This window comes from Micropterus dolomieu, linkage group LG01, assembly GCF_021292245.1.
Source record: "Micropterus dolomieu isolate WLL.071019.BEF.003 ecotype Adirondacks linkage group LG01, ASM2129224v1, whole genome shotgun sequence".
Classification (NCBI taxonomy): Eukaryota; Metazoa; Chordata; class Actinopteri; order Centrarchiformes; family Centrarchidae; genus Micropterus; species Micropterus dolomieu.
Window position 1 is genome coordinate 3,446,395 of NC_060150.1, and position 61,826 is coordinate 3,508,220.

Sequence of the window (61,826 nt, forward strand, 5' to 3'; positions counted from 1 at the left end):
TTTTTTAATTACATTACCAAACATACAAATGAAACGTCAAAACAAACAAACAAACAAACGAAGCTTTCACAAAGTAAGCAACATGAGAAGTAAAAACACAACTACCTTAAGAAACTGCATTATCTGACACCTTTGTATTGATTCTCAGGACCTTCAGCTTACTTGAAAACGCTGATCTCTGCAGAAAGCTGTGAGCAAACCTTTCACACACGGACCAGCAAGAAAGAAGAGCAGCAAAAGACGTCGTTTCTCCAACAGGTGAAGCTCCCACAGGTGATGCCTCGCGCTCTGCCTCACTAATTGGTTAGTTTGAACCGTTTCTCGTCCTGTAAAGTCTCTCTCCAGCCCTTCCAGAGCAGCTTGTGTCAGCTCGCTGCCATGACCATCTGTTCTCCACCGTCCCAACACTTCAGAGACTCCCTCAGTCTCCTTCAGCTGCATTACATTATCGATGATGTCACCACGCCCCCTAGCGGCGACGTGCAGCGTCATCAGACTTTCAGGTGCATCACGTAAACTTCTCAGTCCTTGTTTCACCCCTCATGTTTCAAGGTGTTCAAGTTCTGGCAAGTAAAGTAAGCAGAGAGATCTTTCATTTATTTTGTCGTTTCTGTCATTATTTTTCTTTCATTCTTTTTATCATTTTTTATTCAAATTTAAATTCAAATTAGCTTTATTGGCATGAATGTGTAGCTACAATTTTGCCAAAGCCACATCTAAATTGCATCAGGACAATTAATTTCATGCATTTCATTAAATTCAGTATTCTTTCTTTCATTCAGTAATTATTTCTTTTTTCTTGTTTCTTTCTACTTCTTTTCTGTATTACTTTTTTCTTTCCCTCCTCAATTTCTTTCTTTTCTTTTTGTTTCTTTCATTCATTCTTTCTTTATTTCTTTTGCCTTTCTTTCTTCTTCTTCTTTCTTTCTGTTTAATTTCTTTCTTTCTTTCTTTCTGTTTAATTTCTTTCTTTCTTTCTTTCTTTCTGTTTAATTTCTTTCTTTCTTTCTTTCTTTTTGTTTAATTTCTTTCTTTCTTTCTTTCGTTTTACAGCGTACCTTTGCTGGACTTCATTCAGGTGCTCTTTCTGTTTTTTTTCCCCACAAACTACTAGGCCTGCCTCTCTCACTGTGTGGGCTACACCACTGAAGGAACAGTATGATATGATATGATATGAATACATTCTACCCTGAACTCTGACATTTCTCTGATGAAACACCCTAATTTCAACTACTATAATTTAATGTGTTAAGAAAGTAACATGGGTGAAGATAATTAAGTGTTTCCATTAATCTAATAATAATCCATTTTTTTTAATTTCTCAGTTTAAGGGTTCCTCATACCTTTAATATAATTATAATCAAGTAAAAAAAACGAACTTATATATTGTCACATCAACAAATTCAGGGTCTTCAAACGGATCACAGATAAATTTAATGGGGTATTTTTCCTAATCAACACTTACTAAACCTGTCACCCAAGAAAAAAGCATAATTCTACTAATTAATCTGCTAGTTTTGATTATTTATTCAATAATTTCAGCATCGGGACATCAGAATTTGGCATTTGGTCATAAGCTAATGTATTGGTAATGCACGTATTAATTAAAAAGTTGACCTGATGAGGGCGCTAGCGGCAAATTAAGAGGATAACCAAAAGTTATTACAAGTCATCTTGAGGTAAATTGCCATCCACAGAACTACTGGGCGCTGGAAGAGATTTCTTGTTTCTCAAGTTGAAATATGTCTTTGTGGTGCTCGGATAATTTTTTTCTGAGCAGCTCATCATCTATATAATATTTACTTAACCTTTCTTATCAGGTATGCCATTGTCCCTCATAGCCAAGAAGAAACCAAATCAGATATATTGTGGAGCAGGAGCTCAGGACCCCCACAAAGGGTTGCATTAGTGCATTTATTTGACACTATTTTAAGTGGTGGATTAATCCACGTTTGGTGCTCTAGTGAGTATTTAGGGAAGCAGGATGGTGGATGTGGGACATGTGAGCCAGTGCATCAGTGTGGCTCATTGTTTTGTGCTCAGCTTTTTGAACAGCAATGGAGCTCTATGTCACAGGGGTAGAAGTGTTTGTTTTCAGTGAGAAAAATGTCTTTTAACAGTTTCATCTTGCTGCCACTTGGTGTCATCAGTGATTTTCTTTCATCCAAATCCGGTTTCTTCAAGTTCAAGACATGTAGGAGTTTTTCTACTACAAATTTAAAATTAACCAACACTCACAATGGGTTTTTTTGTGACGTAAAAAGTCACACAAATACGTGTCTGTTTTTGTTGGGAATTCATAGCAGTTTTGTTCATGTAAATTCCACTAAAATGCAAGCAGAGTATTTGAAACAGGTCTCATGTTGTTGATTAAAGCACAGATGGAGCATAAAGTATCTCAGGGAGAAAATTACAAGTCAGTCACCTGTTCAACAGGGCGGCTTTGTCATCCGACATGTTTCCTGAGCAGGTTCCCAACATAACCAAAGGTTAGTCCCAGGTAAATCAATGTTTACCTACTCTGGCTTTCATATCTCTTTTGGCAGCAGAGAAGGAGACGACTACCAGTTCAGATCGACTTTGATCACACACACAGAAATGTATTTACTCGGGAAACATTCACTAAAAAATAATACCTGAAATACTTTCAACTGTAGGGTCTTTAGGTGGTGTGCATGTTTCAGGACTCATGTTCCATTATGCTTTTCGTCCTTTTGAACCACAAAGTAAGTTATTATAGAGCAAATATTTGCAAAACGACTGTTTTCATTATTTTCTTTTAGCTGAGGTTGTATGATGGATTATTTATTGCAGGTTGAGAAGCTGAAAGTCATTATGTGATGCCTCCAGACAACTGAATTTGCTTTTGAATCTTAATTTTGAAGTCAGTAAGTCTCTGATATTTCAGTATAGTGAAACCTTGACTAAACTTTACCTGTTTTTAACCCATTATTTTTTTAATTATTATTATTGGTTATGACAAAATACCAAATAACAAAGCCAAATCCACTGCGACTGTAGACTGTAGTCTTACCACTAGGATTTCTTGTAAGCTATTTTACCCATGCAACATTTTTTCAATCAACACTCAGTAGTATAAATTTTTCATGATTACATGTATTATGTGCAAATGGACAACATTTTTAATTTAGTTCAGCCTAACTTCTAAAAACATGTTCCTGAAAATATTGTTAACACCCATTTGATGCAAATAATGAGTCCCTTACATAAACTTAAAACTTAAATTCTTACCTCTTTTAAAAATAAAAAACTATTAAAACCCTTATTTCTCAGTCTGGGATTATTATTATTAGGTCTCATAGTCCAGTTTTACACAGAAAGTTCACATGTGTAAAGACTGGCTCTGAAAAGCGATAAATGAAACCCTAATAATGCTCAAAGACATTACAAAGTTGCATTATGGGAAATGTAGGATCCAGTGTATTTGGACCTTGACTCGGTCAGGATATCTCTGCCTCACTGCTTAGAATTTCCTTTTCTCCCCAGCTTTATGGAAATGCAATACTGAATCACTGAGGTACTGTTGAAAGTTTTACTGACAAAAAGAAACTGTGTGCATTTAATTTTACAATTGATCATTTAAGTGCAAGAAGATCAGTCATTGAGAAACAGACAGAATCACAGTCTGTCTGAAAACAGCAGTCAGACGTCAAAACGCAAATTGGAACCAGTTTTACTTGCTTGTACTTATTGATATTATTAACAGACAGACAGACAGACACAGGTGACTCACTCAGCTACACCTTTAAGAACTGTCACCTTAATTGTCAGAGCAGCTTCACCCAGAGGGGTTGGTGTTGTTTTTCATCCAAGGGCATTAAGTTTGGCCTGACAGGACATCTAGCCTACTTACAACATCCCAGATCAAGCACTCAGCGGATGGTCCATGTTCGGCACTGTCAGCGCAAGACTCAGGATAGAAGAGGTGGTCTTGTTGCTGCTGTTTAATTTTAACAACAAATTAAACAAATTCACTGCACAGTGCTCAGGGTGTGTATATGCATGTATAGGCCGATATAGCCTTTGTATTTAAAAATAACTGTATACAGCCTATTGTTTTATTTAATTTGATTAATTTTATATTTAATACACATTTAATTATCTGTTAAGTTCTCTGTGTGTGTGTGTGTGTGTGTAGCATTTCGTTATACAACCTTGTGTGGTATAATGACAAATAAACAACGTTGTACCTTGAAATACCAACACTTTGTCACACTTTCTCAAAGTATCAGCATTTGGGAAGAACGGGCTCCTACTCTGATACGGCACTCACAGCACACACTCAAATATAGTGACGGTGCTTCAAACAAAGGCGCTGTTTTATGTACCTTAAACGTCCCTAATACTCCATTATTAATCATTTAACAGTTTTTTCATGGGTTGATATGGATGTTTTAGTAATTAAGAGAGATTTTCTGTGATTTGTGCTTTGTTTACAGGGTTATAATGTGAAAACAAACAAACAAACAACAATTATTAAAAGTCTGTTTAATGACCTCTTTTTAAGTAAATCAGATTTAAGGTAATAGTGTCACATGTTTTAATGTTAGAGTGCATTGACAGGTTTCACAGGACGTCTGGTGGTCAGTGTGTTTGCAGCCTGGAAGACAAAATGAGACAAAACACGGAAAATTAAGTTTTCTCCCTCCTCTGTTTCATCAGGACTTTTTCCAGCTGAGGCCACTTCAAACCAGTGAGGAGAGCACAGAGAAATAAAAAAACACAAAAACTAAAGTTTCTGATGGGAAGTAACTAATACTGTGTTCATGTAGGACCCCATAACTCAGAGTAAGAAGCTGATCTTTAATAAGCTCGTTATCCCACCTGTATTCACCTTTCTAATTATCTCCGTGTTCTTTTCCTTGTTCTGGTCCGTGACCATGACCATGACCATGACCATGACCATGGCCATGCTTCTTGTGCCCGTGTTCGTGGTCTCCTCCTTTGTGATCGCCTCCTTTATCATGCTTGCCTCCATGGCCCTTGCCCTTGTGGCAGCCGCCATGAGACTTCTTATCCCCTGACTGAGGGTTCTGGTCGCAGCCAGCGGCGTCTGTTGAAGCACCAATCAGAAGAACATTGTATAGAGAATATTTGTTTTAAGAATAAAGCTAACAAGACTATATACCCAGGCTGGAGATGAAATATGTTCAATCCCACTTGAAAATGCGAGACAAGACGATATTAACTGTGCATCTTACCTGAACAGGGACTGGACATTTTCTGTCGACGGCGTTAGACTTTGTGGCAGATTACTCCTTATTGACACAGTACTAAATAAACAAAAACAGGGAGGTGAACTTTCAGATAAACCAGTTGGAGTAGATGGAAAAATACAGGCATTTCACTCTATTTTTTGTGAACAAACATGTCCTTGTTCAGTTTGATCAAGAGTTATTTTTGGGAGATACTCCTGTCTCTTAGTAATAGAGATGTTTTTGTTATTAGTTTATTTACCCCGTATTTGAAATCATAAAGGCTGAGCACTGTTGTTGTTGGAGGGCAAGCATGATTAGCATCAGCAACTGTTGTTAAAAGAGCAAAATATTTTTTCCCATGCATCTTATCTCATGAATCTAAGACGATTGTCTCTTTAAATCATAAAAACAGAGCAGAGTTTTGTCCCATGACAACTTATCTTGTGATTCTGAGATAATTATGTCTTAAAGGGACAGTAGGTGATTGTGATCCACTACACTTTTTGTTAAATTCAGCTCTGCGTTTAGTGCGTGCTCAGGGTTTCAGTCAAAGAGGAAAATGTCTGTAGAGTTCTGTGCGTGTCAATGCTGGAGAAACCTCGGAGATTTGAAATTAAAGGGGGAGGATCTTCCTAGGAAGCACTGAAGGGATGGGTGTATTTGTTTAGTAGTTTAGTTCAAATATAAACAATCCTTCTGCATCACTTCCTCTACATTTAAATTCCAAAAAACAGAGCAAAATCATCACAACACGTCTCATTATTAATTGTTTATTCAGAAAAACTGAGCAGAAACTTGTGATTCTGAGATAATAAAAAAAAACAGATCAAACTTTTATCCCCCCATGCAACTTTTCTTGTAATTCTAAGAAAAGTGTCTAGTTTTTTCAGAAAAACAGAGCAGACATTTTATTTTTGTGAATGAATTAAGCTTCCGTAGGTTTGCTTATTTTCTCTGTGTGCTGTGTACGTTTCCTCTGAATGAACAGCAACAACTTTGTTCCAGATTCTTACTTTAAATTCGACATGCTGAGCATTTGGATTTGTCTTCAGCTCATCACTACTAAGCAGCACTACTAACATTATAATAAAATTAAGTGGAATATATGCACATTTTTTCAGGTTATCAACAAAAGACAAAACTCACTACTTTGAAACAAGCTGATCAATTTAACCTTGTCAAGCTCTGCAAAGTACTTTCAAAACCTTTAACATTGTTTTACTGGTTTTATCTGAAAGCCTCATTTCCCCGCGCAACACCTGCATTTCTGAAGCTGTGTACTTACATGAGCTTGGAGAGAAGTCAACAACTGTGAGCGGAGGGAAGATGCACTATAATTATTACACTCTCTCTCTGCACAGCTGCATTCTTGTCCCGTCACGTCAGCGTGCGGGGCGGTGCGGGGCGGGGCGGGTGGAGTGAGAGGTGCTGTCGTGGAACATCAAACCCCGCCCTGTCAGGTGTTGGATGTTTGTTGATTTGCTCCTTAGCCAAACTAAATCTTGCCACTTATTATGACCTGATGTTTATTTATAGGAAATATTGTATTTATATAGTACACTCCTTTGTTGAAATAAAGAAATTTGCATATTTTAGACCATTAAGTAAAAAAACACAAAGTCTACTTTGTTACTAATTATACACATTATATTTTTAAGATTGTTTTCATGAAAGGCTGGCTTTATTTTATGTTTTCTTATTGTCGAAACTCCCCAAGCCCAAGATGTAACAAAGCCAAATCTAGTGCAACATAAAACCCAACTAAATATATAAATATATGTATTTTATACACACATACATACCAGTTTTTATTTTATCAGCCCAACCTCTAAAAACATGTTCCATAACATCTGTTTAATGCCATTAATGAGTCCCAACAGTTAGTTAAAGGGTTTCTTAATGTTTAATGAGAAAAAAACATGTGTTTTAGTATTTTCTGAGACCACCTGAAACAAAACCCTTTATTTCCTACTGCTTTATAAAAAAATTAGGAAAATAAGAACTTGCTATTAAAACTACTATTAGTCTCACAATACCCCATATTTCTCAGCAGGTCTTAAAGTCCAATTGTACACATAAAGTTCACAGCTGTAAAGTCCTTTGTGGCTCTGAAGAGAGCTTTCCAAAATAAAATACAACCCTAATTATGATGCCAGATATTGTGATGCTGCTTTATGACATATATAATTTTAGTACAAGGTGATCAGTCATGGAGTTTGAAGAAAGGTCCACAGTCTGAAAACAGCAGTCAGGCGCCCAAATGTGCATTTAAACCAGTTTTGCTTGCTTTTAATTATTTCTACGGTTTGCAGTGTCTGCCTGCAGGTGACTCACCCAGCTCCACCTGCCACACCTCCAGCTGCTCCATCCAGAAGTGGTGACTGCAGCACCAGACTGCGTTAAGACTTTTTAAATTTTCTTTAGGCTGCAAAACTTAGAGGCTCCCGATAAACTGAAAAATCAATTAAAATGGTGCTTAGGTTTGGTCTGACAGGACTGTCTGCCTGGAAGGCTCTGCTCAGGGCGAAAAGAACTTCTCTGATACTTTACTGACCCCTGTAGCTTCGCAGCCCTTATTTTAAAGAAACTCATTTATGTACCTTAAATGTCCTAATTATTCATTAAATATCCCAGGGTCAGTAGGCCCACTGATGTTTTTAAATTTTTTTGTTTTTTATGGGTTGACATGGGTTGATGCTTTAGTGATGAAGACATGTTTGATGTGATTTGTGCTTTGTTGTAATGTGGAAATGAACAACAATAAATATTTTGGAAGTCGGTGTAATGACCCCTTACCTTCATTTACTCAATTTGACAATTAAATGCAATGTTTTATTTGAAAAGTAAATCAGATTTAACGGAACAGTGGCTTTATTTAAAGTATTACATGTTTTAATGCAGTTTCTTTCAGAGGGACAGTAAAATTACAGGTTTCACAAAACGTCTGGTGGTCAGTGTGTCCGCTACCTGGAAGACAAAATGAGACAAAACACAGAAAATTAAGATATCTCCCTGTAATTAAGTTTAATTCATTCAGATCATTCAGTATTTCTCTGCTGCTCATATAGTGGAAGTCTATGACAACACATTTTCTGCTACTGAGCCCTGCCCACTTCAAACCAGCGAGAAGAGCACGGAGAAAAACACAAAAACTGAAGTTTCTGAAACCAAAAGTTTTCCACTGTGGCAGAAAATCTTCCTCTTCATCGCTGGGAGGAAGAAGCTGATTGAGAGAAAAGGATTTCAGCGCCTTTAATAAACTTTGTGTCTCACCTGTATTCACCTTTTTTAACTATGTCCATGTCCTTGTCCTTTTCCTTTCCCTTTTTCTTTTCCTTGCCCAGGACCATGAGCATGTGCGTGCTCAGGAGGACCATGTGCATGTCCAGGTCCATGCCCGTGGCCATGTTCGTCTCCAGAGCCCTTGCCCTTGTGGCCATCCTTGTGAGGCTGCTTATCGCCTGGTGGAATGTTCTGGCCACAGCCTGGGGCATCTGTTGGAGCACCAACCAGAAGAATAAGAGATTTGTTTCAAGAATAAAGCTACAGGAAGACAGAGCAAACTTGTTCAGAACAAACTTTTACTGAAACAGAAAATAAAGAGATTAAATGTGTATCTTACCTGGAGAGGTGCTGGACATTTTCTGTAGACGGCGTTGGTCTTTGTAACAGATGACTCCTTAATAACTCAGTACTAAAGAAAAGGAAACAGGGAGGGGCCCTTTTCAGTTATAGCAGTTTGAAACTCTCCATTTAAAGCAGTTTCCCCCCCATGCAGTTTTTCTTTTGCATTTTAAAGACGGAGAAACCTCTGAGTCTTTCTGCATCCCTTTCTCTCCATTTAAATTTCAATAAACAGCAAATTCTGTGTTCCCAGAGAAACATATCTTGTTATTAAGATAATTATCTATTTAGAAAAACAGAGCAGAATCTCCTGATTCTGAAATAATTATGTCTTTGATTCAACGTTACACTAAAATTTTTATTTAATTTAAAGTCAAACTCTGCAAAGAACCTTTAGACAAGTTTCAACTAAAAGCCTCATTCCCCGTGCAACACCTGCATTTCTAACAACAGACGATGAACCTGCGTACTTACATGAGCTGGAGAGCAGTCAACAACAGTGAGCGGAGGGAAGATGCACTTCAATAAATACACTCTCTCTCTGCACAGCTGCATTCATGTCCCGTCACGCCAGTGGGTGGAGGGAGAGGTGCTGTCGAGTGAAATCAAACCCCACCCCGTTGTCAGGTGTTGGATGTTTGTTGATTTGAATCTCAGCCAAACTAAACCTGTTATCACCTGTTCTTTATTTCAGGAGATGAACAGGACATGTAATTATGGTATCTCTGGTTGCAATAAAGAAATGCATTCACACAATTAACCCTTGTGTGGCTCATGTTTTTGAGGTGGACCCACCGCGTTATTGTACACCAAATATTTACTTTATCCCAATTAAAAGCAATAAAAAGAGCATTTTGGTTAAAATGTACCATTTACCCCTGTTAGATCATATTTATAAATAATAATGCCATCCGTTTTTTGTGATAAAATGTAAAATCAAAACCAATGTTGGTGGATATGTTTATTTTGAACCAATTTAAACGAAACAACGTTAGGAAATTGAAAACATTTATGCGAGTCCATCCATCCATGCCAGCCTCTTCAACACGTGAGGGGCAGAGTTTTCCTTGGTTGTGTGTTGCATCTGTATTTCTTGCACTCGTGCATGTATACTGTGTCTTTATTTCCATCCTGGGTGCACACACCTCACAGCTCTTCTGTTTGTTGCTGCAACAGAGAATAATGAAAACACTTTATATGTCTCTCTCTTTTACACACACATTATAACTAGTCATGGTGATAAAGTCTGACATGTGCAACATCATCTCACAAAGATCGGCTGGTTGCTGACGAACTGGTCTCGTGGCTGGCTGCTGAAGAACTGGTCCCGTGGCTGGCTGCTGAGGGGGCCCTGAGGCTGGCGGGTTTGTTTTGGAGCTGGCTCAGTGTCTATCTCCTCCTCTTCTTCAAACTCGCTGTCAGACTCTGAACTGCCAGAAGTGTGATCTTCAAATTATGAAAACATCTCCCTCTTCATTCATTCATTCGTGTGCAATGCAGAGCCAAAAACCTGTTCTCATTTGTTGTGATCCACCTGCTATTTGCAGGTGGGACAGAGTGTGAGAAAACACAGAACGGTTCCCATCCACATATGCAAACATGTACATTAACAGCAGGCCTTAGAGGAGGACAGAGTGAAGGGACACGGCACCTCGACACTTTTTAACCAGTGGACCCAAACACCACATGTGTAATATGAATGTGTGAAGTTGTTTTAAATGTTCTTCACACAAAATTAAAAAACAAGCCAAGGCCAAGGAGTCTGAGGTTGTGTGTAATAAAGATAAATCTAATCATTTTTCGTTTGGTAATCATTGACAGGGTATCTCGGCCTCTGCTGCTTTGATATTCATCTTTCACTCTTCCTTCTCTTGTCTTTTTTGAGTCCCTAGCTTTATATAAAGGCAATGCTAAATCACTGAGGTGCTCTTAAAAGTAATCAAGCACCTTTAATCAAATACATTTCGTATCAGTCACTGAGCGTAGAGAAAAGCATGGGTTCATTAGTCTGTCTGAAAACAGCAGTCAGTAATAAACCAGTTTTGCTTGCAATCATTCATCCTGTTTGGTGTAAAAGGTGAAGCTGATTGATTCACATGAACCGTCTGTCTGTAATTTGCAGACTGACAAACCTGTCTTCTTAACTGACACTGCAGCTCCACCCAGAGGTGTTGGCGTCAGCGTCAGACTGCATACTATTTGTTTTCTTTACGCTGTAAGACTAAGAGCCTCCCGGCAAACTCAAAAAACAAATCAAATGTGTTTCATCAGAGGTGCTTAGGTTTGGTCTGACAGGACAGTATGCCTGGGAAGCTCAAGTCAGGGCTAAGAATACTCTCTGTAATACTCTGGGTGCTTTCCGGAGTCACTCAGCCATTAATATAAACAAACTATTTTACCTACCTTGGTTAAAATGTGAAAACAAATAACACACCAATGAACACATTTTACATTTACACATTTTGTTCCCACTTCGCTTCCACATCTGAGTGTGTGAAACATTTTTTAACTGACTTTCCTCTTCCCTTTATCTTGTCTATATCCTGAGTTACCATGATGCATCTTTATAGAACCAGAACGGTTTTAAAGAGCTGAGGCCGTCTTGTAAAGTGCAAAAGCATCGTTAACATGAAGCCAGGCAGAGAGAGGAAGAGTGTCTTCTTCTGGAGGTTTGGTGGAGCAGCAGGGAGATGAAGCTCTGCAGATGGAGGCCGGGGTCGAAGCTCTCTGGATGTTTCAGATGTGCAGATGTGCCTGCAGTCTGTCTATTTTTTTGCAGGTCAGTCTCGCTCACGCCCAGGAAGACTCAAGTTTTACACATTCTTAAAAAGTTTTGACTCCCTAAACTGGCTTTTTGTCACCTTAAGCAGTCTAGTAACTTCCCTTTTGTCAGGGATTATTCGCTAAATAATGCAGTAAATTACTGGTATTAAGCAACCATAAGAACAAAAGCTTTGAGAAAATATTTTTCCTGTGTGACCTGATCCATACGACCAAGTTAAACATGTTTCTACTAAATAAAAAATAACTAAATGAAGAATTTTAATGTTTTTTTATATTATGGTGAATGTGTTTCAGCACAAACACCATATCTCAAATACTGACTCAAAAGATTATAAATAGTTAAAGAGGATAAAAAAAATAATTATCCACAAATATCTAAATCTAAATTCTCTCTGGTGTTTGGCTTAAATGCTCAAAGTAAATAATAGCATGTGTTTTCACATTATTCAAACCCAAATCTGGTGTTGCATTGCATTGTGGTCCAGTTCCTGCTCCTGTGCGCTCTGATGGCCCTAAAAAAAATGCACAAAGACGACACTGTGTCATTGTGACCTTTGACCTTTTTATCGTAAAGGGGTTTCAGGTGCACTTAACCAGCAGTCATCATGAACATAATATGTGGCTGGACCTGTGGTTTTCTCTCACTCCATCAAACTTCATGTTGTTTTTAAAACATTCTTTTATTTTTGACAAACGTATGTTTTCTTTGTAGGACAGACATAAGATAACGTATATTAAAAATGACAAAGTTGCTCGTTCTAAATGTTGCCTCAAGATTAAGCTGTTATTTTTTTAATACCATTACAATAATCATGGCAACACCTATCCAAGCTCCCTTATCAATGGAAAGAATATCACAGTACATTTTGCACTTTTTTAACTGATAGAAAGTATTTATTACCTTCTGGTCTGGTCTGTTTCTTTCACTAATGGTCACAAGTCAGTGAGGAAAAGGTGAACATGCTCCAGATTTATCACGCTCAAGATGTCTGAATCATACTTTAAAAACATTTATGCTGCTTTTTACCTTACTACAGACGATTGGGACATACTTTGTCATTAAATTTCACCCCCGGGCTCATACTCATACTGCTCAGAGGATTGTGGGTCGGAATAACCAGATAAACAGGCTGGCACGTCGTGGGACATCCTACTGGGTAAAACAAAATCTATTTCTGGCATACTAAGTAGTATGGTGTGGGTATTACGTAAACACACTGACAGTTACATTTAAATACATCTCCTCTCTTAAGAGACATTGTAGACAACATTACCAGATGATTTAAGTTGATTTGCAACATTGCTTTTTCACTTTTTAAAAGTTATGTTTGTTTATTTATTTCTCTTCATTTCTGTATTATGTAGATTTTTTATTTTGAACTATTTTATTTCTGCTTGTGTTTTGTGATTAGTTAATTAGTTTTTTGTATTAAATTTGTATGATATTGTATAATATTGTGTTGTTAATATTGTTTTATTATAAAAAAAATTACACACATTAAAAAAATCTATATTTTATTGTGATATTTTATGCATTCTGTCAGGGGATTGTTGCATTAACGTGTGTCTATTCAAGTAGTTACGGTACCAGTTCTTGGAGCAGCCAAAAAGGACAAAGAAAGACTAGTTTTACATCAACAATTTTACACCATATTTTCTCAAATAAGTAACCAATAATAATAATAATAATAATGGTTCCAAAGTCATAAAAATATTAATTAATTAATTTAAATTGTTTTTGTTCTGTTTCAGTCACTGTGGATGTGTTAACGTCAACCGATATGTAACATACAACTGCCACAAGATGGCAGCAGCTACATTTGAAGCACCACATGGGAGCTGTGCAAGTGACGTTCCTGCAAATATTTCACAATAAAAGCCTTGTTATGAAATGAAGGGATTCTATCCAACTGAAACGCTAGAGGGCTTTTAATTAGGAATGTATACAGGCAGTATTCAGTTTGAATTACAGCGTAATAACAATATATGTACAGCGCAACTGAGTGGATCAGAAAACAAGGAGGCTTCAGACTAGAATATAAGCAAATATATTATCTGGTGTGTAGGTGCCCATAGAGCATGTGCAGTATGCATTCATTCAGGTAATTTCTTTACAGCAGTGGCACTTTTGGCTTCACGCCCCACTGAGTAAGCTAAAGGCTGCAGATAGACCCTGGATTAACACACTTATTTTAACCCAAACCATGATCTTTTCCTAAACTTAACCCTGTAGTTTTTGTACCTAAACCTTCACTGAGCAACTTTATTTTTAAAGAACAGAGGCCACCCTCCATGGAGCCTCTAGATTAACGTTCAAAATATAGCAATTCACTGTAAAATGTTCATACACATTCTTAAAATGTGCTATGGAAGCAGTTTCTTTCAATCAAATTAAGTGCCTATTGCTTATTTAGCCTTTCTAATTATCATGCCTTATACCTCTGTTGTCTTTGACTTAAAGAGACATGTAAGGTGTGTCATAAAATAGAAATATGCAGCAACAGTAATCACACATTCTGGGGTTATGTTGTAGTAATTTATTTATTTTATTTTATTATTTCCCCTCAGGGGCTCCGTAGACAAATCTGAGTAGCTTGTATCAAAAGTTTAGACAAACAAGCACCAAATGAACATTGAAGCACTCCCATTCTGCTGGCACTTTAATTTAATATTTCTTACGATTCTCAAAAATGTACGTTATAATCAATGCGCTTTGAGTACCGCCCCCCAGCTGCACACTGCAGTGAGGGGTACTTTTTGTTTTTGGCATCGAGGTGTCACAAGAGACGCTTTGAATTTTCACTGGAAACACTATCAAACCCTACAAAGTGGTGCGTACAGTTAAAGGCTTGAACAGCGATGCCAAATTTCTGCCACATGTGATGGGCGGTGGGAGAATGTTTCCCTCCATAAGTACAGCTTACATGGGCCAAGTGAGGAAACTACCACTTTTATTTAGTATTTTCTTTGCAATTAAAAACTCAGAACATGACGGGATGTGAGGAAAAAATGCTGAGGGTAATTGGAAAGTTTCAGATATGACCTGAGGCAAACGTTGTTGGAAAAAGGCTGCTTTTGGTGATTTAAATACAGAACTTTTAAATATTTATGTCTATGTTATGTAAAAAGGTATTACAGCGCCGTATTTTATCAGTCTTACAAAGACTGTGTGCTAATGGAGAGCCTGATGGAACAAAGGAGACTCCAGCTATGTTAACTCATTTTAGGACTTTGGTTTCATCCCTGATGAAGTGGATTTGTTCTGTGTCACTTCATTTCTACATCAGCAAACACAAAAAACATCCATTTTGTCATTATTTACGACCAAAAGAACTCGAATGCGTGACCCATTTTCAACTTTGAAGCAGGGATCTTCTGTCATGCTAAGGCCATTTTCACTGTCAATGGAAACAAATGTTAGATATATAAATCAAACGATTTATAAAGCAATTTTGGATTTATTAAAATGTCGTGAGAACAGAAAACCTGAGATTGTGTCATTCTAAACCAGGATTTCTGGAAATAAACAGAAAATTTAACAACAGATTCAATTCGCTGGGTTGCTGTTTGAATGTTAACATGGTGAATAAAAGCAGAAGTACAGAGAGGACAAAACATGACTGCCAAGAGGGATTTGATCAGTGTTGTGACACTAAATAAAGAAAATACATTTGCAAGCCTAAAACCCTGCTAGCTTCTCCCAGCCCAGGTAATTCTGCAACAAATTGAGTGTAGACTTAAAAACTAACAGCAATGTGCTAGGGGCTGTGTGAAGCTTAGGCACAGCATTCACTCACTCTCACTCATCGTCAACCACTTATCCTGTGTTCAGGGTGTGTGGGGGGGCTGAAGCCCAATCCCAGCTGGCATTGGGCGAAAGACGGGTTACACCCTGGAGAAGACGCCAGTCCATCACAGGGCTGACAAACAAACATACACACTCACACCTGAGGGCAATTTGGAGTTGCCAATTAACCTGGCTTCGGATAGTAGAAGAGAAGCCATGCAGACAGGTGAGAACATGCAAACTCCACCCAGAAAGGCTCGAACCTTCTTGCTGCCCTTTGGCATGGCATTGCTAACATAGCATAGTTTAGCAAGTACATCATACAGCTGATCGCTGTATAGTTTTTTTAGATTGCAGAGAGTTTATAATCTAAGCAATACGGTTACATCTCTCATGTGCGACGGGGTGTCACAGGGTTTTGACGTCATTTTTGGGCCTAAATAGATCCCTGCAATATTATACAGCTGCAGTACCGGAGGCTGCAGTTTCAGGACCCCCGCAATCCTGGGACCGGATGGTCGGATGGTCCCATTTCCTGAGTTGTAAAGTCATTCTTCAGACTTAAGTCGGAACTTGATATAAACATGGACGCTACTACAAAGATGTGTCGGATTAACATTATCAGAGGGTATAAACAACACGCAGACATCTACGATATCTTATATTAATTTAATTTCTAAATCCAACCACAATCCAAATTTCTCTTCTCTTCTTTCTTCTAATAGACCAGACGACGACGACGACGACGACGACGACGACGACTACTACTACTACTACTACTACTACTACTACTTCTTTGCACATATTCAACACAGTGAAGAAACGCACTCTGTAGAGCAGTTTGTCTGTTTGGGTGACTGTAGAAACATGGCAGCGCAACATGGCGACTTCCATGTAAGAGGACGCGGGGTATGTGTAGATAGAAATGTCTCATTTTAAGGAAATAAAAACGTAACAGTTCATTCTATACGGTCTTTATACAGTATTTCACACTGGGCCTTTGAAGCCAGCCTGCTGATGATATTTTTTGAAAATTAAGAAAAAGATGAAGTGGTCACAAAAAACATAAAGTTTCATCCTCTGTGGGATAGGAGTGCTGCATGGTAACCCGGCCAACAGTTGGATATAGTGGATATATTTGCTTTTGGAAATGTGACACATCTCTTGAATCTGAGAGCGACATCAGAGACGTCATCGCCAGACAAATTCACTTATCTGAAAAAATAGTGTCAGACAGACGAGAGTTTCTGAGGTGGAGACGGTTTTCAGTTTATTTCCGTCAATTCTCAGCATCCTTTGGGAGAGTCTCGGTGGAGAGGGACCTGCCCTCTGGATTACAGAGGTGAGATGTGTAATTTAACATGTTAATGACACGCTCCACCAAACAGCTGTCATTAAAGTTACACATCGATGTCACACTGCATCTAAATCCACAGTACTTTTTGTAAGTTTTCCACTCTCCCTCACTCATGCTCATTCTCTAATCTTTATCTTGATCTATACATTATTTTATTTGCCACATGCCACAAAGAAAAGTCACATGAAGGCATTACATAAAAGACGACGACGCAAAAAACACATCAGCAATGCTGTCAATAGTCAACATTGTGACCCTAAAGGACTCGAGAGTTATTCTTGCATCAAAAGACTTACAAACAGCCCTGAAAATACGTCAAGTATTTCAGCTTTAAACCCTTAATTCGACTTTAAATTACTTGATGGCTCTAGTTTCTCTCTCTTCCTCCCTGTCTTTCCCAGACTGTAGCCTGTAATTAAAATGATAATGATCCGTGTTTTAAACCAAGCATCAACTGTGACGTCAGCAGTGACTCTCGTTTCACCCCGACACTCTGCAGGGCAGGAGGAAACACAGCTGGATTAGCCTCCGCCTGAACCGGCTCGCAGCGCCGCAAACCCCCGAGCACACTGCACACTGAGAGTTTGTGTGAATGAGGGATGCTTAAACACAGAACTGCAGCAGCAGAAGAGTTCACTTCCGAAGTGCCATTGATCCGTTTTGCACAGAAGAACAGAAATGATGATGTATTCAGAGTGGATCTGAGTAGAGTGCTGAATGAATGATATTTTCTCAACATTTACATATAAGTCACGGCATCATATAATTTCTACCTGGTGCTTATCTTAGATCTAATGTTGGGATTTGAGGGCATTGTTGAGTTAGGGTTAAGGTTAACACCATGGAGCAAATCATTAAAACAGAATCAAAGCAGAAATTAGAGCTTCTCAAGACCAAGACAACATGGGAGGGAGGGAGACTAGAGTTTTGAAAGACCAGAGTTTAGATAAACCAAAGCCAGAGCTTGAAACATTTCATTAGGCTTTTAAAAGACAAAGACCAAAGAAGACATGCCTTGGACAGAACACATGGAAAGACTGGAGTTTTTAAACCAGAGCGCATAGACCAAAACCTAAACCTAGAAAGAGTAACGCCAGAGTTTAGAAAATGCAAAAAACTAAAGCTAAAAAGAGCAGATTTTACAAAGACAGAAATTAGAGCTCATAAAAAGTGTTTAAAAACACCAAGACCAGAATATACGGTAACAAGACAAAGAATCTACGGCCATGCCACATGGGAGTTTCAATAGTTTTGCAGGTGTTTGGAATCTTCTGCAGACCATGAATGTCTGTATGAACTTTTATGGAGATCCATCAAATATTTGTTGAGTCAGAGAAGTCAGAGAGTAGAGCGGAAACTGGACAACTAGAGCGACGAAATCAGCAGCTTTTCTCTGTCATCAGGTTTTAAATCTTAAAGCCTCTGTTGACTCATCACAAGCTGCCTTTACCAACATTAAACAGTAAGCTGAGCTTATGCAGCAAGCGATTCTGCAGCACGTTGGACACAGGAGAAGGACTAGAGCATGACCTTCATCTAAACGCTGGATCTGTAACCGATGTTTGTCTTCTCATTAATTTCCCACGGATTAATAACATAGTTAAAGTGTCTGATGTTGTTCAAATCTGATGTGATACAGCTGTTTGGTTGATGTTCATGTGGAAAATATATTGGCTTTGTGTCTTGACAGACAAGGTGTGGGTTTTCCATTTACTTAAATACAGTTGGAGATTGTAAGAGAGCAACTAGTAGTCATTAGTAGTATTGCAGTTTAGGCCACTTCTTCACCAACAATTGTGGATGCTTGGTAAATGCACCTTTTGGCATTACTTTTTAACGCCCCTTTAGTGGAGTATAAATATGCTACATCTGGTTAGACTTTCAAAATAAAACTATTTGTAACCATTGTGAAATGGCATGTGGTTAACGTGGTGAAACATCGCAATTTGGTTAGGTTTAGGCACCAAAACTACTCGGTTAGGTTTAGCATAACATAACAAAAATAACTTTTTCTTTCACTGGGGAAAGAAACACCGGTTTTCTTGGGAAAAGTCTGGCTTCTGAAACCGGCAACCCCAATCACCTCCTTACTTGAACTTTGTCTGTTTTTTAAATGGTATGTCTACTTTTAGCATTCAGCTATGATGCTAAAGGGCTCCTCCGTGTGTTAAAAACTGACGCCAAGGGGACAACTTGAGTGTTAATAATATTATTAAATATTGTTACTGAAGAATGTCTGCGTGCAGACTGTGAAGCTACATACGAAACATCTGAGGCAAACACTGAAACATTCTGCACAAAAAGATTTTGATGCATTCACTACAGAAATATAGGTTGTAGACTAGTCCATGTTGGTTTGGCAGCATTAATATTATTCACACCAGCAGCTCTAGCCGTAAACTGAAGAAAGCACAACAGACTCATCAGAATAAATTTTCTTCCCAACAAAAATCTGACAAAATAATCTCAGTCCTGCACATTCAGCACCGTCCAAACGCCCACGTGTATTTTAAAGCATGCTAACATTGCTCTTGTTCTTTGGCGTTCAAAGCTTCTGCATGCTCAGCGGAAACGTCACAGTCCTCCATTTTTGGACAGCGAGGAAGTGGAAGTGTGAGGGATTATCATTGTACAGGAGAATACGCAGATAAAACATAAAATCCCATTCACAGCCACCCACAGAAGCACACAGAGAAGAAAGTAAAGAGACAAAAAGGCAGTGGAAACCTCTGTGCTCTGTCAGCCGCTTGAAAAGGAGACATGTAGAATCATATTCCACTGAGGATGAAGATGCTTTATAGCTGTGGGATAAAGTGGCATTTATAGACCTGGGTTTGCAGCACATTTGGGAACTGAATCTGGGCCGTGGAGTAGAAAGGAGAAACAAGTCTTTAATTGGACGTGAAGTCAGGTTTTCTCTCGACAAAATTATCATAATCGAGAATATCTTTGGCTGTGACCAATAAGTCACTGATTACTTCACCAGCTGCTGAGGTTTAAGGTTTAAGGATTTCTAAACATACAATCCACGTTATCCACGTTATAATATATTTTTTAAACCTGATATGGGTCTGTCCAAAAAAAAAACATACATTTGCAAGTTTTAGTTCCTTAATACAATATCAAAGCTTAAATTTACACTATATATATACCAAATAAAATATATATGTATTTACAGAGACTTGATCCCAATGCCTGTATGTTGATTCAGTGACCTTTTGTCTATAAACCCAGCTTTCCAGCTCCAGATACGTCTTACATTTAAATAAATCGGTAAACACATGCATATTTTTACTTCCAGACAGTTTAATCCCAGAGGAGGGATAAAAAAGCTACACCGAGAACATGATACAATTACACCCCCAAACAAGTAAATACATTTTTCTCATCAGTGATTGCAGTTTGACATGAGTTACACAAACCATAATAATACGATGGGAGACAGTTCAGCTGTAAACACGATGACTGCAGAAAGGTAAATTTGGCACCAGACGGAGAAGGCAAGTAAACAACAAGGAGGAAAACATGCACTTTGCATGTACCTTCTGTTCCTGGAAATAGTATGTTAGTCAGCTTAATTTACAGCACAATTAAACCTACTATCTAATTTTCCTCACATGAGAATAAATTACTTCAAATTTGAACAGTGGAGGAAACGAATAAAACAATTGATGTGAATGTTTTCGTGGAGTTGGTAAGCCTATATTTCTTTACATTTTGGCACGAGTAAAAGTTAGCTGAATTAACTATTACCAGTTCCTGTTAGCACTGTATTCATGAATGCACAGACAACTTTCAAGGCACTACTTTAATACTGAAGAAAACTTAAAAACGTGGTGATTCTCAGGCAGGTTCTGGAGTTATGAGGAGCATCTTTTTTATGACTTATAAGCAGATTTATTTGCTATCCCCACGTTGTTAAATTTTTGGTTCCTGAGGCATCCTTTATTAAGGATTTATAAGTTGTAACAAACACTTTAATTAATGTTTAATAACTTACTAATGAGTAATAGATTAGTTATAGGACACGCATTAATACGTTTGTAAGAAAACACATCGGTGTTTTGTAGAGGTTTTCTTATCTTATTAAAGTTTATAAATAGCAAAGAGCAATATTAAATATTTGTTAACATTAATTAGACATTAGTTATAACTTATAAACCCTTTTAAAAGGTGTCTATCTGGACAGTGATACCAAAAGTTCTTGATGCCTTCTTTTTACCTTTTTACCCTTTTCTTATTTCATATGTTTTTATTTATAAAACGTTATTATTCATTTGTTTCTCACTTTTTGAGAAGCCTTATGGCTTATTAATGGCTTTTACCTTGGTGTTTAAGAAGCAAATTATTCATTAACTATTAATTAAACCATTAGTTTAAGCAAGTATGAAAGGTCAACTTATTAGAAAGTGATCTCAACTTTTCTTGAAGTAAATAAGTTAAATATGCAGATGACATACTGTTTGTAAACATAAACATGTATAGATAATGTTAGCTGGTTATTTTAGAGAAGTTGCCTTGAGTTGAAATTTGCAGTTGCAGCAGGTTGTAGAAGCAGGTCGTGCAATATAAAGAATTTAACTTTATATTGTGGGTAATAAAGTAGATCAGTTTAATAGTAACTCACAACATGATACTGTGTATAATTGGCAGTTAGCTGAGAGTTGCCGGGAGTTTCCCATCCTGATGAAAGCTTCAGAAACCAGACAACACACACAAGTTCAATTACAAAGAGTTTAATCCCAAAAATACCTTTTTTCTTTTTTCCATTTTGGCATGTAATACATTGTTTGGTCTTGCTGTATCTTGGCTGTAACACTACACTGTATAATTTACATTGTCTGAAGTAACGGCTGTCATGCAGTGTTGAACACAGCTCAACTGAATGCTGCAGAGGAAAGGATGCCACGTTCACGTCAGATTTATGTTGCAAAGATTTTAAATGATGATCAAATTACCTTCAAAACACAATCAGTTTTACAACATGCTCCATTTTATCATTTAAAACACATAAAGTTTGATTATTTTGTTTTCATCGAGCTGCAGCATCTAAATGTAACCTTGTTTCTTCTTCTGTTTAGACGTGAACGCGGCATTAGACAACAGTCCGTGTGAGACATTCAACAGTCCTGTAGGACAAAATGCTAATTTCAGTGACTTTTTAGGACTTATTCTGCAAGCTGTCAATCATGTGGGTGGAACATTGTGTTAACATTGGGTTGGTACTTAATCTGTTCTAAGGGGAAATAATTTTATTAGAAAAACTCCCCCACACATCATATTTTGGTTTATCATTCAACTGGAGGAAACATTTATGAGTAAATATCCTTCAATAAGAGGAAAGTCATTTGTAGGAACAGCTTAACAGGTTCCAGCCTGTCGGTTTGTTAGACTACATCATTGTTTAAGGAAGACACTTTGCTCCTCGTCTCTCTGTCCTGTCACTGCCAGCAGGTCAACACCATGTGGGATGCCTAACGCTTTCTCAACAACTCTGAGGAACAGCTGATAACAAAACTACTATTTATTTTGGAGAACCGTGAGGATGCTGATCTGATTTTGTCCAAGTCTTGTGCCCAACATCACTCTATGTTGACGACTACGTAGTGTTTTGTTGAAAGTTTTCAGGAAGAACTGTGCAATGCATGATGGCAGTTTGGTAATGGTAATTTGGCAATCTGGTGCACAAATTATATAAACAGCCACTGCTACATTTACCTGTGTTTTGATATCCCAGTGCCTGAAAGCGGAAACAATAAATGATTTTTTTCCACTGGATAATTGATAACGCGCTCAACGATATGGCAGTAAATCACTGCAAATGGAGAACTGTAAGCTCAAGTTTATGCAGCAACAAACACATGGTGTCCACTGGCAACTTATTTAGCAACTAGTTGTTACTGTTCTTGGAAGAAAGGTGGTAACTCTGGACCCAAGCTAAAAACAGAGAGCTACATGTACATGTAAAGATAAAAAAAAATAAGTGTGCTGTAGATCCATGGTGAACAGTCAAAATCAATCACCTCCTGAGATCTGTGGACACAAAATCCGCTATTCACAGAGCTCAGCCCTCCAATATGGCTTCCGGAGGAAGTTTAATCAAAGGTGGTTTCTCGTGTCAAGACACACCACTCAGAAAATTTCTCAAAGTGCAAAATAAGCATAGAGTCAATGGGTGCATTTCATAATCTTAAACCACTGCAATTCTTTCTAAAACTGCTTGATGACAGTATCAATTCCACACTTATTGGCAGCTTATTATTGTCTTTACTTAGAAGCAACAAACTATGAGCCCTTTTTATCCCCCATCTGCTTTGTTGAGCCACAAAGCTACAAAAACTGTATCCTGGAAAAACGGCGAGGCTCCGGTGACCTCATTAGTTAACTCTTGACTATTTAGACTGATCACCCAGAACCTTAACAAAGTTGTAGTCTCAGCCTTATCTCAACCAATCATGTCAGATTTAGCCTACATTTTCACCTTAGTTGTAAATAACAAAACAATGGAGGATGGAAGAGATGGAGAGGTTTGTCTTCTCAGGGGAATCATCTTTGGTGTAACACCATCTCACAGCTCTAAACACCAGCCTGTGCATCAGTGCATCCCTAATCACATTTACAACAGTCTGTGCACAGCACAACACGGCAGCAACAGGGAGCTCTGCCAGTAGATCAATACACTTTATAAAACATCTCCGCCACAACGTAGACATCCCTAATGAAACAGTCCTATTAATACGCCTACACCAGGGACTCACTCAGAGGGAGTTTAATCTGCCTGTAAAGAGGGTTAAAACAGCTGATAAAGGCAAGACATCTTGTTTTTTTTCCCATAAATGAGATTATTATGATTGTTTTGTTGTACTTATTGTCATTCATATTTATATTATCAGATGATCTAGTTGTTTTCTGCAAATAAAAATGTTGGTAAATTGAGTTTAGGCAGGTTTGCCTTCATTATGTCCCTCTATAACATTCAAACCTGAAGAGTGACAATATTTTCAGCTCATGTAGCATCAGTATAAATATATTCCCGTTATATATGGAGACTTGTAATGTCTCTGTGGTGATCAATAATGATATTTATGCTTCCTGGTGTTTTTATCTGCTGTGTATCATCCTGTAATATTTCTAAATCATCACTGCCTCTTCTTCTTCTGCTTCAGTGACTTCCTCCTCTTCACTATCATCTCATACAGCTTGTCCATGCCCTCATCCAGACCCTCTCCTATGATGGCGCAGGCCGGCTGGACGTGGTACGGGGTGGAGGGGCTCAGCTCAGCAAGGGCCAGCTGCCTCTCGATCTCCCCGACATCCAGCGCCCGGGGCAGGTCCTGCTTGTTGGCGATGACCAGCAGCGGGGTCCCCTGGTTCTCCGAGAACCGGGTGATCTTGTGCAGCTCGGTCCGGGCCTCCTCCAGCCTCTCAGCGTCTACCGAGTCCACCACGTACACGATTCCGTCCGTGCAGCGGCTGTAGGGCTTCCACAGGGGCCGTAGCTTCTCCTGGCCCCCGACGTCCCAGAAGTGGCAGCTGATGCCCCTGGAGGCCCCCGCACCGCCCAGCCGGATCTTCTCCGTGTTGAAGCCGATGGTGGGTACCGTGTTGACGAACTCGTTAAATTTAAGCCGGTACAGGACAGTGGTTTTGCCGGCAGAGTCCAAGCCGAGCATGACTATGTGCAGGGACTGGAAGGCACCCAAATTGGAGAAACTATTCCCCATCTTGAAGCCTGAGGAAGAGGGACAGTCTGCACACCACAGCCCCAGCAGAGAGCGATATCACCGCAGGAGATGCTTAAATGTCCCAGGAGTGATCCATACCGGGTTATTCCCCCGGTGAGAGTCAAATCATAAATGGTCAGAAACGGCTGATGCGCCTCTCCTGTTCAGCAGATGTGGGGGGCGCAGTCCCTTGTTGCACGGAGGCACTCCGGCAGCCAGACAAGCCGCAGCATCCCTGGAGTCACTCCAACAACATCGGGCGTCCAGAAACAGTAAAATCATCACACACACAGCGGTGCATCTACCGTGCGCACCGCTTTCCAAATGCGCAAATTACGCGTGGCCGAGTGTCACATCATGCCTCTGCGTCTTTCCGTGTGTCTCCAAGTGCGTAGCAGCTGCCTTCATGTAGTAACACACACATGTGATGGTGTGTGACGCGTGGCTCAGCCTCTCCTGTTGTCATGAAAAGATGCGTCAAGCTGAGGCAGAAATGGCCCATACAGAATAAGACTTCCGGTAAAGCAATGGCGCCTCAAAATAAAAGCCTCCTTCATGGAAAAACTCTGTAATCCGGACCAGTGAGGCTGAAGAGGGTCTTATTTTGAACGGCACTCTTGCATGTTGAGGCTAGTGTTTCCTCTGCGCACTCAGCTGTCTGAGCGGCTAAAACTCTGACACCTGGTGGTGAAATATGACAACTACGTTTCCAACACACAAACTGGGATGTAAAATAAATTTGAGTTGGAAATTAAAAGTAGTAAAACATTTATAAAAATATAGTGTTTAAAAGTGTTAAATATAACATTTTATAGTGTTCTGATCTGTGTGTAGTATTGTAGTTTGTACTAGGTTTGTAAAACAACTTCATGATGCAGGTTTTTATTGATGCCTTGGGACCCATTTAGGATCCATGTGAGGGAGAAAATTATTGAATTTTTTTGAATTGCTATGTAAAACATGTAAAAATTTGTTTTACAAATAAGTCAGCTGCATTCGAGGATATTCTTTCATAACTTACACACTCTGTCCAGGTTGCTCTTATTACTTTGTGATCCATTTTTAGTAGCTGTTCCTATTTAGTTACTTTATACAAGAAGGAAACAAACACATTTCATTTAAAAACTGCTTTAAGAAAAACATTAAAATTACCTAAAATGTCTTGTTCTGTGTACTGATGTGCCCCAAAACAGCTCAGACCAGCTGTAGGCTCTGTAATATACAGATTATTATTTATTATGTAAAATATATTAAATGTGACATTGTATAATCACAACACACACGGCGTACACGTATGTATACAATAATAATCATCTGCAACAACAATGAAGGCATGTTGATTATCTAATTAACAAATTTAATGTGTCTTCAGGTTAAGTTTTTCATTCATTTAAAAAAAAACCCACAATGGTAAAGATGAGTGTAAATCATGTTAATATTTGTATACCCCCCTGCAATGTGGTACATGTGAAATTGCCACTGGATGGCAGCAAACTATTTCATAACAGGATGAGACTCTGCAATTCCAATTTGTTTCAGTTTGACACACATCAGTTTGGCCTCTTATGCCAAACTGATTGTCAGTTTTTCTTGCACTCACGTACAATCAAGAATGAAATACCGTTCCTCCTAGACCAACAGCGCTCATAAATTAAGATATAAAAGTTAAAGGGAGCACTTAAAAATGAATATGTAAGCATTTAAATACACACAGTACACATACTCAGTACAACCCAGTACACATTGTAACAAATACAATATAGTAAAGACACATACAATTGTGTTTGTCTGTACAAAGTGCATGTTTGCCCTTTGCCCTGCCCACATTTAAAGGCTGTCAACAAATGAAATTAAGGTTAAGCTGTAAACATGGCTGCACACAGACAGGCGTTTAACTTGTTTACAATATTGCCCTTTCTTATATTTTACCTGTTTCATTGTAATGCAGCTGCTCTCCGTTTGCTCGCAGCTTCATACTTGCAGAAGTTTTTACCAGTGCGTTAAGTTTGTTCACCCTCAGCAACAAATCAGCGAGGTCTAATTAGGCAGAATAAGTGAAAACACTTATGTGGCCTAGGCAGGACTTTTTATTAGTGGCAAAGAGAGGAGGGAAATGCAACACCAGTCCCTAAACAGACACAGATTCACAGAGACAGCAACACAACCTGAGTCATCAAGCCCTCACTAATTGTTCTCTGTGACCTCCTCCTTCATTGATTTCCCTGCTAATGTGTGTGAGATCAATAAAATAAATTATAAGCAGGGCATGGACATGCACACACACACACACAGCCTGACTTTACAAGACCAACTAATTGCACGCCCCCTCTCTCTCTCTAACAAGGCTGAGTCACTTGATTGTCGCTCGCCCACCGCCCGCAGAGTCCTCTCATCCATAAAACAAGAGCCTCCTTCACTGATTCACTTTTTACAATGTTTTACACAATTTATTCCATCGTCTCCTCGATGTTCCTCAGGTTAAAGATGACAAGCAGCTAACAGATGTTGAGAAAGGTTAAAAGAAAACAAAAAAGAAAGAAACACGCTTCTTTACAAGTTTGCTGAAGCAAAAAAGGGCCTTTAAGTAATAGAGCAGAGGTGAACATATAAGGTAAGCAAAAGTTAAAGGACTGCAAAACTTAACTGGACAGTGATTTGCTCAAATGTGAATGGACTGCATGAATATGCAACAAGTCACGTTTCAGGGCTCTGGATGGCAGGTTTGACATGTGATTGTTTTCATGGAGGTAAAATCGAAGAGTTCAGTTTAGTTAAACCCAATAAAGGTCCAGGAATAATTAAATATTGCAGTAAGGTTATAATAGGAGTATTAAATTGTGTGGATATTTGGAGGATTAACTTTCTGAGACACACAGTTCAGGGAGAAAACTTTGCTCCAGTAGGTAACTAAGTAAGAGTTTGACCAACAGCTCAAGGCCCACTTACTAGGTTTTTCCAGGGGGTCTTCATCATTAGATGGTGGTGATTAAGTGAGGTGGGTAAGCAGATGTGGACCTCAAGTTGGGATTGTTCACTGCTAAGCCATTACAGTTTTTTTTTTTTTTGTGATTTCACGGTAATATTTGTGTTAACTCATTTGTCATCTTCTTCTTCTGGACTCAGAAGACTCGGTCAGCTAGAATTTGTCCTCCGGAAGCATTTACGCCAATATGCGTTCATCGGCGCAAATGTTTGGTGCAAGGATATCTAACACATTATAATAAGAACAAATAAAATGTCATAATTTGTTTTTTTTTCTTCCCTCTGGTGTCTTTTGTATTTCACTTCCTGTTTCTATGAGGTCTTGTCTCTCTTGTCATTTGTTCATTCGTTTCCTGTTTTACTTTGAAGTTGTTCTATCTATCAATGAAGTTGTTCCTGTTTCTTGTCACTATCTGTCTGATGTGTTTCACCTGCTTGTCATTATGTTCACCTGTGGTGTTTTTAGCTGGGTGTTTCGTTGCTTGTTCATTGTTCCACTTGGCGTTGCCACTTTTGGATTATCATCTGTTGGTTTCTAGGCTCCCTACGACCCGCTCACGCAGGATAAGCGGTTCACGATGGATGGATGGATGGATGGCTCACCTTGCTTTGTTTTTTGCCTCACCAACACTTGTCTCTGGATCGAAATTGTTTTAGGATTTAGGTTTCTTCCACTTGGTTTACCTCCTTCAACCATCACTGTGTGTCTCCCCATTTGTGTCAATAAACATCACCAACAGCACCTGTTCCATGTCTGCGTTTGTGCCCAAAAACTCTTTCTTTCCTCGGGTCAACAACATGGCTGACCATGACATGAAGTAACTAATGAGAAATGCAGTCCAGCACATTTGTATTTCCCAAGATTTCAACATTTCCTTCATATTTGAAATACATAACACGGCAAAGTGGATACTTTGGAGAGTATGTGGAGACAAAAACTGCAGATGCGGGTTGTTGTTAACAGCTAGAATCAACGTTTTAAGGGGTTAGGGTATACACTGTCAAATGTAGAGTCTCCCGAGGCATGCATTTGACGGGGATTGTGAAAGAGATTTTAGTTCTGAGGCTGCTAGCTTTAAACCTCGAAGCAGTGATTTGTTCTTTCTTCAGAGACGCAAAATTTCCATGAACATCTTGTGAAACGTCACAAAATGAACAAAAACAAACTGAAACAGCAGATGTCCCATTTGAAAAGGACAGTGACCCCGGTGAAGAGGATAGTTAATGGTTCAGGTAAGAAAGCACCCATGACAGCTTGAGAAGATTTTACAGTTGGGAGGTTTTGTGATAATCACCAAGACTGCAAGTTTTGTGAAACATGACAACAGCTAAACATCCCTGTGTCTCTGAAAACACGGCGATGCTGGAGGAGCGAGACGTGGCAAAAAAGCAGATAAAGGAGTTATATTTTGTTTTGCTATATTATCTTTCAAGGGTTCTTTCCATCATCCAGACCCACGGGTTTAAACCAGCCTGGCCTGTTTCCACACACACACATCCTCCAAAAACCCCCCAGATGAAACAGATCTGCGCCTCTTCCCAGAGCTTTTTATCTCACCACCTGTTTTGCATTTTCATAAGCATCTCGAAGCTGGCCAATTTGTCCAGAATCAACAAAGGAAAGAGGGATGTGAGACATAACTGTCTTCCTCTCTGATTCTCTGATTTGATGGACAGAAAGACAGACTTTTAGATGAGCAGAATAAAAACTGTGATCCTCTGATTATATAGGCTAGATTTGGTGATATGGGAGTTATCGACTGTCACATTCTGAACAAAGAGCATCTTCTGAATGTAGCTCTTAATGCAGAAAATATCAATGACGCCAGGTTAGACAGCTTTGGGACGTTGGAAATCTCCCTGTGCATTTCACTTTCTTTCTTTGCAGAGGGAATCTGTAAACGCATCTGCACACAGTGTGAGTGGTGATTTACACACTCGTTTTTTAAACAGCAGCTTGTTTAAACCTCAGTAAAGGGAGGGCTTTATCACATTGTTTGCCATAATAGTGCCACGCCTGGAGTCGTTTCCAGGAGACAGGCAGGAATGTTCAGGGTTAGTCATTGAGAGGCAAAGGACGACTCTGTCAAGGTGTCCTCTGAGGGAGAATAATTATCTGCCTTAATTAAAGCACATTATGTGTGTGTGTGTGTTTAGGGGGGAGAGCATACAAAGATGTTTTTATGTGCATCCATGTGTGGTGTTTGTGCATGCATTAGCACATGTGATCGTTTGTGCATTCATGCGTGATATTTGGATGTGTTTTTCCCTGTGCGTGTGTTTACATGAAGGAATCTGCTGCGTGGAATTCACGATGACAGCACAGCACACAGTCCTTTAATGAACGCTCCTATGCAGAAGGAATCACAGTTGGATCACGATTTCGTGGAGGTGGAACAAACTGATCAACCCCTCTCTGCACAATGTGTAAAGGAAAAGTCATTTTGCTGTCCTACCTAGAGTAAGATAAGATTAAAAGTCAGTTACACCTGTGCATCCAGATACTGTCGGTACTGGATGTGTTTAGCCTAGCATAGCACAAAGACTGGAAGCAGGTGTAACTGCTAGCCTAAAAAGCATATACCAACAGCTCCAAAGATGTTTTATCTTGTGTATTTAAGAAGAAATAATTGCCAAAATAAAGCATTGTGGCTTCATTTTTTAGAGATATGGAAAAGCATTTGTAACTTTTAACTGATCTAGGCTACGGTAACTTGTTTATTGTGCTAAGCTAACCAAAACATGTCAGGGATGTACAGTATAAGGCCGGATCAGATGGGTTACATTGATATCAAAATATTAGTGAGAATACTTTTTCAATACAATATGGAAAATGTCTGCAAAATCACATAATCACAATCTGTATTCCACAGTTATGTATTTAATCATAAAAACACTTTAAATGCGTAAAACAAAAAGTTATTTAGTTGGGAGACATCAACACGACCCTGTCTGCCATGAGCAACAGCAGTGTGTGTATGTTTCACTCCAAATTTATACACTGTTATTTGCTTTCCAATACTTGTATTTGTAGAAAACTTCTGCACACACACACACACATACAGTGATTTTCATGAGATGTTGTTTTAAATTTTCTGTTTTATTGAACAGAAACAACGAGCAGATTTCAGATCTGCGACCTGTCACAGGCACAGAAACGACATCTCTAAAGAATGTGTCAATACTCGATCGGCGTTAAGTACAAATATATAAACTCACACATTTTCTGTTCATATTCCAAACACGTACAGGGACACTGCAGCAGCCACAAAACATATTGAAAAGAAACTAAAATTAACAATAACAGCATCAAAGTTGATTGATTATACTTGACAAAATGCTTGACAATACAAATCAAAGACCAAATTTAAATATAAATTTTACAAAAACTAGATATTTTCTGATACTTTCACAGTTTAAAGTCACATTTCATTTATCTGAGCTGGAAACTGTGATGGCCCGCTCCTTAACTCACAAGTTCATAGGTTTGATCGGACTTCAACAAGCTGATGTGTCTTTAATTAAAACACTAACTCTCCTCCAATACCTCCACAAGAAAATAATCATAGTTATTCTGCAAAAAAAACACGTTTATCATTCTGAACTATATTTTTATTCCATCTTCATCACTTAAACCTCGATAAATCAAAACATAATGCAGTGAAAAATATGGTGCACTTACAGTATAGGCAAGAAATCCTTAGGGTTAGTAAGCTAACTAGCTAGGCTAATGCTGTCTATCAAAGTACAGAGCATTAGTTTCTGCACAGGGAACTGGATTTTGATGTTCGTTCAGCTACGTTTGTGTTTTGTTTTTACCTGGACAGAAAAAAATATTGTAATTTTGACTTTTAAGTTTGAAATTTAAAACTATGACAGACTGCAGCATTGTTGCACCACACACATTCTCACTCCCAACTCATCACATATGTGACGTCACTTTTTAACGCCCTGGGTAACACTTTAGCATCGTTTTTTGGATGTCTAGGGCTCCGCAGTCAAGTTAGAAACAATAAATTAGAATCAGAATCAGACCTACACCTAACTTTAGCGTTCATAAATGACCCTCCCCTAGTTACACCCCACAAGGGCAAACCAAACCAAATACTGTACACCAGAATAACTGTCAATAATACATAATCTGTATTCTTGAGCAAGTATAAAAATTAGAAGTATATCTTGCATAAACAGATATACTGCATGGAGTCACAAGTAAAGTTAGCTTTGGGCTAACTGTTCTTGGCAAGCTAATTACTGACAAAATGCAAAATTAATGTTTCAACGTTTGATTCACTTTCATTTAACAATAAAAGAAAAAACATCTGCTCTGCCTTCTCTTGCAAAAAAAAAAAAAGCCAGTGAGAGGCAGTCAAATAATTAAAACCGCCAGTCATACATGGAGGGAAATGTTGTTTATGCTTAAGTCAAGATGGTGAGCACGGTCAGTTGAGTATGGGGCTAAAATTTGCTTTTAAAAAGTGCGGGAAGGTCAGTGGTTGAGGTCGCTAATCTTGTCCTGAGGGTGAAGGAGAGAAGAGTGGACGGAGAGATGTGGTAATGGAAATAACAAATCATACAAACTGAAATGAGACAGAGACTTTTGCAAGTGCGAAAGAGGAAGAGAGAAGGTAATAATGGAGGATAGAAAAAGATTGACAAAGACAATGAGAAAGTCTCAATAGACAAAGACAGAAAGTGAGAAAGAGAAAGTCGGAGGTAGAAAAGAGATGGAGAAGAGTAAAAGGAAAAAAAAAGCAGGACAAATGTAACAGATTCTAGTTTATCAAAAGCCAGATATCGTCCAGTGGCGCTTAACAAGAACCGATCGGTGCCCCAATACCGATCCAAGAGTCCAAACAAGAGACCAGGACAAAGAGATCTGACCAGATAATCGCTGGCTGAGGAAAGCCTAGAGATTTACCAAGCACCTTGAACTGGACAGTCAAAGCTTCAATCTCTGACATCAATCCCCAACTTTTTTGTCCTCAAGGCTGTCCTGTTGGACCGTCCTTGACAGAGACAACGAATGTTCACCAGCATCAACTGAACTCCACAGACAAATCTTAGGACCGAGACGTACCGAGTTCCAGTAACTCCCACCATGAGGCGAAGAAGACAATACAGACTTTTTATAAATGTTCTCCACGTGGATAAAAATCTTCATACAGCAAAATCTCCATAACCGGTGGGACAGAAGGCAGCACTGCGGAGGGTATCGAGGCAGTTGACCAGGATTAGCGCGCCGGTCAGGTGCTTCCACCTCTTGGTGATGGGGTTTCTCATCTTGTCCAGGCCGAGGTGGAGCTCCTGGATCACGTCTCGGTAGCTGTCCCCCACGTGGGCGGCCCACGTCAAGAGGAAGTCATAGGCTGGCTTCCACATGGACTGAAGGGTTGGGATCGGGGTCAGAGAGAGAGAAGAGGGAGAGGTTGTTTTTTTCAGGAACAACAGATTGTCTTTGCTCAAAGAGTTTCTACCCAACTCACAGAGGCAATTAAGGTACTTTAAAGGAATTTGCATCAAATTCACACTTCTCGGAGTCAAAACTCAGAAAAATTTGAACACAGACATGATACATCATATTTTTAGATTCAATGTGACTCACACTTCCTGAGAATAATTATCCAAGGTCGCTCACGAAAAAAAAAAACCCCATCCATTATTCTGCTTAGAAATCAAACAAAAAAGTCGCTCCTTGAAACTCTAGAGCTCACCTGAATATCATCATGTTTCAACATTTTCTTCAGTAACAAAATAATCCAGTTATAGTTACGGATACATTGCAAACAGGAACTGCTAACAGCAAATTCAACATACTCTTAATGATGCAAACATAAGCTTGAACAGACTGGGCTCAAGCTGTAGAACCACACTACATGACAACATTATACGTCCCTCAAAGTTTGCTTTAAAACTTACTGCATGATTATCCCACAAAAAATCCAGTTTTTCATGTTGCACTATCAATATATTTTTGACATTGCTAAGGTTCATAATGTCCCATTGACATGGTCCTTAAATTCCTAGAACACAGATGCTCTCCTCTGACCATTCACATCCAGATTTTTACCCAGTGTTGAAAAGCTGAGGACAATTTTTAAACTCGACAGAGGGGGCATTTGGGTTGGTCGACAGACGTTTTCTCAGGTCTCTCACCTCATTGTCCAGCAGACCGTTCTTGTCGCGATGCGGAGCCTCGTAAGCCTCCATCTGCTGTCTGGACACTCGAGCAAGTTTCTCGGCCAGTTCCCTCCACCGGGACGCCACCTCCACCGCCGTGGTCAACAAGACGAAATCCAGGACCAGTCTGGCAACCAGACCCTGGCAGTCCATCTTCAGCAACGCCTGTTGGGGGACAGAGAGACAGTCAACAGTGGAATGAGGTTTTTATTACATAAAGCCTGTGAAATAGTCAAGGAAGTATGTAAAACCCATTTTTCTTTAGAGAAGTTATTTTTTGTGCTAAAGGGCAGAAATATTTATTATAGGATTTGAAAAACTCTGACTTTGATGAGGCTTAAAAAAGACACATTTAACCCTGGCAGGCTGAAAGCAACACATTGCACCAGTTTTCAGTAGGATTGTATTGTTTTTCTACAAACAAAATCTTTATTTTGAAGGACGCTCTAATCTGATTAAACAAATTCTAGCAATAAAGGATTTGCCTTTGTGTGGTACGGCTCACACCGCAGCTGAAAGTACACCTGAGATTATGTTCCCTTTGGCTTTGGCTAAAACAGCACAGTTTTAAAAAGAGTAAATAAAAGTATTTGCTGATAAATCATTTAAGTATTCTTTGGAAATCTTGAAAAATACTTGAATCTGCCAAGTCAAGAAATGTTGGATGTTTTCAGTGGCAGACTTATGGAATATTCAATAAAAAGGGAATGGATCTGAAATAAACCGTGGGTGAAACGGATGAAATGTTAGATTGGGCTAATATATATAATTACATATATTAAATACATTTTCTGGAACAGATACAATAACATGTCTGTTAAACAGTCAGTTTATTGATTTTCAGCGTGACCCGCAATGACTTAAAACCAACAATGGCTGGTTTAAAAACCCATTTACAAAGAAAAACAGCTGAAAATGTAATCAAATATCCATCAGTAACCATAAATATTTGATATCAATTATCAATTATCAATTATTATTAAATATTTGATACCCGGCTAGGCCGAATATCATTCGAATGCAGTCCACATGGTTCCTAGTAACCAAAATGGAGACCCAATGTGGACTGGATTCGAACCAGTGAAGATCTTTATTCACATGTCTAGATCCAACCCTCCCAATTTGGAACTCCATTTCTAACACAGAATCCCATTTTCAACCTTTTTGGTTGAGATCCTCTTAAAAGTATTGACGTGTAAACAATCGTCACTTTTAATACGTATGTGGTTAGTGAGCAATTCAACCAAAGTGATTTTCCCTCTTCAAACAGCTAAATTTTATTCATTTTTGAGGCTTAATGGGGTAAACATATACACGGTTTCACAAGAAATCATCACATGATGACTCAAACGTATCTTTTTGGAACCCACTGTTCTAAGTCCATAGTCTCATTGTTTGGCTTTCAACTGGCCGCAGGGGCCGAATGGCAAACATAAAAGCTTAAAACAACGTTGCTTAAGGAAAAAAAAAACAACGTTCTTTATGAGTGAGTGAGTGAGTGAGTGTATGAATAAACCCTGAACCCCTCCTGTAAGTAGTCCTGTCCCTCAGGCTGCTGCTGCTGCTGCTGCTGTAAATATGTTCTTACTCAGCTAACCCGGTTAAATGAGGGTTAGAGAATACTGAGCATTAATAAAAGCAGCTGACTGGAAAATACACTGCAGGCATGATTTTATTTATTTTGCTGCTGAGGGGATTTCCAAGACCAAAAAGTGCAGTGTGTGCATGTGTGTGTGTCCATCTAGAGATAAGATTTTATTTAAAAAAAAAAGCAGGGGTCTCAACGACTGCAGAGTCTTGTACACACTCACACACACAGTCTACACACACACTTCAAAGTGATGCACTGTCCTGTGGTGATGCCTTTCAGGCTCATCGCAGGGGAGGGTTTCTTTGTTGCCAGTAACAAAAAGCTGCAAGCAAGCAGACTCACTTTTCCTTGTTTTTTACTGTAACTAACAAGGGCGTACCACACATTTTGGGGGGTTTTACTGGAAGATGTTAAAAAATAGATTCAAAATCATGCATAAAAAGCAAGAGGTTGTAAATAGATATGAAGCACGAGGCAGATGTCATGTACTCTTTAGAGCTTAGATTCCAGATGAGATCACAGATGAGCTATGTTATTATAAAATATAAGATTATTTTAGTAGAGGCTGATGACTGGCAGCCAGTACGACCAATTAAAATGTTGGTAGTGGAAGCAATAAAGGTAAAAAAGATGTACTGAGGTGAGGTTTTAGTTCACATATATGAACTCAAACATATGAGAAGCAACACTATGCCATTTATTGTGAATTTATGCTTGAAACACCTTGACTAAAAACTCAAAATAAAGATTCAGCCTTATGCAGATGTCCTGTGATGTGGAAGAGCAACAAACACTTGTTATGAATTCCTCTGAAAACTTAATTTCCCTTAATTTTCCATGTTTTTGTGTCTTGTTTTTGAGAGCTCAGTTTTTGCAGTGTATTAGCCGTTCAATGTATTTCCATTTTGTACCTCTCTGTGAAGACGTTTTTATGTTAGCGGCGGAATCCTCCATCCTCGAGCTGGATTCATGTTGCCTTTACTCACACAAAGGAGAAACGACAGAGCATGTAATCTACTCTTGTTTATAACTTTACCTCACTGATGGAGGCCTCTGTGTTCGGCTCCGACCCGTTCTCATCCCTGGGCATTACATGTGGACGCCCCGGGGTACCCTTTGGTGTAGGGCTCCATGGTGAAGTTAGCAAGAATAAACTTTCTATAAATAAAACTAGTGGTTAACGTTAAAAAAAATCACAATTTGGTTATCTACCAAAACTTCTTCGTTGGGGTTAGGAAAAGATCATGATTTGGGTTACTTAAAAGTTAAGTAACATTACTAAAAACTAGCCTTTTTTTCACATGGGAAACAAACTCCTGGGTGAAAGTCCGGTTTCTGAGCCATCCATCCACCTAAACCACGTCTTTACTCTGTAAGGTAATCAGTATAGCAGTACATTTAGCGTTGAACAATGGCACTAAAGGGCTTCCCCCAGTTTGTTCGACTATTAGGCCAAGGGTGCCATGTGCGTTGGTACCAGACGCCGAAGGACGTGACAAAGAGTCCATTTGTGACACCCTGCGAATGAGATCGGCCTCTCACCTCTCTATAGCCGTATCAGAGCTGTGTTGACTCACTGCTTCACATTAGTGTTCAACTGGTGAAACAACACTGTATTTATCACCAAAATGCGTCTACAAAACATGACAACAATCCTTTACTGTAGTTTTAATTTTTGCAGCTTTTTCATGCACAATGCTGCTGTGTGGAAAAGCATTTGAGCAGATCATTTTGCTCAAAGCTTGATGGAAAAAGGACAATTAAAAACGTTCTTTATTAAAACAACGTTGCACGATGAACCCTCTCAGGCCATGTTTTCTTTGTCTGCACCAGATACTGCCCTAAATGGTCGATAGTCGTGTCATTTCGAACCGAACTGCGGAAACTGTAGTTGTAAAACGCACTTCCTGTTACCACCAGTAACTACCAACCACCAAACTATCCATGCCTGGAATCTTAAGTGATTATAACTTTAATTAACCTTCTGCTGGAACATGATTAAATATCTTTCAGTGCTGCTCTGTTCTTCTCACTCCAACTCCCATCTGATTTCCACACAGCGAATATAATAAGTGCATTAATAATAAGATTAGATCAGAGGTCAGCGGTGCATGAAACTCTTTGTCATAGAGGATTTCAGGAAAGGTTTGTCTTAATGACCGTCAGACAGACAGAACAGCTGCATCCTGAACGTAACATGATGTGATTTATCTTGTCTGGCGCCTGATTACTCACATCCACGAGGATACAGAAAAGTAAATGTATTTCAGGTTCTGTGCCTTTATTTAAATAATTTATAAGATTTCCCAGATGCACTCTGAAGAAGTGTGCGTGGGCCCACAAAAATGTAAAGAGTAAATTAAATACATTTTCTTTTCCTGACAAGTAAATGTCAACTGCGGAGCCTCGACTTAATTTAATGGGGCTCGAGTAGTTTCCACTGATTCAGCCTCTCTGTCAGTCAGCTGCAGCTTCAAAGCAACACACACACACACACACACAGTCTCAAGCCAGCAAAACACTCCAAGCTGAATCAAAAAGACCAAATTTTATGCTGATTTCTCTCTCTGTCAGTCACTCAAATTCAACTTCACGATAAACGACAACATCTTGGCGCAGTAAGTTTTTAATCACGCGGCTTTAACACTGAAACAATGTTTATACCAGTTTATACACAATACACACACATATATATATATTTCCGAATATCATCGGTATCTAAAGAATAAAGTTGAAATAATCATTTATGGTGTGATAAAAAATTTATATCACATAATCATCTTGTAAAATATTACAGTTTAGATTAAACTACCCCATGTAAAGAAGTCAAAACAAGCTGCATCTCAACCAGATTAATGCTGCTTATATGTTAACTCATCAGTAGTAATAACAAATAATACTTTTACTTTTAATACTTCAGGTACACTTTGTTTCAAATACAATTTAAATACAGGACTTTTGCTTGCGATGGAGTATTTCACATACTTTTTGTTTTTCATTTTATCAATTAAGCTTCCTAATAGGATATAAAGTACTTAAAATTGGCTCTTTCTCAACCAACAATGTATTATACTGTATATAATACTGTATTATATATAACATCCAACCCGTCCTCACTCCTAAGTCGTCACATATTGGACGCATGAGCTTCAGTCACTAATTCACTGGGAGAAGTCCGGTAGAGTCATTTATGAATGCTAAAGATGATATTAACAATAAAGTCTGAGTAAGGAGGTGGGTGGGGTGAACGGTGGGCCAGAAACTGGACTTTAAATCAGGAGACCGGTGTTGAAACAAAAAGTCAACACTGAATGTTTTTATTTAAATAGGTCACGTAGCTCAACGTTATTTTTTCTTTTACCCAAACCACGATCTTTTCCGAAACCTAACCAAAACTGTGACGTTTCACAACGTTAACCACTAGTTTTATTTTGAAATATTAACCGTGGTACGAAAAAGCGTCCATATGTGAGGAGTTGGGAGAGAGAATGTGTTGGAACATCATGACAGGGACTATTCTGCGAAATGAGAAACTTTTCCTTTTGATACTTTAATTTAATGTAAAAAGTTTAATTCAGGACTTTTACTTGTAGTTTGTACATCATAGTATTGGTACATTTACTAAAGTAAAGTATCTGAATACTTCTTCCTCCATTGCACGAGACTGCAGGGGTTCTTTTCAAGGCATTTGTTGACAATAACAAAAGCAAAAAAGTTAAAATCACCATCACTATTGTGGCTGCAGGTCAGGTTTAAAAGATAAGACAGGCAGAACCTTTTATAACCCCGAAGTCGTTTAATTTCCATTACTTAAAATAATCTTTTTTAGTAATTTTCCCATCCATTATCTTTTATCTCTTTCATCTTCTCTATTATGAAGTGCAGCTCTGTAATGAAGCGAATTAACCTGGATGACCCCACAACAACAGGTTATCTTTTCCAAACCAAACTGAGATGATAAATTATTTGGTTTTGAAACAGGCACCAGACAACAGTCCAGATTATATATATATATATATATATATATATTCACTCCCCCCCTCTTCTCTCTCTCCCTTTCTGTCTCTATCTCACTCTACCACCTGGCCGAGAAGCACTTTGGCCTTCTGCTGTGATGTCCTCTGTCTGCTGATTCAGGCTTCAAACACGTCTAAATATAGACCGGGTCAGGCCGGGCCATCCAAACACACACACACACACACACACACACACACACACACACACACACACATACACACTGTTGAGCAGGTTCAACACTTGAGCCTGCTCTCTGGAAATTACTGTTATGTGTTCAAATGCAAATTGGGAGCTCCTGTTCGTGCAGGAGAGATGATTCGTTTAAGCCGGAAAGGATTTAAGCAGGAGACACGACAGGAAACGGGAAAGAGTTTGTGCTTCAAAATAAAGGTCGGGGAGGTCGGTCAGGGAGTGCCGAGTTATTTATCTCTAAAACTTTTATTTTTGGAGAGAAAGACATCCCCTTCTGAGACACATATCGCATGCTCAGGCTGCACCAGATGGAGGTCAAAGGTCACTGACACTTTGTCAGCTGTTCCAGCAGGGGTCATGTCCCTCAGTTTAAATTTTGGGTTCTTAAACGTGCCCCTTCTGACTTCATTCAAAATAATTCTCCGCATATGACAAAGTTACTACCTTTATGTTCTCCATGAAACCCAAGGATGTGGAAGTGAATCTAGCAGCTGCATCACAAGACGTTTTCTTTATCTATTTCTCTGTTCCTCACCTTGTTTCGGTTGATGTTTCCACGTTAGTAAGTAAGAGAATGATTCTGTTCTAAAAACTCTGCGAGAGACTAAAGCGTCTGGAAAATATGAGATAGTGGCGACCTGCAGGAAGCCCCGAAGCAGACGGACAGACGGCGTTGACAGCTGACGGAGAGGCTGTCAACTAAATGAGCTTCACTTCCAAAGGCTTCAACGGGGAGGAGGGAGGAAGGAGCAGAGGTGGAGCAGGGCAAATGATAATACTGACAGGTAGGAAAGATAGAGAGAAAGGAAGAGGAGAGAAAGACAGCAACAGAAAGAAAGGGCGGTTTCAAGCACTTATTTTGCTAAATGTTCTGGAAAAAGTAATGTAGTATATTTTATTGCATTCTTAATCTTATTTAACCATTTTTGTTCACATTTGTTCACAAAAATTTGGACAAAAGCTAAATTCTACTTCTTCTTAAGGTCCTTTAACAAGACTCCTGAACTAAACTTCTATTACGATTAAGGAAAACTACAGAAGGTTTGTCCCAAAATGTCCCAAGGAGGAACTTTCTAAAGGGCCACACTGAACATCACTGACTTTTTTGTTGCTAGAACCAACCAATTTAAGATGGGAATTAAATTTGATGTTCTTCATGTTTATTAAACAACAACGAGGAGTCTAAAAACGCAAAAGCAAAACCTAATTGCACAAGTAAAAAGAAGATTAAAAATGTTCAGAAAACCATCACTGCGTATACTTTGCAGAAAAGATTCTCCTCCTTCTTTACATTTAAACATCTCTTTCAAAAAACAATATAGATACATAACAGCTTGTTTCCTTGCTGCCACAGCTCTGTCCAATCTTCAGATTTGGCAGAAACTCTAAACATTTAATTGCTGATTTGTTTACAAGTTCAGGTTCTAGCTTGTACTGTGTGTATTCAGTGCCCCATTCAAAAAAACCCACTTTTGTTTGGATCAATCACTTTCTCTGCGGAGCCAGTTTCTCAGCAGGAACTGACAGGAGGATTTAATCTGAGCGTCTGTGTGCAGTCTGGACTTTCTGCTGTGTTGATTTCACCTCAAGAAAAAAAGGGTAAGCCTCAGACACATTTCTAGTTTGTGGTCCAATAAATATTCATCTCTTGATTTACATGCTGATTTTCATTGGCTGTCGCAGGGGCTCCAGGCGGTTGTACGTTTATAAAGAAGTCTAATTTTCCGAGCCGTGGACTCTGGTTCTGTTGTTTTAGAGTTCTATGACTAAAGGTTTTAAATGAGAGTCTACAAGCTGGCTGAGAGATTCGCCCCGCCTCTGCGTGGATCCATTATTAAACAACAATCTCCTGTCCTTTCAGCCGCTCTCCTCCGCTGACAGACACGAGGGAGGGCTCTATCTCACTTGTCGCCTGCCTTTGTAACTCGAGCCGTGGCGTTAAAAGATCTGCCGGGGCGGTGTCAGATGCCCCCCAGGCCTCCTACTCCGTCCTGATCAATGCCTGCTCACATTTCGCATGAGAACACCTGTCGGCTAGGGTGGAAAACAGGGGGATACATGACGAGCTGGTCTAAACCCTCAAGACAAACCACGAGTGCTTGTTCTGCTGCAACACTTTTAATGTTTCATAACTTTTCTTCGCTTTCAGGAGCCTGAATCAAGATTAAGATTCTTAAAACTATACAAGAAAACGGACGTTTTTGTAATCGTTTTTTTTTTTACACAAGCACGGTATAAGGGGATATTGAAGGATAATTGCACTGACCAATGCTACTGTGGTCCTGCTGCTAATCTGATTAGCTCCACACATGTGTGGTTGTGCTACTGTTCAACAAAAAACCATCTACACAAACAGATACGTATTTTAAAGCTCTAAATATTGCGAGGAAAACACCCCAGAGAGCAGCAGCCTATCACTGCAGTTGTCTTGCCTTGGTTCAAATGAGCTCCATCATGTAATGTGTCAGTGTTTTATCAGTCTAACTTCAGTTCAGGAACAAAAGGCCACACCTTGCTCTTATTCCCATATCCTTGCAGTCTACAGGTGCGTCTAAACTCTTTCTTTTCCACTTGTATCAGTTCTCACATCCCGACCACCAAACCCATTTACTCTGCTTCTTTGCTTTCTCCTCTCTCATTACAGAATCTACAGGGGGAACAATGCAGATCGAGGCATTGCCCCCACCTGGAGTCTCACTCACCTCACCATGATCTATTCTCTCCGTTCGACCCGCCTTGAGATGAGCTTATTCCATCTCCTGCTTTCCTAACACGTCTTTCCAATTAATTAGTCTGCATACGTAAGTGGTGTGGTGCTCAAAAAAAGGCATCTGAATCTTGGACACTCTGGACTAACATATTGTGTAATTGAATCACCACATGCTTTAATTAGACACTTTTACAGAACATTTCACAGATTAGTGTGGATTTGGGTGCAGGTCCTGACTGGATCAAAGCCTCGTTATTAAGCAGCGACTGCCTTGTTTGCTAATCGAGGATTTTGGAACCAGAGGTTCTTAACGTAGGAATGTTTCATTGAGTAACAATTGTGTAAGACAGGCTATTTGAGATTTAGTAATTCAAGCCTGTGGTACTCACTGGACCTTGTTGCTGCAGTCTGATGCTAATTTAATGCTCCCTGGGGAAAATGTTGCAGGGGACACACACATTCACAGACATCCTCGAGCGGTTTACAACTCAAGTACAGCAGCATACCAAGCAGCAGATTTTTATAAAAACAGGCAAACAACCCGTTTTAGATTTCTATAAATAAATAAATCCAGGAGAAAATCAGCTTAAGACAGGCTGTTGTAGGTCTGATCTCTAACCAGAAAACAACTGGTTTTCAAAGACAAATATTATTACATATAATAATACATATTGTATTATTGTCCAACTTTAAATATGTGGGTTTTTTCCATTATGAGAAAAATCATTAAGGCTGTGACGTCGGCGTCAAAACAAATTAAGAAAATTAGAAAGGGCTGCAAATGTCCAAAAACATCCATCACAATTTTCAATAGTCCAAGTTGATGTCTTCAAACAGCTCACTTTGTCTGATCAGCAGTCAAAATCATAAAAATGATCAATTTACAATCACATGACACAAAGATAATCTACAAGCTGCAACCACAAAATGTTTGGTATCTGAAATGATTAATTGACCCTTTGCTAAGCCAGGCTTTAAATACTCAGCTGACCAATCACAGTGCAGTATAGGACTCGCTCTAACCGAGGTCCGCCACTTTCATGGCTGCGCTCCATTGACTCTAATGCAAAAGGCGTTGTTTTCTAGCTTTTTTTGCTGTATTTCTTTAAGATATGGTCAAACGCTGTTCCTGGGGAACTTGTAATAGTTACAGTTGCTTCCCAGAGAGGTTAAAAGGAGAAGTACAATTTATTCTCTTTCCAAAACCTAAAATAAATCCAATAAATGTCAGCTGTGTATTGTTACTACTGTAATGTTAGTTAGCTAACTTCCTACTGAATGTAGCATAATAAGGCCCCACTGTTCTGCTTTTTAAGGATCTATATAATAGAGATTAGAGACCTTCCCAGCTGTACAGGAACAGCGTTGATCCTTAATATTGTTGTCCTCTTTCTCAATAGTCAGGTAATACGTTTGTTCACTTTTACTCTACTCTGACTTAGCAACAGTAACTAAGGGGGGTGTGGCTTAGTGAAGGGTAAATTGAGCAGTTATTTGCCAATTACTCAACTAATTGTTTCAACTTTCCCAACTTTGTGAAAATCCACTTTATTTCAAATTCTAGCACATTTCTAAAAATCCCAAATATGTCTTTTTGTTGACATTTTTGGGGCAATGTGCATAAAAAAGCTGATGATATATTTCAAACATTTCCATTTGATGTAGTGCTGCAGCCATAAAACTGGTGTCCCTCTTAAATGTCTTATATTAAACATCAAGCTTCACTTATATGTTAAAGGAAGAAGATAAATATTGTGATACCACAGAGTCCAGGTGGAAAAGTTTATTTTAATCACATTTAGTGACGTTTATGGAGATAATTTTAAACTTGAAGAGGTTAACATTTGCTTTAACTTTTTTCCTTTGCAGTCTTTCTTTCCAGCTTTGCATGATGTGCATTAGGGCTGTAATAACATCGATTAATCTGCTGATGATTTTCTTTAATCATTAGATTTAAAAACTGTTTCCCAGAATCCCAGTCAGACCAACAGAAGGTAAATATACTTTCAGTTTACTATCACTTAAGACAAAAAATCCAGAGTTAAGAATAACTAATCAAAATAATCAATTATCTGTTGATTGACTCTTTATTTTGAATCAACTAATCATTTCATCTTTAATGTGTTTCATTGCATTTATTTTAACCCCAAATAGATGTTAAACTGAGCTTTTGCTCCACTGCAACATTGAAAAAGTCACCTGCTCGTTTTGTCAACAGACAACAACCTTAATAAATTTGATTTGGTCTGAACAGCTTGCAAAGCAACATGAGACACTGAGTGTCTAGCTGAGACACCGGAGTAATGAAATCATGTTTTGGCAACTGGCCCTTTAACATTATGTCAGGGTTTAAAATTTATTTCTGTCTGTAGCTGCGTTCAGCCAGAAGCATATCACAGGTAAATTCAATATAAGGGCAAACCAAATATGTAAAACAAATGTTTCTATTGAGGTCAATGGGAAAATGTCATTGTGACAGTCCTGTGTATATGGTGGGATCTGGGGAGTAGCTCATTATCAGTTATGACTTAAACTTGGGTAGGTGTGACTGCTAAGTCTCAGTCACACTTCCTCCTCTCTAATTTATTTGATTCTGTGTCAAATTCACACATCTGCACGCTACACACATTGCTGATGAACTGACTTCACACTTAATTTAGTTTTCTTAGATGTATTTTACTTTAAATAATGTTTGGTCTCCACATGTTGTCTCTCTTTGGAGCCGGGTCGTGACAAATCATCCTTGGTGATAAAAATGTTTCTGACTTCAGAAGAAAATTGCTGGACTTCAATGAAGGACATCTGAGTGTGTCCTCCTTTCATTTTCCAGTAAATATATATATATATATTCTAAAAAAACAGAACTCAGAGGAGTCAAGGATGGAGCCTGTTTCAGAGATAAGAAAGCAATGGCGCTCTTTGTGCACACAGCGAGTTTAAAAGCATCACCGTGAGTTGAAGGTAGCCGCCAGAATAAAAGCCTTTTATACAACATAAAAGCATGCATCTTCTGCTTTTGGCTTAGGTAAGATTATGACGTACAGCCAGACAGGGAGAGGTAGTTTCAGGTGAGTTGCTCTGGATAACAGTGCAAGGTATAAGGCATGAACAGCAAATGAGTACCTCTCTCATTTACTTTAACATTTGCTGTCTCATTTTAGCGAGGCACTTTACCCCCAGCTGCTCCGGTGGCCGCCAGCCGAAACCACACGGAGCATGTTGCTGCTACAAAAGTTCAGGCACGTTTCATCAACTCCGCCTGGATAAACAGTATCTGGAAGACGCACTTTGCTTTTTGAATAATGTCGTCTGACAAGGGAAATATCTCGGGACTATTTTGCCTCCCTCAGGGAACTGGCGCTGTCGGGAGAAGAAAAACACATCGAGGCCGGCATGCATTTGCTTGACAGAGTTGTTTTCCCTCAAACTGCAGATGTTAAGTTTTATTTCAATGCTTCCCTTTACAGGATTTTCTTCTCCAGCTCCCTCCCCTTCATTTTTCATGTGATGGCTGTTCTCACTGTGAGCCCACCTCAGGCTGCAAGACAAGTTGTTTACCATTCATGTGACTGAGCATAAGGACTCAAATCCTTCCAGTTTACACTCAAGATTGTGTCACACTCTCTGACTGTTGCACAGGCTGACGTTGAAAGATATCATGTTGAGGGCCGACGTAGCAAAGAGGCACAAATCAATCAAACAGCGAGTGACTGACTGTTTTTGAAATTAGATTTATGTTCTTTTTAGATTCAACAAAGCTTAGCTAACGATGCAGCAACCATCTGAGGGACACTGATAAAAAGCCTTTTCTTGCTCCGTTTGCAATGTACATCATTTGAGAATAAAAGCCGCAGTGTTGCGGTTATGCCATACAATTTTCTTAAACATTTATTTGTGCAGTAAATGCTTTTGCTGACTTGGGAGATATGGAAGAATGAAACCAATTGTAAGGCATTATCTACCGTATTTCTCTGTTCAAGGGCAATTCAGTGATTGTGAACTTGCCCACTCTATCCCAATACACAAAGAAAATATCACCTTTTATCAGCACCTCTGGCAGTGAATAGGGTCTCTGAAACCTGTGAGTTGTCAAACAATTTCAAAAATGTAATATATCATCTTTTTCCTGCTTCTCATATGTTAGAATTTACTGCTTATCTCTGTATTATCATCAAATTGACTATATTTGGATCTTGGACAGTTAGTCAGCCAAACAAGCAGTATCGCTTTAGGCTCGGTGAACATGCCATAGGCTTCGTCACTGTTTAGGGGGATTTATAGATAAATGGCTAGCCCACATTTGGACTCATACAATGGGCAGCAACCCATTCTTTGTCAATGGGGCACTGACAGATTTTCTTTCCCCCTAATAACAACCTAAAAAGGTCAACTGTGTCGGAAAAAAGGGATGTAGTTTGTCCAAGATTCATACCATTAAAAAATCCAACAGGACTGGTTTATTTCCAAAGGAAACACAATACGGGACAGACTACAGAGACAATTAAGTCAACTTCATGTGAACTTTTAGGCTTCTACCAGGTCATTCTGAAATGTTATCATTGTGACCAGTGTGTCTATCCTTTTTATGGCCTGTTTTCATAAAAGTAGGAGGTCATAAAAACTCTGATGTGGTGAAATGAACATGTCTTAATTATCTTCGTCTTACCATCATGAGTTCCCTCTGGAAGGACTTCCTCTCCTTGTTCTCCACATTTGTACACTCCTCTTTGAGTTTCTCCAGAACCGACGCCACCTTCTCCGGCTCATTGTCCACCTCGGTCCGGCAAAAATAATTCAGTGGCAAATTCCCGTACCCCAGGGCATCTGCAAACGCCCTCCAGTTGCCAACATTCTCCATTAAAACGGTCCTCACAGTTGCGTAGATGTATGTGAGAAATTTACATGGCTTCAGGATCTGCTCCAGCAGCATTGTTGTTGTCAGGTCCGGGCCGCACCAATAAATGGGCTTGACCTTCCCCAGAACTAAAACGTTCTTGGCATGGACAAGGCCTATCTTCCCTTGATAGTATCCAATGTACCACTCTTTGGTCCGCAGTTGCCCTCGTAGTTTGATTTTCTCCTCGCTGAGCAAAGCAATAACATCCCCCTTCTTGTACTCCAACAGATAAGTGCTCTTGTGCTGCCTAATCACTGTTTTGATCAACTTGCCAAATTTAAGGTTGGTAATGCACCGGTCCTGAAACTTTGGGTATTTGGAAGTGACAGCCAGCGGCGAGAGGACAATCTTATCCACCTCTTTCTTTTTCAGAAACCTCCTTTGGCCCGTTATCCTCGCTACAGTCTTTGGCGGTGGCTGTGGAGTTTGGACGCAGAACTGGGTGAGGATACAGTCGAGGGCGTCCTTGACTTGGACCCTGAGAGTGAAGTCTGAGATGCTGTTAGGGTTGTGTGACGTTATCATGTACAGTAGCCTGCTGACTTTCCCCAGTTTGACCTGAAATCCCCGAATCATTCCTGCGCCCTCGCTCGCCTTCACCTGGTAGTTGGACATGTTGGAGTACAATCCCACCTGGAGGTCTTGAGGGAACCCCAGCATGAACTGATGCCTCCCCCAAAGCTGGAAGGCCACTGGAGGGGTGGAGCTAGCCTGCCGACCCACCTCACTTACCAACAAGGTTTTGGGGGCGCAATCATGTCCAAACATGGCCACAACTGTTTTGAAGGAAGGGTGGATGTGCTTGGGTCCGTAGACTCCCAGAGTTACTTTCCTCTGCACGTGGTCCCAAACAGTCGTGTTGTGGCTGATGTGCTGTGACTGAATCACAGCAGCCACATACATACAAGGCTCTAGACTATCCAACTGCACCTGGATTGTATCCTTGTAAATGTAAGCATTAGGGATGGGCGTGTAAGGCCCTTCTTTGCAGTCGCTTCGAACGCAGAGCACCTCTGCAGTGTGACAACTCTCCCTCTTGATCGTTACCGATACCTTCATCTCCAGTGTGATGAAGGACTTAGTCTCCATGTTGCTGAGCTTAATCTCCACCACGGGGCTGACGGTGGAGCAGTGGTCATTGTTGAGCTCCAGAGGAGGGTCTAGTAAGGCTTTCATGGAGATCTGCTGGTGGTCTCCATCGCTGACGTGGCCTTCGGGGATGAGTGCGCTGATGAGAGTGTCTGGGAGCTGAACAACTCCTCCATTACTGTCCAACATGCACACGATGTTGGTCTCCACCGGCTGCGTCTGGCCCCAACCAGGACTCTGGCCTAGGGAGTCAAGGTCATGACAAGACCTGGCTAGCTTTCTATGGTTCAACCAAGCAGTCCTGAAGTCCTCCCTGCTCTGAAACTGCTCCGGTGAAGGAGCCTTAAGGCCTGTGAAGAATCCCGAAGAGGGCAAGATTGGATTTGATTGCGCCTGCAGGACTGACAGTTCTGAGAGACTGTGGGAACGTTTACTCCTGAAAAACGGGTTATCCCTTTGAGGGTAAGGTACAACTTCTTGGTTTGGGCTGGTGGGGTTGGTATTGTTAATGTGGCAGCTGCTGAACCCATTGGTCATGATTGTACTAGTGTTATAGTTGGAGCAAGATGATGGAGATGCCAGTGCATCAAACAGAATAAGGTCTGCTGAGTTCCTCACACCTATATCTTTGCAGTTCTGATCTAACGGACAGATAAAGGGGTTCACAGAGAAGGGACTGTTGTTGTAAGTTGGGGAACGCTTAATGGTCATCCCTGTCCACTCCCCCATGCCTGCAAACTCCTTTGACCCATCCTCGTACCCTTCCCCGAGACTGTCAATCATCCCACTGTCGCTAAGTGAAGAGTTCCTGAAGTTGACCGGCTGGACGTAGGCAGCCGGGATGTACCCCATTTCCATGTTGTTGTGGGCATACCACCACTCTCCACCTGACGTGTCCAGCACATAGAGGCGATCACCTTTGGAGAATTTCAGCGTGGTGAAGCTGCTGGGGCAGTAATCCTTTATGGCAACCACTTCCTGTGCAACTCCATAGGAGGCTGGAGTGTTCAGCCTTAAGGCACTGGGAGAAGGCACTGAAAGGAAAAAGATATTGGACCAAATCACAATTTCCCCTTGTTACAGGGTCTTTTCTTTGTCTTGATTGCACATTGCACTCATTTGCTGATTGCAGACATAAAGGACCAGTTGCACTAATGAGGTGATGGTACTACAGTTTAGACATAAAGGTTTGTGTGATTAATATGGTTCAATAGTTAATTTTAGTAATCAGATATCTTAATGCCAGCAAACATAAACGCAGCCAAACAACAGAAAACCTTATTTTGAAACATTCTGAATGCAACTACAAATTTTCAGATCAACAAGTAAATGTATGAGCAGATTTACTGCATAATCTACGGCATAATGTGCTATTTTTAGTTCACCTCATTAGCGTATATGGAGCATGTAAACAAAGCTGTAATGAAATGCAACCAGTGAGGTGGAAGAGCCACGGAAAGAATGATAATGTTTTCAAAAACCTGACTGAATAATTTAGTTTCAAAAGATGAAAAGCACAAAATTAAAACATCATTTAAATGCTACAGATATTCAGTGATATTTTATTAATCAGTTCTCCAAAGTAATCATTACTGATATACATGTGTCAGAACACATCCGTTTTTCTTCCCATTGTAACAGCAATTTCATAAATCTGGTGTGGCTAAAGTGAAACACACAGACCTTTGACATCATTGAGACTGGCTCCGGTGACTCCTTCACTGAGGTCGATGAGCGTCCCTTCCGACTTACAGCGAGGGAGGATGTGGTTGTTGTTTGTCACTCTGATAATTCGATGGGCAGCCATGGCCGGTACTTATCGTAGCATTCGCTCATTGGCAGCTTTTCATCTGGACGGAAACAAACAAAGGATGTCAGGGTGGTAGCGAGCAACCAGTTTTAAACACATTCAGGCGTTTAGCTGATGCTCACATCCAGAAGGACTTCCCAAGGCAACGCCGGAGTAGGAAGCTTAATTTTCTAGATCACTAACACAGTTAAAGGCTATAAAGGCCAAAGCCGCTGCAGCAGAAAATAAGGTTGAAAAATATCACTGCATTTTTGAAAAAACTCAGTATGAAGAATGATGCTGGGGAAAGAACAGGGAGGGTTATTCTAAATCAGTGCAAAGACTATGAGCAGTGAACTGTGAGAGAAAGATAGAGAGATTTGATTTAGTAGAGAGAGTGATCGAAAAGCAAAAAAGATATGAAACCAAAATAGATTAAAGTTCTGAGTGAAAGTTACAGCGAAGAAGGTCAGAAACATAATGTAAAGCATGAGGTGGAAAACAAACCTCTCAATAAATAACATTTTGACACCTCTGTCCATACACTTTTTTACCTTTTCACCTCACAACCGAGCATCTCTCCCTCCTCCAGCTGTACATGCTGCACTGCTCTGTGTATGTTTGAGTATTTACATCTCTAATTGTGTCGACCAAGTAACCAATTTCCTTGTCAGAAATTAGCTGTGATTTAATTTGTGTATGAAAACACACAGTCAGCGGAGGACTGTAATCTGATTAAGAGAGAGAGCAAGAAATTGTTTTGCAGCAAAACTCTGTTCCCTTCCATGACAAGAGACTATTATTCCTGCAGCGGACGCATTTGCATTTGCACACTAATGATGCCATTTTAATCTGATTAAAGCAACACAGATTTTAGAAGCAGCCGCGTAAAAGCCTTTCACTGATTATCTTCATTAGAGCTTTAATGTTTTGAGCTGAATTTTAATAAAATGTAGCACTGCAACAACTCTTCACTATTTTCACTAATAACAAATGAGTTATTGTCAGAGAAAACAAGTATTCACCATATTCACACAGCGGCCACACTCAGGGTGGGAAGCTTGAGCATGTAAAGCCTGTGCAAAGCTGGCAAGATTGAGAGAAGTAGTAATATTAGTAGTAGTTGTTGTTGTTGTAAAGGCTGTAGTAGTAGCAGTAGTATAAGTAGATGTAGTCGCAGTAGGAGAAATAGTTGTAAAGGCTGTAGTAGAAGCAGCATTGGTAGTAGTAGTAGTATAGGCTGCAACAATAGTAGGAGTATATGCTTTAATAGTAGTATAGCAGAAGTAGTAGTTGTAGGAAAAGAACATGCTGCAGAAATAGTAGTATAGTAGTAGTAGTGGTAGTAGTATAGTAGTAGTAGCAGTAGTAGAAGCAATAGCTGTAAAGGCTGCAGTAGGCTGTAGTATTAGTAGCAGTAGTTCAGGCTGCAGCAGTAGTAGGAGTATATACTGTAATAGTAGTATAGTAGTAATAGTAGAAGAAGCAATAGTTGTAAAGGCTGCAGTAGTATTATAGGCTGTATTATTAGTAGCAGTAGTATAGGCTGCAGGAGAGGTAGGAGTATATGCTGTAACAGTAGTATAGCAGAAGTAGCAGTAATAGTAGTAGTAGTGGTAGAAACAATTGTTGTAAAGGCTGCAGTAGTACTTTAGGCTGTATTATTAGTAACAGTAGTTCAGGCTGCAACAATAGTAGGAGTATATGCTGTAATAGTAGTATAGCAGAAGTAGTAGTTGTAGGAATAGAAGAGGCTGCAGAAATTGTAGTATTGTAGTAGTAGTATAAGCTGCAGCAGTAGTAGGAGTATATGCTGTAATAGTAGTATAGTAGTAGTAGAAGGAGCAATAGTTGTAAAGGCTGCAGTAGTAGTTTAGGCTGTAGTATTAGTAGCAGTAGTATAGGCTGCAGCAGTAGTAGGAGTATATGCTGTAACAGTAGTATAGTAGTAGTAGAATTAGCAATAGTTGTAAAGGCTGCAGTAGTACTTTAGGCTGTAGTATTAGTAGCAGTAGTATAGACCGCAGCAGTAGTAGGAGTATATGCTGTAACAGTAGTATAGCAGAAGTAGTAGTTGTAGGAGTAGTATAGGCAGCTGAAGTAGTAGTCTATGCTACAGTAGTAGTAGCAGTTGAAGCAATAGTTGTAAAGGTTGCCGTAGATGCAGTTCTAGTATTAGTGTATCATGTTTTTCAGAGAAAACGTCACACTGGTTCATCTAAAGGACCCCTGCCACCATTTCCCATTCAGTCTGAACAATAAGATAGAAACAAAGTTTATTTGCTTTTTGTGTTTTGGTTGTTCGCCACTGAACCAGTTTAGTCTTTGTTTAGCCCTCTGCAGATTTAGTTTGCTATTCTTTAAATGAAGTAGGACAGAGTTGAGCACATATTATTATATTAATACATTTGTCTTCTCAAAAGTGAAAAATGAGGCTTGATTCAGAGCAGCTCCTCTCTGGAGGTAGAGTGAAACTGCAGCAGAGCTGCACTCTGGGATGCAGAGCATGCAGTGAAGGAGAGCGTGGCTTGTTTAAAGACTACATCTGTTCACCTGGGAGCTCGTGCTGAAAGCAAGTCAAACTCGTCTGAGGTGACGTTTCCTTTTCCTGCACCCTCTCTGCTCGTCAGGGAACATGTCACCCATCGATAAAAAACCCTCCTCCCGCTCGAAAGTAAGCACTCAGCGGGCAGCCGGAGCGAGGCTGTGATCAATAACAAGCCCGCAGACAAAGAAACTGTCACCGGCTTTGATATAACACCGAGGCAATTCCCGCTGAATGCAGCAGGAGGTGAGGGTGTCTCTGACAGAAGAGAAAAAAGAAAACAAGGGGCCGGATGCCTCAAAACGAGCCCTGCAGATCCACGCTGAACCTCCTGCAAGCTGAAAACACTGACAGAAGGAGACTGTGACAACCTTTTCTGACAAAATAAAACTTTTACAATAAAGATTCTTTGTATTTTAGAGCTAATGAATAACAACACAAAGTATATGAGGCAATTAACTCCATTTAACTTTTGTTTTACTTCACGTTTGCAGAACATTTTCAATTAGAGGGAGAGGAAACCCTAAAAGAGATCTCAGCAAACTGCCAAAAGGCTTGGCTTCCTCCAAATTGGAAACAAGGATTTTGTTTTTTTCTTCCCACTGGTGCATCAATATCTGAGTCGGTGAAATGCTCTGCGTTATTAACTTATTTCAGTCAGGCTGACAGAGTCGAGGAGCGGAGAGGAAAGTTTAATTAGCCGAGCGTCGGCATGTCCTAATCCCTGGATGAATGTTGCTATAATAACCATTTCCAGCAGCCATATGCTCGCGGAGAGTTTATCGTTTTTTCATCACAGCTGTTTAAACTGAGCAGATTACAGAACGGACAGTGAGACACAGCAGCACAGACCTGTTCCTGTTATCATGTCGAACCTTAAACTTCACCACTGCTATGTAATATTCAAATTCAATCTGCTGTTGAATTCCCTGTGTAAGCATTCAAACAGGCCGTAATCCCAGATCAAAGAAGAAGGCTGACGGGCTAAAAGTCTCTTAAATCAAGATCAAACAAACTAAGAGTCGGAGTCATAATTCCTCACTATCAGTTTAATAAAATGAGATGAAAACAGCTTTAAAACCTTGTTAGCTGATTCTACAAGTCTTAAATGTATCTGCAGACAAATTCTCCTCTGGTTTAAATATTAAAATCCTTCTGCTGCTGCACGCCGGTGTTGATAAAACATTCAAGATCGGATTCCTTTATTTATGGCGTAATGTGTTTCTTCAGTGTCTTCTGTTTATTGAGGTCTGCATGGACTCTTTCTCTTCAGTCTATCAAGACAAAATAAATTAGTCAGTGCAACAAGCCGATAACAGAAGGGTCTAGTCCTCTTTAAAGGGTAAAAACCATCAAAACTGCATCAAAACTCAGCTTCTTTTGACTTTAAACTCCATAAAAGGTCACATCTTTCATCTATTTTGTAGGAAACTGAGCGCAGGCTGAATTCAGTCCAAACCTCAGGGACAGAAACACATTTGGTCGACTTGAGTCAGGTGCCTAACTGGCCGCTCTGTTGTGGCCTTCGGCGATGCAGCTCTGCTCCCAGCATGCATTTGGGGACGTGTGTTTACACCTGCAATGAAGCAGGTGAACCAGCAGAAGAAAAGAACAGGAGCTCAGGGAAAAACTGTCCTTGGAAATTTGTTAAACGCCCGTGAAATTAAAAATGATGGGCGGGTAAAATATATAGAGTAGTTTCACCTTTTTTCAGTTGCGTTCATTTAATCATACATGGGTTTACTGATTGTCCTCTGTGGGCCACTGTAGATGTCTGGGAGTGAATTCTATTATTATTACTATAGAGTAGAAAATGTCCTCTAAATGAAAGTTTTGTCTCACCCTGCAGTAAAGTGTCGACCAGATTTCTTACATTACATCCAAAACAAAAAAAAAAAAGGGACCCCCCACTGTCAGCTGAGAGGAATGTGATAAAACAGCACGCTCTTTGTTTCTTTGTAAGATGAATTTGAAGGCATCCATGCCCATTTTTAAAATAAGAAATAAGTAGGAATATTAAAGTCCCCTTTGAAGTTTTTGAGCAGTTTTTTTTTAACCAGTGGTTTTTTCTCGTGCACGCCCGCAGTCTGGCATATGGTTTCACATTGTTCCACTGATCTACTGGTAAAAAATGTTGTTTCAAAATGTTCAATGATCAGTTTGCAAAGGTGTTATGAGGAAAGAAATGCATTCAACACATTTTTAGACCTCGAGAATCCACACAATGTGAAGTGGTAAGAAACCATGAAGGTAAACGGTCATGGCCGCTTTAGAAGAATTTTGAGGTGGGATGCAAAGGGAGGGATCATTCAAAAGTGTTTAATTTGAGTTAGATAGAGAAGGGGAGTCAGAGTGGACAGGAATGGAAGGAGAGTGGAGCTGAAATATCTTTCTTTATTTAATTGGTTGCAGTTTAAGGTCATAAACCTACCCAATAACTATTTTTAAAAGCTTTAAAAAGTTAATTAATGACACAGCAAAAGAAGAAAGTTCCGTCTGAAAGGTAATGTTATAGCTGTGAATTGTTGAATTTAATTCATAGGGGTAAAGATCTTGCATCTGCAATTGCCTCTGAGTTCTTAAGCATTAGCATGTATACAGGACAGACACATCAAGATTTAACTCACTGTATGACAGCAACAGGTTGCGTTCAACATTTGCAACCAGAAATCACAGAGTTCTAAAGGAAATCCCCTCAGTTTGAACTCTGCATGCTAAAGTAAACAAGAATATGCTGACGGTAAAGTGGTCTGACAGCTAAGAGCTAATAATTTGATGAAATGTGAAAAATGAATGGTGAGTTTTCCCTTTGAAGCTGACACTTTGCCCTCCAACAAATATAATATGATGTCCTGAAAGTGCTGTTATTAAGGGCTTGAAGAGCCGTGGGGCAAAAGGTAGTAGACATTTTTGGGAGTTTCAAGTTTCATTTTCTCGCACTGTACACGAATGTAAGTGGCATTTGGCAATAATTGGCAAAAAAAAACGGGCTCATTCGACCCCATCTTCCATTGTGTCTTTTCTTTTTAAGCTCTCACACAGAGAAACGTCATATTCCCGCAGGCTGAGTGGGTGATTCCTCTCAGATGGTCTTTATTGCTGTCCTGCTGCAGCTTTGTGACGTGTTCAGGGTTTTATTTTTGTATCCTGCAGACCTGTAGATGTAAATAAATAAATAAATAAGCCTCTGCCTGGCATGTGGTCAATTACATTAGTCTGTGGTGCCGTCTGCCTTGACCGCAACCGTTCATCACCGGAGAACTTCATCCGTAAAATCCTACAATCGCTCCTCTCTCCCCTCAGGATGAATTTCCAGGTAAATGAAGCTGCAAAGTGCTGAGTTTTAGTGCCGCTGAAGGAGATTCTTCAAGCAATGACGCTTTAAGAAAAGAAGTTTGCGCTCAGGAAATGGAAAGTGGCATTTCGAACAGGTCAGCTTTAGGGCAGCAGATATATTAGTGCATTAAATTCAGGGAAAATGCAAAAGCTGCTAAATGTCACATTAGGCAGCATTTATAATTCCATGAAAAGGGTTTAGCACATTTTTAATTGATGCAATAATGTTGATTAATGAAGTGAGAACGCAAGTCAGCGTGGCGCTGTTAAATCATAATGGCTGTGTGCTAATGTGACGCAGTTGTATAACATTTCAAGCATTTAACATTATTAGCTAATGAGGATATATTACAGCATGAGTTGGACTTCAGCTTGACTGTCGTGCATTTTGAGTTTATTCTGCTCTATAGTTGAGACTTTAACTGAAGAACACAAACTGAAGGCTTCAGGGTGTTTAAGGGATTTTTCTTTGCGTTATTATCTTTTTCCAAACCATGTTAAAGTGTTTTGCTTGATTATCTGCCTTCGGTTGCAGTGTGTTATAAAAAAACTACTTCCAGACAATAAAGATAGAAAAGACCATCACAAACAGAGTTAAAGTAATGTTTTTGCTTTTGTCAGGGAAATAATAGATGTCTGGTGAAAAGCATTGATTTTGGTGAAAATTAAAGACAAGAGTCCTTTTCTTAAGAGTCCTTGAAAGCATCATTGGGGCCAGTTATGAAACAGTCCCTGTGATGATCAAACCAGAATCCACAGACACACGGCAACTAAATTAATATCTATTAACTATGATTAAGATCACATCCCTACCCGACCTCCACGCCAACACGTTCTCATCTCAGGGTGTCAAATGAGACGCCTTTTTAATATGTGGTCTGTAAGCAGTTTGGTTGGGTATAGGCATGAAAAACATTGTGTTACATTGGAGTTACTTGAAATTCCGAGGCTTTGTCAGGCTTTCTCAAAGCGTTTGTATTTGACAGACTGCATCGCTTCATGACGCGTGCAGCACACACTGACACAGACATCCACGAAACGACAACTGACAATGAAAAAACACTGACTGAAAATATCCAAGGGGATGGTGATTAGTTGGCGAGGAAGAGACAGGAAGTGAATAGAAACATGAGGGGAGGAAAATAACAGTAAAACAGGAAACAGAGACTAATGAATGACAAGGAAAACATCTAAATAACAGAGCAGGACGACAAAAAGACAGGAAGTAAAGTAAATATGGACACACGAGGAAGAAACAAACTGAAAACCATAACACAAGATGTCTTAAGGACATGCTACTTTCTGTATTAGCTCTGCATGTTAGCTTTGGATGTGCAGAAATCGAGCCCTGCAGAATATTCACATGACTGTAGCTCCTGAGGACGCTGGGCACTGGGTAACTTCTAGCTTTTAGCAGCAAGGTCTCAGTTACGAAGTGTAAAATCATTCAGTGTTTAAGCTAACAATGCTCAATGTTTCATGTGTTTATCAGAAGATTTGCAAGATCTGCAAATCTTAAAGTTGAGTCATCAGAAAAATGTAGTATAGAAAGGTTTACAGCATTTCCTTTTGAAATGTAGTAGAAGTTTAAATACTCATAAAAAAGACATATTGAGTACTGGTAGTCCTTGAATAATTGTGCTTTAGTTTCAAACCTCTGACTGAAGCTACTGTACAGGCTTCAAATATCACACAGTGAGCTCAGGATAATTACTATAATCATCATGTTATATTAGTTTATGGGTATAACAACAACAAAATAAAGCTCAATACCGTGGAAGAAAAAGACAGTGAGGTGGAGCGTCTGTTTGTGCAAGTGTGTAAAAGACAGAGTGGTATGTAAGTGTGTTCACTGAGCAGCACTGGGAAGTAACTTTACTTGAGTATTTCCATGTTATGCTTCTTTATAGTTCTAGTCCACCACATATCAGAGGGGGAATTTTACTCCATTATATTTATCTGACAGCTGGAGCACAAATATTGCGGTAGCGGTTGAGGGTAGCGGACGCTAACAGACTCAACGAACTGATCCATAAGGCCAGTGACGTTGTTGGGGGGGAGATGGACTCTCTGTCGGTGGTGTCAGAAAGGAGGATGCTGTCCAAACTACATGTCATCTTGGACAATGTCTCCCACCCACTCCATGACATGCTGCTCAAACACAGGATCACTTTCAGTGCAAGACTCATTCCCCCAAAATGCACCACAGAGCGACACCGTCAGTCCTGCCTGTGGCCATCAAACTTTTTAACTCCTCCCTTTAAGTGTCGGACACTTTAGTCAGTTATTAAACTAGACCTCATTATCTATTTTCTGTCCAATATTTAATAATTAATGTGCAATATTCTCTGCTGCTATTTACTCACTAGTCCTTTTTGGTTCACCATAATAATTCTTAATAATGTAAATATTGTACATACCCACACACCTTTATATTTGTCTTTATATTTTATATTTATACTACTATATTTATATACTCTTTATCTATCTCCCTTTGACAAGTGTGCAATTGTGACAAAAGAATTTCCCCTCGAGGATCAATAAAGTATTTCTGATTCTGACTGACACATGAGCATTTGATTATAAGTAAAGATAAGACTTTACTGAGAAGCACATGATTAGTTGTTTAACTTTTGGTACTTTAAATACATTTTGATGTAAAACAAAGTATTTCTACACTGTGTGGTATTGCAAATTTTACTTAGAAGTAAAATAGCTGAATACTTCTTCTGTGTGCATGTGTTGAGCTGAGCCGCCATTAATTAGAAAATTGAGCGCACCTTCACACGGAGCTGGAAAACGATGACATGCTGGTTTTCAGGCTTAGCCTCGGGTGTGTGTGTGTGTGTGTGTGTGTGTGTACAAAATTAGTTGTTGAGTCAGGTTTTGTGTGAAGGGGAGGTGTTTAGTGTCACTTTCAAATCAGTCTGCGTGCATGTGTTTGCTAACAGAGGAAGAGAAGAAAGGAAGAAAAAAGAATTAAGGAAGGAGGACGATGAAGATGAAGATCATGGAGAGGAAATGTGTGGGAAAAGAAGAGGAGGCAAATAAAGAGTAAATGGGAAGAGGGGATGAGAACCAAAATAATTGTTCGTAAAGAGTTTGGACGAAATGGGAGGAAGGATGGAAGAGAAGGCAGTCAGGAGGAAAGGGAGGAGAAAAAGACGAGATGCAACAAAACAGGGAGGAAGAGGAGGAGGGACAGGAAAGATGAGAGATGAAGAGGACATTGAGAGATAAGGTAGAGAGACAAAAAAGTGAGAGAAGAAAAAGAGTAGAAGGGAGGATTAGGAGACAAGTGAGGTGAAGAGAGAGAAAAAGATGAAGAGAAGATGAAGAGGAGAACAAGGTAGCAGCAAGGGGAAGGAAGAGGATAAGAAAAAGGGAGGAATTAAAGAGAGGAGAGGATCAAGAAAATGAGGAAGATAAGGGGCAAAGACACGGAAATGTAGATAAGCAGATAGAGAGAAACAGATAATAATAAAAGAGAGGGAAAAGGAGATGAAAACAAAAAGGTGGAAGGATGAGGAACAACAGGAGAGGAAGTGAGGAGGTGAGGAAGTGAGGAAGGAGAGAAGAATAAGAGTTGAACGAAGAATAAGAGGTAAAGAGAAGAAGGGAGGAAGAGGAGGCAAGTGGGGTGAAGAGAAAAAAGGAGTGTGATCAAAAAGGAGGAAGGAAAAGGGAAGGAGAGAAGTGGAAGAGGAGTTAGGAGAAAGATGGAAAAACTAAAGAAAAGAATGAGAAATAAAGCCACGTTCCTCTTAGACCCAATTATGTGTGTCTCAAACCTGAGGCTGCCTGATAGAGAGAGAGAGAGAGAGGATTTTCAGCTTATCAGATGACCTTCTTGGCAAGCCTGGAGGGGCGTCCACGCGCGTGGCCGCATGCCCACACGTGAACAATGCGCGCTAATTGTCAACTTGTCATTTCCATTTGCTGCTGAGCTGTCCAAGGTGCATGACTATTAATAAATATTTACAGCCATGCAGATTAAAGAGATGAATAAAAAGAAATGGCAGCAAGGCTTTCAGTTTAATTCATATTAGAGGGTTTCCATAGGACTATAACAATATCAGAGAAACAAAGCAACATAAAACAACAGAAAGATCGATACGGCTCATATAAGGCACCCACATAACCCACATAGGAAACCATTAAATGTCATAAAAATATAACAGAAGTCAAAATGTACAATAAATCGAACTAAAAACTATAAACACAAAACCATGAAGAATCAGAGCGTCAGAGCTCGATAAATATTGTTAGATAATTCATTTGAGTGAAGCCGAATTCCTCTCCGGACATTGTTATGCCAGATTAAGCGAACAAATTGAGCAAATGGTTGTTTAAAAAAATAATTAGAGGTACTGAAGTGTAAATTTGATGGTAATGTGAACTGACCTCCTGCTGGCTGGGAGCCCGAACACCCAGAGTAAGTGAGATGAATATGAGCGGATGGAGAGCACTTGTTCTTCTTCTTCTTCTTCTTCTTTTTCTTGTTCTTTTTCTCGTGGTCACTCGCGTCATTTGTCTTAAAAACCCAAAAAGAAAAAAAAGGGGGGGGGGAAAGTGATGAAATGTCAAAATAAGATTTTGTTCCCAGTCCAAGAAGTTTTTAATGGTCCCACATCCGCTGAGGAGTCGGTGTCCTGTCCGTCTGTGCTCCGGTCTGCCGGAGGACTGAAGCGGCGCTGCTGGAGGAGGGGGGCTGACGTCACGAGGAGGGGGCGGAGCCACAGTACAGATGAAACTACTAGCCTATCAGATTATCGATTGATCGTCATTTTTCATGTAAAAACATTTCATGGTATTTCATAATTAATTAATTAAATAATGTTGAGGTTGGACAAAACAAGGGGTTTGGGGATTTGATTTTTTTACAAATCAAACAATCAATCAATCAGTGGAGAAAATAATCAGCAGAGTAATCCCTAAACCTCATGAAAATAATCATTAGTTGCAGTCTGATACAAAATAGTTCACAATTTCTCAACCATCTGCTTTTACCTGCATTTAATGCATGAGTAATAACATTAATCTAATGATAATTCGGCTTTAATATAACCTACTAACAATGTCACAGGGGAAATTCTACTGATTTGAGTACTTTAAGTAGGCTACATATCCCTGATTATTTATTATCACAGTCTGGTAATAAAAATTCTGACTACAACAATCATGTAATCTATGACTCATTACTCGCTTTCTGTTGTGTTTTTGTTGTTTTCTGCGTGGAGAGATGTGTCAGAAATTGTAAAGACAGGTGGATGAAAACAGATGGATGGATGTCACCTCATTAGTTCAACAAACTGTTATGACGTGACCAGACTACATGATATCAGCCTAAAAATGGCCGAGAAAAAGGAGAATCACAGCAGTGAGCTTCAGCCTTCGTTGTCTGACATCTTTTAGGCAAGAAAATCACAGCATTTTAGCATTTATCAGCAATAAATATGCTATGAAAACTGACACGCAGACCGTCTTGTTTACCCTAAACGTTGATACAACGGTGCTAAATGGGTACTGAGGATGCTAGAAAGCGACACCAAGGGGTCTTGACCAAGCGTCCATATGTGACGAGCTGGGAGTGAGAATCTGTTGAGCTTTAACGTGTTGATACCCTTGTTGTTTTGTGGAACTCTGACCTGCGTACCAGGCCTTAAGTTATGTCAGTCATGTGATCTAAGAAGAAGAAGAAGAAGAAAATAAATTACGTAAGTCATTTACAAAACATCATTTAACTTAAAACACGCCAACTTCAACTTTATTTCACACAGGACTCAAATCTCTGTCTCCTGAGTGAAAGTCCTTAGTTAACCTGACACATCCATCCACCCCAGCACCTCCTTACATGGACTTTGTCGCTCTTTATACCACATCACCTGATTTCTTCTGCCACTCGAGGTCACGGCCTAACGTAAAACGTAAATATGGGTCGTAACAAGCTGCTGCATCATCGACTTTAGAGACGTATTTCTGGTGAGGACGCGCTGAGCAGAG

The 61,826-nt window shown here is 39.5% G+C and overlaps 3 protein-coding genes and 1 long non-coding RNA gene across 8 annotated transcripts in view; all 4 read right to left on the reverse strand.

Annotated features, from left to right (window-relative positions):
- The window catches only part of LOC123972886 (protein Shroom2-like), a 26,518-nt gene extending 26,116 nt beyond the window's left edge, over positions 1–402 (reverse strand). The window contains exon 1 of one of the 3 annotated variants that reach the window (XM_046052650.1): positions 201–402. The gene's annotated coding sequence lies outside the window, so the exon portion shown is untranslated. Of the gene's footprint in view, positions 1–105 lie in introns of all 3 variants that reach the window. The other 2 variants (XM_046052632.1, XM_046052642.1) reach the window with 2 other exon arrangements.
- A 4,092-nt stretch (positions 403–4,494) lies between these two features.
- Positions 4,495–6,591, reverse strand: LOC123978042. Of its 3 annotated transcripts, none has more exons than XR_006826851.1 (4): positions 6,505–6,591; positions 5,223–5,294; positions 4,856–5,074; positions 4,495–4,621 (listed from the first exon to the last, which is right to left on the reverse strand). It is a non-coding gene; the product is annotated as an uncharacterized LOC123978042 (long non-coding RNA). The 3 variants fall into 3 exon arrangements; XR_006826852.1 differs by having other exon boundaries at positions 4,846–5,074; XR_006826853.1 differs by lacking the exon at positions 6,505–6,591 and adding an exon at positions 5,479–5,545.
- Positions 6,592–21,565: 14,974 nt separating this feature from the next.
- On the reverse strand, positions 21,566–26,439 carry LOC123977625 (ADP-ribosylation factor-like protein 4C). The gene is made up of 3 exons (XM_046060509.1): positions 26,425–26,439; positions 25,648–25,707; positions 21,566–24,951 (listed from the first exon to the last, which is right to left on the reverse strand). Exon 3 carries the CDS (start codon positions 24,493–24,495, stop codon positions 23,911–23,913), a length of 585 nt encoding a protein of 194 aa, XP_045916465.1. The 5' UTR covers positions 24,496–24,951; positions 25,648–25,707; positions 26,425–26,439; the 3' UTR covers positions 21,566–23,910.
- Positions 26,440–32,516: 6,077 nt separating this feature from the next.
- LOC123973536 (SH3 domain-binding protein 4-A-like) lies at positions 32,517–60,382 on the reverse strand. Its single transcript, XM_046053661.1, has 5 exons — positions 60,228–60,382; positions 49,837–50,003; positions 46,834–49,187; positions 33,634–33,822; positions 32,517–32,862 (listed from the first exon to the last, which is right to left on the reverse strand). Exons 2-5 carry the CDS (start codon positions 49,958–49,960, stop codon positions 32,638–32,640), a joined length of 2,892 nt encoding a protein of 963 aa, XP_045909617.1. The 5' UTR covers positions 49,961–50,003; positions 60,228–60,382; the 3' UTR covers positions 32,517–32,637.
- Positions 60,383–61,826: the final 1,444 nt, after the last annotated feature.

Coding starts and splice junctions, on each gene's coding strand:
- LOC123977625 (XM_046060509.1), bottom strand. CDS start 24,495: ATGGGGAATAGTTTCTCCAATTTGGGTGCCTTCCAGTCCCTGCACATA.
- LOC123973536 (XM_046053661.1), bottom strand. CDS start 49,960: ATGGCTGCCCATCGAATTATCAGAGTGACAAACAACAACCACATCCTC. Junction 33,823..46,833: donor TCCAGAGGGAACTCATGATG/GTAAGACGAAGA, acceptor GTCCCCCAACAG/GCGTTGCTGAAGATGGACTG. Junction 32,863..33,633: donor ACGGTCTGCTGGACAATGAG/GTGAGAGACCTG, acceptor CCAACCCTTCAG/TCCATGTGGAAGCCAGCCTA.